This window comes from Phascolarctos cinereus, unplaced genomic scaffold (genome assembly GCF_003287225.1).
Source record: "Phascolarctos cinereus isolate Bilbo 61053 unplaced genomic scaffold, phaCin_HiC Scaffold_8;HRSCAF=390, whole genome shotgun sequence".
Classification (NCBI taxonomy): Eukaryota; Metazoa; Chordata; class Mammalia; order Diprotodontia; family Phascolarctidae; genus Phascolarctos; species Phascolarctos cinereus.
This window is the reverse complement of record NW_027556291.1, coordinates 42310451-42375500: the sequence shown is the minus strand read 5'-3', so window position 1 is coordinate 42375500 and position 65050 is coordinate 42310451. Positions and strand designations below refer to the sequence as shown.

At 40.8% G+C, this 65050-nt stretch overlaps 1 protein-coding gene and 1 long non-coding RNA gene across 5 annotated transcripts; one reads left to right on the top strand and one right to left on the bottom strand.

Annotated features, from left to right (window-relative positions):
• The first annotated feature begins 22033 nt into the window (after positions 1-22033).
• On the top strand, positions 22034-54549 carry HPRT1 (hypoxanthine phosphoribosyltransferase 1). Of its 2 annotated transcripts, XM_078147888.1 has the most exons (10): positions 22034-22271; positions 37816-37922; positions 39261-39444; positions 45525-46541; positions 47722-47787; positions 49107-49124; positions 52196-52278; positions 52948-52994; positions 53160-53236; positions 53687-54549. In XM_078147888.1, exons 1-10 carry the CDS (start codon positions 22245-22247, stop codon positions 53732-53734), a joined length of 1674 nt encoding a protein of 557 aa, XP_078004014.1. In that variant the 5' UTR covers positions 22034-22244; the 3' UTR covers positions 53735-54549. The 2 variants fall into 2 exon arrangements, with proteins under 2 accessions (XP_078004014.1, XP_078004015.1); XM_078147889.1 differs by lacking the exon at positions 45525-46541 and having other exon boundaries at positions 22155-22271.
• LOC110196510 (uncharacterized) lies at positions 35201-59606 on the bottom strand. 3 transcript variants are annotated; one of them, XR_002321238.2, is made up of 4 exons: positions 59168-59606; positions 53533-53708; positions 38663-43022; positions 35201-35668 (listed from the first exon to the last, which is right to left on the bottom strand). It is a non-coding gene; the product is annotated as an uncharacterized LOC110196510 (long non-coding RNA). The 3 variants fall into 3 exon arrangements; XR_013483650.1 differs by having other exon boundaries at positions 38663-40722; XR_013483649.1 differs by lacking the exons at positions 35201-35668; positions 38663-43022 and having other exon boundaries at positions 46547-53708.
• Positions 59607-65050: the final 5444 nt, after the last annotated feature.

Here is a 65050-nt window from a genome sequence, read left to right as displayed (position 1 = left end):
GGGCCAGAGGAGTTATTACAGCTTAGTGTCATCTGGAGACTAACATTTCTATCTCCTCATATGTTTAAATAAAACCTATGCATGCCAACCAACCTTGAATATGTTCTATTTGTCCGATCATAAGAATCTTTTTGGAACGGGACTGGACATTAGCAAGTCCTTCCTCACATGGTCTTTGGAGTAGACTTTCTGTAACTAGCTTCAGTCCGCTAATCATGTGGTGAAAAGGAGCCTCTTTAAGTGGGTACAGTTGTGTAGGCAGAACTGTGATGTATTCAAAAGACATTAGTCAAACAGAACCTGCCTCTTCTTTTGGTCTGTCTTATTCCTGCCTGGTGAGAAAAGAGAGGCAGTACTGTAAAGAAGGCCCTCCCCATCCTAAGTCAACATGTGGCCAATGACTATGGACCTCGGTTCTTTTCCTCAGTGTTTGTTCTTTTGTTTTAGATGGAGATTGGAGGCTACAACCTCCTTGCGAGTTTTGAAAAGTCAGGAGAGGTCCAAAATTAGAGTTTATGCTAGAGCTTACAGCCAGTGTGCCTGGTTTGGAGGCCCTGAAGAATGCAAAGCAAACTTGGGGACCCAGCCCAGTGATAGCTGAGGCAAGAGCTCATCCAGCAGAAATGCTAAATTTTGATGTGAACTTAGTGGGACCAATGCTATGCAGGAACGATGTTAAGTCTGAGCACATTGTCCTTAGGGACTGAGATGGTATAAGGAATAGTATACCCCCAAAATGTTGGTGAAGAAATGTTTGTATATCTGTTACTGTTATATCTTTGAAGTAAATTGGTCGAATGAAACTGTGACACTAGTCACTGGAGGTTAACAACAAGGCAGACACACTAGAATGGGGCCTCAAAAGGATGGCATTAGAAAAGAAACACCCTGACCCCACATGAGTACCCGTAGCCCTGTAAGGCCAGCCTTGTTCAGAGACAGTGGAGCTAGAGTACTCACTTCACTTTGAACCATGTAGAGTACACCCAAAAAAGCACCTACTATCTGCCAGGCACAATGCCTATCTCTGAAGGTGCAAAGACCAAAAATGAAAGACAAAACCACCAAATTGGCCATGGGGTGATGGTTTCTTCAATCATGACAGCTTCTAAACAACATCAACCGGGTTACAGAACAGGGATTCTTAACCTAAGATCTGTTAACATATCTTTTTAATGTTTTGATAACTGTATTTTGATATAATTGGATTCTTTTATAATCCTATATATTTTATTTTCTGCATTTAAAAAGCATTTCTAAGCATTAAAAAACATGATTCCACAGCCTTCACCAGGCAGACTGACAAAGAGGTTCATGACACACAAAAAAAGATTAAAAACCCTTGTTACAGAAGGTTTGTAATCTGTTTTGGTAGAGTGGGGGCCCACCCCAAATCATAGATCCTTGAAGTATTTAAGTGACAAACTCAAACGTGTCCAAATGAAAACATCCCAGTGGTGAGAGGTCTGGAAATCTTGCCCAGTGATGAATGATGGGAGGAACTATGTCACCTGACAAAAAGACAACTAGAATGAAAGAGGAATTAGACTTATTCTCTGAAGTTCTAGAGAACAGAATTAGGATTACTGGATTACAGGCAGGCAGATATAAGGAAGAACTTTGCCTCACTGAGGAGTGAGTTCCCGTCACTGAATGGGTTCAAGCAAAGAGTAAATGACCACTTGTAAGGGATGTTGTAGAAGGTATTGCTATAAAGGTTCAAGATCGGTCCAGATGACATCTATTTTCTAGATGTTGTGAACTGGGCACATGGGACAGCTTTTACTCAGCCTGGCATTTCCTTTTCAATATTGAGAACTGGAGGAAGGTGATGGTGATCCAGGTCAGAAAAGAAAGGGAGCTTCAGAACATCTGTAGCTTGAACCTGTGGGAAATTGTGAACATTTCCATGCATATGAATATCATTGTATGCACAAGATGGCAGATGAAAGGAGAAGAAACTGGTGGAGAAGATATCTATGGTCCTTTGCTTTTGGTCTGTCCTAGTCTGATATGTGTTTAAATGGATATAAAAGTCAGTTAGATATTTTGTATTTCATGCTTGGAACTGTACTTTTCCAAACATTTGCCATAGATTCATTTATTCGGTTTATTTGACATATTCTACTCGGTATTAGGACCTCAGGAGTGTCATATGAAACTTGGCAAATAATATGCATGTGGCAGCTGCTAAGAGATCTAGTGACTTTACCAAGGAGCACATCTGGCAGGGCCTGGACTTGACAGAGACAGCTGACTCCCTAGGAGGGGGATGGGAATACTTGGGACTGATTTATCATCTCTTGTAGTGAAAGTGACCTTTATATTTTTTTGGTCCTAAGTAAAGAAGGCTAAATAAACAGCTTCACCTTTAGGAATGATCAGACCCATTTCTAAAGCACTTTCCTTACACTAGCCCTGGGAGAAAGGGAGTCTAAGTATTCTGATTCTGCTACTGAACATTTCAACCCAAAATTTATTATGTGTTTATTAAATGCAAGGGCTATACTAGGCACTAAGAGTACAAATGTAAAAATGTCTTTTTCTCAAAGAGCTTACAGTCTAGTGGAGATGGGGGAGGTTTACAACATTTACACAGATAAATAAAAAGTAATTTGGGAAGGGAGATACCATCAAGATCAAGAAAGTCTTCACAAAGGATGGCATCCAAGGTGCCATCTTGAATGAAGATAAGGATTCTGAAAGGCAGAAATGAGATGGCAAATTCCACGGCTTATGTGAATGCACGAGGCAGGGGAGGAGGGGCATGGAATGCTGACTCTCAGAGACAGCTAATAATTCATAGAATTAGCAAAGGGGAATAATATGAAATAAGGCTGGAAAAGTAAATTGTAGCAAAATTACAGAGGTTTTATTGATTCCTCACTTAAATGCCCCCCTTTCAAAAAAAAAGAGCATTTCCATATACCCAGCAAAACAGAAAAATAGAATTGTACGTGAAACTGTAAATCTTCATTTCATATATTTTCCTATTAAAAAAGTATATCTTAAGTCCACACACTACTTTCAAACTATTCTATGTGTGCTTTCTTTTGCTCCATTTTGTACATTTTAAAAACTGTTTCAGTGGCCTTTTTTTTAATATCATTATTGCTAAAATCCCTTGTCTTCCCCCATGCCAATTCCTGCATCCCAATTAAGTAAGAGAAAGAAAGAAAAAAGCTCTTGTGAACAGATAAGTATAGTCACAATGGCTATGTCCAAAAATGTATGCATCATTCCATGCCCTGAGTCCACCACCTCTGTCAGGAGGGAGGTAGCATGCTTCATCATATGTCCTCTGGAGGAGAAGTGTCAAACTCTTAGCAGCCAGTGGTTGAGGCCTGCAAAATTTCCCAGGGAAGCCCAACCTAGATTAAAATGTAGCTGGGAAATGTTCGACAAAAATAAATAAAAATATAATACCACATAGGTAATGTTAATTTGTGGTTTTCTAAGTCAGTATATTGCCAGCCGGGATCTATTTCTATTTGAATTTGACACCATTGCTCTAGACCACATGGTTGATCATTGTTGATCAGAATTCTTAAGTCTTTCAAAGTTGTCCTTACAACGTTGTTGCTATTGTATAAATTGTTCTCCACGTTCTACTCGCTTGACTCTGCTTTGGTTCATACTACTCAAGATTCTCTGAAATAGTTTCTTTCATCATTTCTTATGGTACAGTAATATTCCATTACTTTTCTTTTTTAAATTAGTAATGTATTTTTTCAATTAACAAAAATCTAGTTTTTTCTCTCTCTCACTTCCCCCTCCCCTTGAAAAAAAGAAAAACAAATTCTTGTAACAAATATGTATAATCAAGCAAAACAAATTCCTGTAGTAGCCATGTCTTAAAAAATCTATGTCTCACTCTTCACCCTGAGTCTATCACCTCTCTGTCAGGAGGTAAGGAGTATGCTTCATCATATGTTCTCCGGAATCATGGTTGTTTGTTACGTCTTTCAAAGTTTGCAAGTCTTTCAAAATTGATTTCATTCGCAATTTTTTGTCCTTATATAAAATGTTTCCTGGTTCTGCAAACTTTACATCAGTTCCCATTATCCAGAATTCTCTGAAATTGTCTCTTTCATCATTTCTGATGGCTCAGTAACATTCCATTACATTCATATACCATAATTTTTTCAGCTATTCCCCGATATTTTTTCAGAGAGTCTCCAATCTAAGGCTATCCCCTTAGAGTCGAGTTGTTTACTTTTTTTCTTTTTCCTTTTAATCCACCCCCCTTCAGCATCAGGAAGTTTGTTTTGCTTGTGATTCTCCCCTCTCCCATGTTATCCTCCCTCTTAGCACTTCCTCTTTAATCCCTGCTTGTTTCCCTGTTGAGTTTGATGTATTTCTACGACAAACTATCTGTGTCCTGTTCTAGCTTTCTTTGTCCATGTCGGATAAATGAGGTTCACCTGATTCCTGTTCCTTCTACCCCTTCCTCCATATTGTTATATTCTTCTTCTCATGTACCCTGATGATAAGAAATAGGGCTGGGGGAGAGAGGAAAGGGATTTGGAAGGGAACAAGCATTTACTTGTTTACTTTACTTACACTCACTATGTGTCAGGCACTGTGCTATGTATTTCACAAGTATTCCACCCCTTTCTATACTACTATATTCTTTTTACCTTCCCTTCTTTTTCCTCTCCACAAATGTTCAGGTCAGAACCAATTCCTTTCCCTTCTCCCCTCCACCTCTATTTTTTTCTTATTTGACACCCTCGTTACCCTTTGAAGATATTAAGGTCCTGAAAGGACACTTATTTCTTCTCCCCTATTAGAATGTTAGCACTACATCATTATACAGCCCTTCCAACTGCTAAAAAAAATTTAGCTTTATAGGTTTCTCTAGACTCTTGTGCTTGCATTTTAAAGTTCCTACACAATTCCAGTTTTTTCATCAAGAATGTTTGAAAGTTCTCTATTCCTACACAATAAATTTTAAAATGTATACCCAACTCCATAGGAAGCCTTTCCCTATCCCCTTTAATTCTAATGCCTTCCCTCTGTTGATTATTTCCAATTTATCCTATGTGTAGCATGTTTGTGCATAATTTTTTACATGGTTTCTCTCCCATTAGACTGTGAGCTCACTGAGGGTAGGGACTGTCTTTTGTCTTTCTTTGTATTCCCAGCTCTAAGCACAGTGCCAGGCATATAGTTGTTATTCATCCTTCATTCTCAAAGAGGACCAATGACATCAGGAAGGTGATGTCTTGACTTGAAAGTCAAGTGGATTTAAGTGAGGCAGGGCTGTGCAAAGTCACCAGCCTCGTTGGCACATAGTAGATGTTTAATAGATGCTCATTGGCATACCATACCAGATCATACCATAAGAAAATTAAAAGGCAAGCAGATTATATGTCCTTCACAACTATGAGCAGGAGACATATTTCTAAAAATAAGAGATAGAAGCAAATAAAAAAGATAAATTGAATGTAACCTCTGTCCCAAAGCCCATTGCTATGGGACTCTCTCATTATTGGTGGCAATGAATGCCCTGCCCTGTATGAAATTGTAAACCATCTGCACCAACAAAAATCAATACATGTAGGACAAGAAGAAAAGTAGACAAGTGGGAAAAATCTTTGTACTAAATTTATCAAATAAAGGTTTAGTATCCAAGATAGAGAGGCAAATTATAGAAATATGTAAGACCAAAAGCTACTCTCCAATAGATAAGTGGTCAAATAATATGAACAAACAGTCTCAAAAGAAGAATGGACAAGGAGGAAGGCAGTACAAGGAGGCCCCATGTCTCTGCTGGGCCTTCCTCGATGCTACTACCATAGAAATCAAAATTTTTGAGGTTACAAAGCTCTTCTGTGCAGTCTTGTCAGAAATTCAGATAAGTAAAAGGAAGTTCTAACTTAGAAGATATTATGGACAGCTATAACGCTCATTTTCTCAGTATGTGGTCAGCCTAGAAGCTCACTCCTCTTCTGGCCTTCTCAAACTGGAAATATACTTTGCCTCTGTCACTCCTTCCTCTGATTGTTTCTCCAAGAACCTCCTTTTAAAAGCTTGGGCTCCACTCCTGACTCTCAAAACTTTGTTTAATATATCCCTGAAAGTACTTCTCCCCTTCTCTGTTCCCCTTATATGTGTTGTCTTCCCCAAATAGAATGTAAGCTCCCTGAGGGCAGAAACTGCCTTTCTTTTTGCTTCTTTTGCATCCCCAGCACTTAGCACAGTGCCTGGCACATTGTAAGTGCTTACTAAATGCTTGGCATTTTTTTAATGTTGACTATTAACAACCATATAAACCAGTAATAGTAAGAGGAATCCAAATCGAAAAGACCCTAAGGTTTTGGATCTTCAGGGACCCCTCTGACATCTCAGAACAGAATGCTAGAGGACCTAAAGCCCTTTGACCTGGGCTGCCCTCCTGTTCTGAGCACTGCCACTCTGCTCTAGTCATCTCCACTCCCTGTGGCTTCCAAGATCCTCACCCTTAGGTTCTCTGATCTCCCTGGGCCTTTCTGGCCTCCCTGGGATGTTCACAGGGGGAAAAACACAGACCCTTGTAAACTGCACAAGTCTCTGGCTGTCTCTGATCCTGCTTCAAGTCATTGCTTTACCTGTTCCAGTGCTGGTTTTGCTGAAGACAACTTTCTCATTACGCATGGGCTTCTGACTGGCTTTTTATTCAGTTCTAGGATGGAGGAACTCATTTACTGCAGTTTCTTCATGGATTTCTTGATCATTTTTCTGTCTGATGGTAATGTAAGGGTTTTGCTGGAGTAGCTATATGGAAGCTGGGAGGCCTGCCTCCCATTCAGGCAACTATCTTGGCATGCAGTGCTGTGGAGGATTTTAAATGCCAGCCTGAGGAGTTGGTATTTTATCCTAGAGGCGAAAGGGAGCCCCTTGATATTTGAGCAGTGGAGTGATATGGCCAAAGCTGTGACTTAGAAAACTTATTTTGGAAGCTTTGGAGAGGATAGATTGAAGAAGTGAAGGAATGGAAGCAGGGAGTCTAATTATGGAGCTATTGTAATAGTCCTGGCCAGTGATGAGAAGGATGTGTAGTATGTAGGATGTGGGGACCATGTGAATGGAGGAAAGAGAATAGTTGCAAGATATGTTGCAAGGAAAGAATTGGAAATTGAGGAGATGCTTATCAATTCGGGAATGGCTGAACAAGTCACAGTATATGAATGTAATGGAATACTATTGTGCTACAAGAAATGACAAGCTGGTGGATTTCAGAAAAGCCTGTAAAGACTTACATGAACTAATGCAAAGTAAAAGAAGTAGAACCAGGAGAATACCATATATAGTGACAGCTACATTGTTTGATTGACTTAGCTCTTCTCAGCAATATAATGATCCAAGACAATTCCAAAAGACTCATGATAGAAAATGCTATCCACATCCAGAGAAAGAACTGATGGAGTCTGAAAGCAGATCAAAGCATACTATTTTCACTTTCTTTTATTTTTTTCCCCTTGCAAACTGTAATTGTTTTTGCAAACTGTTTCTTCTTTCACAACATGACTAATATGTAAATAAGTTTTACACGATTGCACATATATAACCTATATCAAATTGCTTACCATCTTAGAGAGGGGAGAGGGTAGGAAGGAAGGGAGAAAATTTAGAACTTAAAATATTATAAAAATGAATGTTAAAATTGTCTTTGCATGTAATTTGGAAAAAAATAAAATACTATTAAAGTTTTGAAAAAGATGATTCATTGATAGAATGACAAGACATGGTAACTAATTGGATGGAAGGGGTCAGAAAGAGTATAGAGTCAAGGATGACTCTGAGGTTATGAACAAAGGACAGTGATGCCCTCAAAAGAAATAGGAGAGTCTGGAGGAGGGATAGATTTGGGGGCAGAAGATAACCAGTTCTGTTTGGAACGTGTTACATTTGAAATGTCAACAGGACAATCTAGGTGGAGACAGACATCGGGCAGTTGGTGATATAAAAGACTGGTGTTCAGGAGTGACATTGGGACTGGATATATAGATATAGGAATCATAAGCATAGAAGCATAGGAGCTGATGAGGTCACCAAGGGAGAGAGACAAGAAAAGGGCCCAAGACAGAACTCGTGGGATACCTACACCAAGGGGGAGAGAGATATATGATGATCCCCCAGAAAAGACTAAGAAGGAGCTGTCATATAGGTAGGAGGACCAGGAAACATAAAAGCCAAGAGAGAGGAAAGAATCCAGGAGAGGATGATCAACAGTGTCAAAAGCCACAGAGAAATCAAAAAAATTGAGGACCAGAAGAAAAGAAAAGGTCACCAAATTTAGTCATTAGGAAACTGTTGGAGAGAAGTTGGAGAGAGAAGTTTCATAGGAGTTGGGGAGGAGTCAGATTTCAAGGGGTTTAGAAGAGAGTGGGTAGTGAAGAAGTAAAAGCAATGCGCATAGATAACCCTTTCTAGGAATGTGATAGTGGGGAAAAAAGAGGAGAGATAGAGGATGATAACTTAAGGGGATAGCAAAGATGAGAAAAGGAGAGCAACCTAAGAAGAGATTGAAGATGAGATTGAGGGAGATGGAGTAATTTGTGGTGTAACCTCCCAAAGAATATAGGAGGGGAGGGGATGAAGTTAGGGTTGGCTTTGGCAAGGAAAAGGACTAATTCTTCCTCAGTGCCTGGAGCAAGGGAGAGCTGTAGAGAGATTTTGAGACTTTGAGAGTGGAAGAGATAATGATACTTTCTACAGCGAGAGCCATCCAAATCTGTACTGGTTTGCCTTGAAAAGTTACTAGGTTTCCCCTTCTTGGAGGCTTTCAGGCAGAGGCAGGATGATTACTTGGTAAGGATGTTGCAAAGGGGATTCCTGGTCAAATATGGTTTGAATTAGAAGGACACTGAGAGTCCTTCCAACTCTGAAATTCTTTGAGTCTGTGGCTCATGACAGATGGCCTCAATTTTGCTGAAAGGAAGGGGTGGCTTGGGGGACTTGAGGAGAGGGAAGGTTTGGAACAACTGCTGTGGCAAATATTAAAGGGAGTCAGTCAGAGAAAATAAAAGCACTGTTGTGTGCCCATGAGGACCCAGTTCAGATTAGATAATATGCATTTGTAGTGAACCCGTTTGGCACAATTTCATGACTTCCTTCAGCAACATTCAGCAGCTTGGGAGTGTAAGGGGTAGGGGGAAGCAGGTGGTGGGTGTGTGGCAGAATTTGAACAGAAGTAGGACCAAAGGGAAAGGACATTCAAGTGTGAAGGACATTGAACTGTTGAAATGGTCAAGACTGTAAAGGGAGGAAATTGAGGCCAGAGAAGGGATGATTGAGAACGTGGAGAACAGGGATAGGTGAAATGACTACAAGTTGCAGTGAGTACAAAGAATAGGGTTAGGGGAAGTGAGGGAGAGGAAGAGATTTGAAAGGACAGGAAATTGTGATCATGGACAGGTAGGGCAAACAAATGACAGATATTGAAGGAGGTTCAGTTATAGGTCATGGGGATCTTTCTGTGTCCTAGAAGTTATGACTACCTCTCCAGGATCCTGAGGTAGAAAGAAGATGTAGCATAATGGAAGCCAAAAAAGTTAATGTACTGGGATGCTAAGGTATTCAAGAGGATATCGACATGTACATTAAAGCTGTCCAGTCTGAGGGTAGGGGTTGTGGTGGAGAGGAAGACTCAGAGAGACAGCCTAAATTCCTTGAGAAAAGATGGGGGCCTTCCCTGAAGGCCTGGAAACTTGAAGATCTGAACTGGGAAATATAGATCTGGATGCAGTAACCCTTAGAGGGTTTGGAAGTGCCAGTTGATGGACTCACTCTTCCTGTTGGTCCAGTATGTTAGGGATCATAAAAGAAGGAGCAACCAGCATGGCAGAGGGTGACCAGGAATTCAGCCAAGCTTTTATGAAATGCAAGGAAATAGAAAGAGTGTGAAAGAGGTCTATGATAAAGGTAAGCTTGTTCATATTATAGTAAGAGTTTCTAAAGGCCACAGTGGAAAGGAAGGTCAGAGGACTTCCCTAGGAATGACCTGAATAGGAATAAGAGAAGAGGGAGAAGTAGCTGGGGAAGAGAGTTCACCCTTTGACTGACAGTGACCCTGAATCACAGAATTAGTGGAGCAGGAGATGAGTGTTTGCTAGCCACTGAACAGGGAAACTACAAGTTGACTGGGGTCCCACCGACTAGGGGCAGGCACATCTGAATTCATGATGTATTTGCTCTCCAAACACAGGGAAGATGGAGCTGGAGCTGGTAAGGAATTCAGGCTGATTACCTGAATGAACACATGGTCATCAGGCCTCTGGGGTCCTAAACAGGCAGTACTGTTTCCATAGTCTCATTCCAAAATGGTGATAGATGAGTCACACCCCAAATATCCAAACACACGGTGCACATGCCTGGCTCCTGGTCAGGCCTAGTGTCTGTGGCATTGGTTCTGAAAAATGAAGGAGTTGGACTAGTGTCTTGTACATTTTTCTTGCTCTAGACTTCATCCTTGTGTGGAACAAGCCATGTGGAAATCCCCTCCACTGATGTAGATAAATATCTATAACTTGTCATCTTAGAGATGTATCTGAGGGCACAGAGAGATGAAGTAACTTATCCACAGTCACATAGCTAGTATGTGACAGACATAGGGGACTAGAATCCAGATCTTTCTAACTCCAAGGCCAACCTTCCCTGTCATGGTATCTTCTTGCCATAGTAGATGTTTGTTGTTCAGTCATTTTTTGTGTTGTTTCTGACTCTTTGTGAACCTATTTGGGGTTTTCTTGACAAAGATACTGGAGTGGTTTGCCATTTCCTTCTCTACCTCATTTTACAGATGAGTAAACTGAGGCAAACAGGGTGAAGAGACTTGCCCAGGGTCATACAGCTAGTAAATGTCTAAGGCCAGATTTGAACTCAGGAAGATGAGTCTCCCTGATTCCAAGGCTGGTGCTCTATCCATCCACCTAGCTGCCCCAGTAGATATTTAATAAATGTTGATTATATTAAATGATCTCTAAGGTCTCTTTTAGTTTTAAATGTTATAAACCTATTCTGATTTTTTCTGCTAGGAGGGAGGGGAAAGACTAGGTGCTAGACCGTGGACCTGTGGTTTCATTGGTATAGGGGGCAAGGGAAGGAGAATAAGCATTTATATAGTGCCTACTATGGCCCAGGCACTGTGCTATACAAATATTATATCTCATTTCATCCTCACAACAACCCTAGGAGGTAGGTGCTGTTATTATCCCCATTTTACAGTTGAGGAAACTGAAGCAGATAGCAGTTAGGTGACTTGCCAAGGGTCACATAATTAGTAAGTGTCTGAGACTGGATTTGACCTCAAGTCTTTCTGACTTCAGACCCAGTGCTCTATCCACTGAGCCACCTAGCTATGTAGGGACTTTGTGGTGAAGACATTCCCTCAACCAATGCAGGTCAGTACCTATTCTGCAACTTATAGCCTTAGAGAGTTGCCAGAGGAGTACTGAGAGGTTGTGACTTCCCCAAGGTCATATAGCTAGGGTGTGTGTGTGTGTGTGTGTGTGTGTGTGTGTGTGTGTGTGTTGAACCTCGATTGTAGACTCTGAAAGGAGATTTCATATGTGTGTGTGTATAATAGAAATATACTATATGTTAAATAATGTTATTATTATATAATTGGAAAATATATGAATAAATTTGGGGATACTAGGGTAATGGAAGTGTGGAATGGCTTATGATTAGACCTATATGAGGTGATGCAGAATGAAGATAACAGGCAGAGATGGGCACACATTGATATTTATTGTTGTTCAAGAAAAAAAGAACTGGCTCAAAGGGGGTACCCAGAAAAAAAAACATTTTGCTAATTCATTTGATTCTTCCATGTTAAAAGGTAAGAATTTTGTGTAAAATTGTGCCCCTTGATTTGTGTGTTTATTTGATTATTTTTGTTGACAGGACATTTAATATAAGTTTTTAAACTTAAAAAAAAAAAAAGAGAGAGGAGGCAGCTAGGTGGCATAGTGGATAGAGCACTGGCCCTGGAGTCAGGAGGACCTGAATTCAAATCCAGTATCAGATCAGACATTTGACACTTACTACCTATATGACCCTAGACAAGTCACTTAACCCCAATTGCTTCGACAAAAAGAGAGACTTGAACCCTCATCTCCCTTTGTTGACATCCAGCTCTCTATCCACTATGCCATGCCATACGGCTTCTTTCTCATTTAAAAAATGACAAATCTGAGCCTCAGAGACGTGGAGTGGCTTTCCCGAAGCATCCAGTCAGTAAGTAAGATAGTAATAACTGAAATAATAATCTGCATAGCACTTAGCACAGTGCCTGGCACATGGTAGGTGCTTATTCCTAAATGGCAGGGCCAGGATTCAAATTTAGTCAGAGGCTTTGTCCTCTTCCTAATATTGCCTTAGGAACAACCTAATAGAATCTTCCATAGTAATAATCATGCTCCAACTTCAACACCAGCTCGAAGACCTAGGCTTGTGAGTTGGACCATAGTTCCCAGCTTCTGGTCCAACACCAGACTGAGTAATTTTTTAAGGTTGTATTTTAAATGCCAGGAACATGAATCAATGCAATAATTGTTCTTTTCAATGTATGTGTTTGGAGTGGGAGAACAGGGAGGAGGTTTATCTTTCAAAAGTACAAATTAGAGATGGAGAGACACTTGGCTCAAAGTCTATGATATATAGGTGAATTGACAAGAGTCCCACAGAATGAGTCCTGTGAATGAGTTTCCATTGGAGAGAGTACTCACTTCTTTAAAATCATAGCTCAAAATGTATGTGAAGTTATTTAAAGGCCCAGCACTGATGTTTTTTTTTTTAATGCCTGCTAGGTGATTTCTGACAAAATACAGAATGTCAAGGAACATTCCACAAATTTTTTTTTTGACAAATAAAGTTTATGTAGAGTTTTGAAAGAGCTAGAAAGCTCAGAAAGCACAGCCTGCTTAGGACAGAGCACTGATTGTTGGTGCTACATTTAAAATAAACCACACTCATTTGGTCATGGAATGCTTTTGGCCTTAAAACATGGTGGGGCCAAGGAGGGTGTGGAAGTGAGGTCTGGGAGTATGGAATACGCCTGGGATAAAAGTAGAGAGTTGGGAACATTTGTGTAGATGATATATAAATAGAGAAAGCTAAGCCTATTTCCATACTGAAAAAACTGCCAAGCATAATAAATCAGTTTTTAAAAATATATTGAATGTATTATCAACAATCAAATAAACACACAAAACAAGAGACAAATATCTTATATAAAACTCTTACCTTTTAACATGGCAAAACCAAATGATTAAGCAAATAAGTCAAGAAAATACTTTTGGTCTGGTCCTTCTGGTCCAGTCCTTCTTTTCTTTCTTGAACAACAATGAAAAATATCATTGTGTACTCATCTCTACGACTTTTGGTCTGTGTCACTTCATACAGGCCTAATCATAAATCCTTGCAGGCTTCTATTACACAAATGTCCCACCATTTATTCAACAATTTTCAAATTGCATTATTATTATTTTATACTATATTATATATGGCATGTATATTATTTCGAAGGCTCGAGGGCTCAACACCCTGTAGACTCATCCAGTTGGTCAGGAAGCTCCCCAATCACTCCCTTTACACACATCATACTGATATTTTCAGATCTTAGAGTCATAGAATTGAGCCAGAAAGGAACTTAGAGGCAACTCCTTCATTTTATAGATGAGAGAACCAAGGACCAGAGGGGTTAGTGATCTGCTTGAGGTCCCACAGATAGTAAGCTCAAATTTGAATCCAGGTACTCTGACTGCGAACAAACTTTCCATGGTACCATGCTGCCTCTTGCATTTGGGCCTACTGTGAAAAAAATTACTAAATTTCTTTGTCAGTATGCAAACAAACAAACAAAAAACCAGAAGAGGAAGGGAGGGGGAGAGAGAGAGAGAGAGAGAGAGAGAGAGAGAGAGAGAGAGAGAGAGAGAGAGAGAGAGCGCAAAATAAACCGGGTGACCGCAGGCAAATGGTTTGAGTACCTGTCTCTTTACTGAAAATACTGAAGAAACAGAAAGAGCCAAAAAAGATGCTAATGGGTTTCAAGGGGAAAGTCTCACATCCAAACCTACCTAAATTAACTGGTTTAAATGACTTATTTAAGAGAAACCAGCTTTACAGACAGCCAGTTCCCAAGAAGAAACACCAGCCAAACAGCAGGGAGTAGCAAAATGTGCCGATTTTATTTGCTACCAGTTTATTATGACTTCTGGGGTCCCTTCTAGCTTTAAGGCTATGAATCTACAAATGTATATAGAATGATTTTTTTTTAATTGTGGAAAAACTGGTAAATCTTTATTAGTTCTTTAAAAAGGACCTGAAACAAGATCAAGGCCAAGAATTTTGGTCAGTTGGGATCTTTGAGAAATATTGTAGCCATTTCACGCAGTGTCCACATAAATGGTGACCCAAGACTGGCTAAGACACATACTAACAATTTTCAAAAATGTCCAGCCTGTGCTGGTGGGAGAGATAGAGGAAGGGAGTGAAAGTGTTGCCTCTGCCAAAAAAAAAAAAAAAAGGTCAAGGAAATATTTAAGAAATACACACAAAAAAATTTTCAGAAAAAGAAACACAAACAAGCAGACAATGTTAGTAGTACTTCATTAAATATAATATATGGGGATATGGACTGGACCTGTGATTTCGATGGGATAGGGATGAAGAAAATTCATCTACCAATGCACGTTGGCACCTTCTCTGCTATTTTTAGTCTCAGCGAGTTGTCTATACACTTTTTACAAAACCAAGTTGCAAGTAATAGAAACTCATAGTTTCATGGACAATTTTCCATTTATGTTCTTTGTATATGGAAAAGTTCGTGTTTGCTAATGCTTGTCAAATGCATAATAAAGACCATTTTAAAAATTAAATAAGGGATCTACCTTTTTTCTGACTTTTAAAAGAAAAAAATAGCCAAAGTAAAAGAAGATGTAAATTTCCAATTTCCGTCCACTTGGGTTTAGCCGCAAGTGTGCCAGAGAATAAGATCTGAATAAACCTGTTGCAAACAGTCATATTTTCCTACTTAAAAATTTTCCAGTGGCTGTACTGAGGATTACCAACACGATAAAGTCTAAAATTCTTAGCCTGGGATTCATGGCCCTACACCATCTATTTCCAACCTACCTTTCTAGTCTTATCTCTCAGTCCTCACCTACACAAAATCATTGCTGAGTCCAGACTAGTCCACCCACTGTCTCTTGAATGCACCCCTCCACTCAGATTTAGAACATTCTGTAATGTTTTGTGTGGGATCAGATCACTTTGTAATGCTAAGATGTTCATTGAGTCAAGACGATGGCTTTTATTCATCCAATCTACCAGAAACTTCAGAAAAGTGATGTATTGAGGCACCCCTTTTCATCAACTCACTTTGTTGGTGGTCCCAACTGTGTCAAGTCCAGAGAAGAATCCCCGGTGAGGGTAAACTGTGGATTGAGCAGTAACACCAAGCAGAGTGATAGTTGCTGTATTACCAACCAGCCCACTATAAGTTCCACCATTTCGTGGGAGACCCACCTCACTTTCCAAAAATGTCACCAGGCCACAATCAACCCCAGTACTAGAAAATTCTGGTGGACAAAGGCAATTATGGGATGAAGTATACATTTCATGGAGTTAAAAGGTCTGAGGATCTCAGAGCTGATCTACTCCAATCTCTTCATTTGACAGAAGAAGAGAATAAGGCGGAGAGATGGGAAGTGACTTTACCCAAGGTCATACAAGTAGCAAGTATCATGGTATCACTGACCTGGATCTGGAAAGGACTTCAGAGGTCATCTGGTCCCACCTCTTCATTTTACAGATGAGGGAGCTGAAGGCCGGGGAGGTTAAATCACTTACCCTCATTTCTCACCTGATTGAACTACTCTGGTACTTCTCTGACTGACTTCTCCACCATGCCACTGGGGAAACCTCAATCATCCTGCAAGAACCCATCAGCCTTGGGACACCACTTCATCACTACCCTCTCTCTGCCTGTCTGATGGGAGGGCGGAGCCAGGAACTCTGAAGCCTTCTTTCAAGGAGGGAGCTCATCTCAGAATGAGGCAGCCGGGTGGCTTAGTGGTTAGAGTGCTGGGCCTGGAGTCAGGAAGACCTGAATTCAAATCCCGCTTTAGACACTTACTATTAGTGTGACCCTGGGCAAGTTACTTAATCACTGTTTGCCTTAATCCACTAGAGGAGGAAACAGCAAACCACAAAACCCCATGCACAGTAATGGTGTGCTATGGTCTATGGGGTCACAAAGAGTCGAACATGACTGAACAAACAACATCTCAGAATATCTCCTCTTTTCTCACCTGGTTGCACTACCTTGGGATTTCTCTGACTTCTCCACTCTGCTCTCACATTGAGTGCCTTCCAAGGCCATCCCTCCATTTTTCAGCTTTCTTTTGTGTGCTGGTTTCCTCCATTAGACTGTAAGAAGCCTTGAAGGTAGAGACTGTCTTTCTTTTTTCATATTTGTCTCCTCAGCGCTTAGCAACAGCTTGGCACATAGCAAGCACTTAATAAATGTTTATTGACTATTGACATAGGTAGTAAGCGATCGGGCCAGGATATTTACCAGACCTTCGGACTCCACATGCAGCACTCTTTCCACTGTAGCATGCTGAGCATCGTAGCCAACAAACAATTTCAATTACCCCAGTGGTGATTGTGGACTCCTTTCCTTGGCTCCAACCCAGTAGGGATAAGGCTGGGACCTTTGATTTCATTGGCTTAGGGATCTCCTAGAAGAGGAATCTCCCTCTCCAATTCAGGCAGACACTTTCTCCGCAGTTTATTGTCTTAGACAATTGCCTTGGGCACCGAGAGAGATTAAGTGACTTCCTCGGGGACACATAGCCAAGATTCCTGCCAGGTGGGATACAACATGAAAGTTATGTAAAAGTCCGGGTTGGCAGAGCTCACCTAGAACTCTACCTGGCCCAAAGATCAACAAGATATGAGGCGCTGTCAGCAAAGGGACTGGGCACAAACCAAACAGTATCCTCTATTCATACAAAACCATGGTCATCCCCACATGTGGCATACCCATGTTCAGATGCGGTAGCTGCACCTCAGGAAAGATACAGCAGCACTAGAGAAAGAGGGGCAACTGACATGATGAAGGAGACTGAGACAGACTGAGAAGAGGCCAGCTCTTCTGTCTAGAAAGACAAAACTGAGAGGGAATGGAAGTGAAATCTACAAAACCACAAATGGTAATAAAACAGGCTACTAAGTGCAAACCACAAGAAATTACTTCGTAGCCTAGTAACTTACCCTGTAGGGAAACAGATTCCTATCAACTCTCAGTCATACAGTGTATATCTAAGGTAAAGCAATCAATAAGCATTCCTAGCGTAGCTGCCATGTGCCCAGCACTGTGCTGTTCACTATGGGGCATCAAAGAGAAATAGAAGCATCAATGCCTTTAAAGAGCTTGCATTTAGGGCAACCACTTACACACAAGAAATAATTAGCGAACAGTATCTAATTTAGGGCCTAAAGATGCGGTAAAGACCTAAGTGCCAGAAGAATTCAGAGAAGAGAAAGAAACTACAGGCTGGAGTGGAAATTAGAATGTAAATTCCTAGAGGGCAGGGATTATTTCACTTTTGCTTTTGTATCCCTAAACTTAGCATAATGGCTGGCAAACAGCTGGTGCTTAATGAAATGTTTGCCTAAGCCATCAAAATACTCCAAGGCCTCTGAGAGGACGTCCCACCTGACATGTGCCTTGAATGGCGGATAGGACTGGGAAAGATAGGCAAATAGGAAGAAGATGGGGATTGCAGGCTGAGAGAGCAGCCTGAAAGACACAGTGACAAGAGCAAACATGGTGACTCTGGTCACTAGAGCTAAGGGTCCCTGTTAGGGACTAAGGGAGAAAGTGTCAGAGCAGTAGGGTAAAGTGAACTGAGATTGTAAAGAATCTCAAAATCCAGGCAGAAAGTTTGTGAACTTAATACTAACATTCATTTATATAGCCCTTTAAGATTTGCAAAGTGATATGCATGCATCATCTCATTTGAGCCTAACAACAGCCCTTAGTAGATATTGCAAATGTTATTAACTCCATATTACCAGGGAAGACAATAAAGTTTAGAGAAATCAAGTGATTTGCCTTGGTATTCAAATACCCAGGATTCAAGCCCAGGTCTCTCCTAATCCTAAATCCAGCTCATTGTACTATGTCCTCAGAGGAGCCATTTTAGGCACTACAGCAAGGGACAGCAAGGGAGGGAGGGAGAGCGGATTGGAGGGAAAGGAAGGGAGGGAGGGAAAGAGAAATGGGAAGGGATGGAGAGGGGGGTAGGAGGGAAACAGAGGGAGAGGGAGAGAGAGAGAGAGAAAGAGAGAGAGAGAAACACAGATTTGCTTTTCCTGCAAGTTAAACAAACAAGCTTTATGAAGTGCCTACTGTGTAAAAAAAAAAAAGCACTGTTAGGTGCCATTAGCACAAAGACTAGGAAATACTAGGGAAGCTAGGTGGTGCAGGGGATACAGAGAACTAAGCCTCAAGTCTAATTGACTTGAGGTCAAATGCAGCGTCAGACACTAGCTGTGTGACCCTTGACAAGTCACTTAACCTCTGTCTGCCGAATGCTGGAGATAAGTTCACTTACCTTGGCAGTATACTTTCCAGGGATGTCCACATAGATGATAAGGTTGATGCACGCTTTGACAGAGCTAGCTCAGTGTTTGGGAGACTCTGAAGGAAAGTGTGAGAGAGAAGAGGTACTAGACTGCCTACCAAACTGAAGGTCTACAGAGCCATTGTGCTGACCTTGATGTATACCTGTGAAATCTGGACAGTCTACCAGCTCCATGCCAGGAAACTGAATTGCTTTCATTTGAATTGTCTTTGGAAGATTCTGAAGGTCACCTGGCAGGATAAGGTACCAGACACTGTGGTCCTTTCTCAAACTAATCTGCCAAGCATTCAAACTCTACTGCAGAGAGCCCAACTCCGATAGGCTGGCCACGTTATTTGAATGCCAAATGTACATTTGCCTAAAAGACAATTTTTACAGAGAATTCACAGGAGGCAAACACTCACGTGGAGGACAGAAGAAGTGATACAAGGACACTCAAGGTCTCTCTGAAGAACTTTGGAATCAATTGTGAGACATGGGAGACGCTGGCCCAGGACTGCCCAGCGTGGTGCAAGGGCATCAAAGAAAGCACCGTGCTCTGTGAGTACAGTAGAATTGCAGTAGCTCAAAAGATATGTGAGATGCACAAATTCCAAATGTTCATGTGGACTATTTGTGCCTGACCTGTGGCAGAGCCGTCCCGGCTATTGGTCTGACCAACCACAGTGAGGTACACCGTACCTTTACCCCAACATAATGATGTCATTTTGGTCCTCTTTAAGAGCAAAGGACAACCAACCAACCAGCCTCAGTTTCCACATTTGTAAAATGGGGACAATAATAGGACCTATCTCTCAGGGTTATTATGAGGACCAAATGAGATAATATTTGTACAGTGCATGGCACATAGTAGGCACTATATGAATGCTAGTTATTATTATTATTATTATTATACAGTTTTATATAGAGGGTAATCAACTTAGGGAACTTAGCTTTAAAACCTCCTTTCTAAAGCTTTCTGTGGTCTTCTTGCACAGCGGCCAAAGTATTGTGTTGCACTTGGGAGTCCAAAAAACCCACGGTTTAAATCCTGCCCCAGACTGCAGCTGAGTGAATTTTGGCAAGTTACTTAAATTCTTTCAGCCTCAGTTTCTCATCTGTAAAATGGAGATATGAATAGTACCTACCTCCCAGAATTGTTGTGAAGACCAAATGAGACTTTATAATTATAATTTTCTCCTATTGGTGGAGATGGGGCTCTGCCACTGATTTGCTGGGTAACCTTGAGCAAGTCATTTCCTTTTTTTGGGCCCCATTTTCCTCATCTTTAAAATAAAAAGGTTGAATGGCATGGTTCATAAGATCCTTTCCATCTCTATATTCAGTACAATGTGAACTGCTTGAGGGCAGAGACTTTCTTCCCCAGGTTGTTTTTTTTTTCTTTTCCCAGTGCTTTTCCCAAAGAAAATAATTATGAACTTTTTAAAAAATTAATCATAAGACCTCCACCTCCACTCTGCCCTGACCTGTGGAAGTGTTATTTACATCTTGGTAACGTGCTTGACCGTTGTTTCTCTCTCTCTCTCTCTCTCTCTCTCTCTCTCTCTCTCTCTCTCTCTCTCTCTCACACACACACACACACACACACACACACACACACACACACACACACATAAAGAAGGTTGATGGGGAATTTCTGGGGTTACTTGACGAGTCTTTGGATCTTTGCATCTTCCTCTAAAAGCTATGCTCATGCTCATTGATCATCTGCCTCTTAATTGGGGAACTTCTAGCAGAACTGGTCCAGGAACACCTCCCTGAATGTGAGGACATCTTAATTCTCATCTATTGGGAAGGAATTGCTTGACTGAACTATTGTGGGCCCAAGCCATACTTTTGCACTGGGTCAAAGAAGTCCACAGCAGATCCCTTTTGCTCTTTCCAGAGCTGCGGAGCTAAGGTGGGGTTGGGGTAGGGAAATGGGGAAAGCCTGTGAGTATACATAGATGTATGCATGTTAGTTCCCCCTTTAGAAGGCAGAAAGAGATTGATTCGTTTTTTGTCTTTTGTGTCCCCAGGGTCTAGTAGAGTGCCTGGCACATTTTTTTCCCCCTAAGGGGAGCCATGATTTCACATATAAATAGGGATCTATATTTTGAATGAGCAAATGAACCAATCATAGAAATCCAAGAGTCCTAAGAGTTAGAAAGGCCTTTAGAGGTCTTCCAACTCCCTCATTTGAATGGAGAATATTGAGGCCCAGAAAGACAAAGTGAAGCATTTCATAATTATGCCATACAATTAACAAGTGATTGAATTGGGACTTGAATCTAGCTATGGGTGTCCGTGTGCCTATGTACCAAGCACTATGCTAGATACTGGAGAGTCTAAGACAGTCCCTTAGCTCAAATAGGTCACTGTTACTGGGGAGAGACAATATGTAAACAGAGAAACTTTAACATGTGATAACTTCTTCAAGAGAAGGGAGAAGATATTAACAACTACAAGCATCAGGAAACAGTTCTCATAGCTGTGCTTTGAAGGGAAGTAGGGATTCTAAGAGGTACAGTTGAGGAAAGAATGTATACCAGGCATGGGAGTAGGGTGGAGGCATACAGTGCAAAAGTACAGAAGTCGGCCTCTAAGCCCTACCTTTTGAGACTTTGGAATTCACGCTGCCGATATTTATTGCACTATGTGCAATACCCTGAGCAACGCACTGAGCAAAGCTTTGTAAGAGATGCAAAGAGCGTCTCTATTTTCAGAGAGTCGTAGGAAAGCAGTGCATTGAGCAAGGAATGGATCCTAGGTGTAAAGGACCGTTAGACTAGGGGTCTAGCCCCCTAGTTTTGCAAATGATGAAATAGCTTGCTCAAGGTCACATAGGTCGTAAACTGCAGAGATGAGATTGGAACCTGGATCTTAGGAGGCCAGTTTTGGCGCCCTTACCACTGCACTGACTGCATCACAAGGCCGCAAAGAGCCAACTCATCTAGAGATCAGAAAGAGGCTCAGCTTTGCAGAGTTCTTGGAGGAGGAGTGGGCACGGGAGATGTCGGGGGGAAAAACTGGCATGAGCGGGGTGGGGGGTGGGGGGGGACAGATCTGGGGAGAAAAGGTTGTGCTGCAACTGTGCATGGGTTGTTTCCAGAATGCAAGGACTGTCTTTTTGTCTTAGCGTCCCTGGCGTTTGCCCAGTGCCTGGCACCTACACCTAGTAGGCTCTTAATATGTGTTTTAATGGATTGAGTTGCATCCTGAAATAAAATAAAGGCGGGAGACAGTACCTGTGTGAGTGTATGTGAGTGTGTGGCACGGCGCGTGCCTGCCTGCCGCGGGGCGGGCGGGGGCGAGCTGAGTCGAAGTGGGGGAAGGGAGGGGGGCGCGGAAAAGTAGACTGAGAAGGGGGGAGGAGGGAAGGGGCGGGGCCGCAGAGGAGGTGGCTTGCAGGGTTGGCGGGCGGAGTCTGCGCCATTTCAGCTCAGAGCTGGGGCTGGCACGGTTGCGTCTCGATCGCTCCCTCGCTCCCTGGGTGCCGCCTCCTCTTCCTCCTCGTACTTTTCTTCCTCCTTCTCCACTGCTTGTTTCTCCTTCTCCTCCTCCTCTCCTCTCCTCCTCCTGCTGCTGCCCGGCCGCCGCCGTCGAGCCTCCCTCACCGTCATGGCGAACCTGAGCCCCAGCATCGTGGTGAGCTGACCCCGCCGTCCCTGCCCTCTCCTTCCCCCTTCTCTCCCCCCACTCCCGCCCGCTACCCTACCCCTCTGCCCGAAGACCCCCGTCTGGGCGTCCAGCAGGTCTGGGGGAGCGATCCTTGGGAGGAGGGGGCTGGGCTGGCATAGACTGGGCTAGACCAGACTAGACTAGACGGAGGGGGGGGGCGCGCGCGCTGCCCAGCTCGACTTCGCAACGTGGGCGGCTGAGGGAAAGGGAGGGGGGCGGTCGAAGGAGCTAGAAAGGAGGGAGGGGGGTTGCGCTCCAAAATGCGGGTTATGAGAGAGATGGTCACCAGCCATGTTGGGGGGGGGCATATGCGGCCACCAGGCTGGCGGGCTTCAGGAGTGAGCCAGGCACCCACGTTTGCTCCCGGACTTCTTTTAGGCTTGATAGGCAAGGGGTGCAGTATGGATGAGTGGAGGGTCCCCCAAAAAAGTGAGGGCGGAGCCAAATAAGCAGGGAAGGAGGAAAGCTTTTTTCCCCCCTTCGTTCATTAAGTATGATCCAGCAAAAGGAGTTTTTAAATGCCCACCAAATGCAAGCAAGGCACCCTGTACTAGGCACCCGGGGAGAGGAACCCACCACAGCTGCACTGACCAAAATTACCCTCTGGGAGCTTCTGTTGAATTTCCACTATGCTTAAAATACCCAGTGGAATATAACGTTTGATCAGACCTATTACACACACACAGACACACACACACACACACACATAAACACAACCCCCCCCCCAGCCCCATCCCTGCAGGGCTAGATTCAGCTTCTAGTAGTTTAAGATGAATTATTCTTTTTGGATTTGAGAAGGCATGAATCACCTGAACCAGGCAATTAAACCAGGAAAGAATGAACCAACTAATCCTACCAAAAAAAGTGATCTTGGGGAAAATTGGGGAAATTTTTTTTAATAAAATTCAACTGTTTCATCAATTTAGTTCAATAAAATATTATTTAAATATTAAGGTATGCTTCGTGTAAAGGTACTGTCCTAGGCACGGGGGAGGAGGGGGTAATACTTTTGTATTCTGCCCCCAGGGAACTGAAATTCTATTGAAGCTCCCACTATGCACATAACACCAGGTGGGATACTGAACTGAATTTTTCCAAACATGGCCCCTCCTCACTAAGAGCTATATTCACCTTTTAAAAGCTTGAAATGTACATATCTTTTTTTTTGGATTTGAGACCGGAAAACATTAATCAATTTAAACTTATGAGAAGGTTTTTTCTTATGTATTATATTAGAAGGATTGCACATTGAAGAAATTCAATTTAAGTGTATTTTATTAATTTTCATCCGTTTTCTAAGTACTGATGTATAGAGGATGCCTGCAATTGAATAAGATTTGGTGCTCATGATTTGTTGTATTACATGATTTTAAATGGATGATAATCAAAATTTTGCTCATCATGAGATGTTTTTATATGGGTAATCCCATCATGCTTTGTCTGCCATATCTGTTTCCTTGGCTACCTAGGAATGATGTGTACCTTAAAAAAATAAAATGATAAATTCTAACTAAAAGACGATTTATGCAGCAAGGGTGAGAGGGTGCATTTTTATTTATTTGTATGAAATTAATAAGTGCTTTGGGTGTTATATGTACTATAGAAGGTGCATAGATAATGTGATATGTGCAGTTGTTCTCTTAATTTGAAATCTGTTATTACTGGTATGTTAATCCCTGTGCTAGAATTGAATTTCACCTTGGCAATAGGGTTTGTTGAGCTATTAAATGTGTCTTTTCTCACCTAGAGTCCAGCAGCTGTGCTGGCAAGGATCAGAAATTAGACTGTAGATGTTCAAAAATATGCTTTAATGTGTTCAACTAAGAATATATGCATTTTTATTTTGAGAAATTAGAATGGTTTGCCACTCCCACTGTATGTCTTCATTCTATGTTATATGATTAATCATACAGTATTTATCTGGATAATGCAGGTGGGAACCCTAGGCAGAATGGAAGGCAGGAAGATGGAGCCTACCATAATCCAAAAGAGGAGGGGGGGGGAATCTGTTGCTTTGCTTTTCAGTACCTGGGGTTTGCTAGGCAGAAACTGGACTGCGGATTTTTTTTTCCATGATGCAGACATGATGGCAGTCATCCTGCTAATATATCCCCTTCTCTTCCTACCTACATGCTTTATTTTATGGACATTAAAAGACCACAGGAGCTTGATTTCTCTTTCTTTGTTTCACTAAAATACAAATAAAAGCAGCAGCTGCCATTTTTTTTAATGTTAACATCAAAATGATGGTTAGCCTGGCAGATCGACAGTAAAAATCAGAAATAAAGAAAATAGTCAAACATACCCTCCTGCCCTTGGCTACCTATTTAGTCTGGAGACATGACACGGTTATAATTTTAACAGTATCCTAGGATCATAGACTTCAAGCTGAAAAAGACCTTTGATGGCCTAGTTATCTGGAACCCCCCCCCTTCCCATTTTACGGATATGGAAACTGAGCTCAGAAAGGTTAAATGATTAACCCAAGATCAGATGGACAGTAAGTGGCAGGGCTGGGATCTAAATTCAGGGGACCCCCTTCAGTTCTTCTGCATCAGGCTGCCTCCTTGACTGTTTTGTATTCGTGTGGTAAATTTAATGATTTTTAATCTGGGAAGCCACATAAAAGCCTTTGAATTAGGTAAACATTTGTTTACCCCTTCCTTCTCCCTCACCCCTCCTCAAGGCCACCCATGCCTCATCCTAGTGTGGAGGGCACCCTATGGTCTCCCAGGCAATGCCAACCCAGCCCAAGCTTCCATCAGGTTTTACCTAGCTTAAAAGGCTTTCAAGTTTTGCCTGAAGACAGACCTGTGTATCTAACACCTGAAGACCAGTTTAGCTAGGCTCCATTCAGTCACATGCTAAGGACAAAAAAGAAAAAAAAACAAAACAGAAATAGGCCCTACCGTCCAGGACCTTAACTGTCTGAAGTCTGAGAGGCTTATCAGAAGGGCTCCAAGGCCAAAAAAAAAAAAAGTGGAGAGAGGGTGGGACAAGTCAGTGATGCTGTTTCCTGGGGCCAGGGACTACTGGCCTGTTAAGAATGCTGATTTTACTTGACACTTACTGGCTGTGTGACCCTGGGCAAGTCATTTAACCCCTATTCTGTCACCAAAAAAGCAACAAAAAAAAAAGCTAATTTTAATCATTTTACTTGCTTTCTTAAGGGCCGAGTTTCCTGACCACATTTAATTTTTCAAAATTGCTTCCAAGGACCCATATCCTAAGCCATAGAAAGATCTTCTTATGCATTAGGGGAAGGAATTAAACCTTCCCCCCCATCAAATACTTGAAGAATTCTAGTTGATGAGTGAGTCGTTTTTCAGTCGAGTCCAACTCTTTGTGACCCCCATTGGGGGTTTTGTTGGCAAAGATACTGGAGTGGTTTGCCATTTCCTTCTCCAGCTCATTTTTCAGGTGAGGAAAATGAGGCAAGCAGGGTGAACTGACTTGCCCAGGATCACATAGCTAGTAAGTGTCTTAGGCAAAAACTTGTAGTTATCTATGAAGTATTTTAGTACCACATATATGACTACAGTTTCTTTGGGGTAAATGATAGCAGGATAAGATGATTTAATAAGTCAGTTTAGTATTTTGCATGACTATACATGTAGAACTTATGTCAAATTGCTTGCCTTCTCAGTGAAGGGGAGAAGGAGAGAATTTGGAACTCAAAATTTGAAAGAAACAAAAGAACATTAAAATTGTTTTACTTGTAATTGGGGGAAAATAAGATAAATTATTTTTAAAAAGTCAGCCTTTATTAAGTACCTACTGTGTGCTAGGCACAGGACATACAAAGACAAAAATGAAAGTCACAGGCCCACAAATAAGCATCAAGTCCCCAAAGTAAATTTGAAAAGGCAATGGGAGATTGTAGATGAAGTCTGACCTTGGAATCAGGAAGATCTGGGTTTGAATCTCACCTTAGAGCCTTATTAGCTGTGTGATCTTACAGTTTCTCTGGGACCCAGTAAATCTGTAAAATTGAGGGGGTTGATTCATTGACCTCTAAGTTCCCTTTCAACTCTCTATGATCCTGTGATAAATTGAAGAGGGGACAGATCACTAACAACCATGGGAATCGATCAAGAAGCATTTACTAAGCTCCTATTCTTTGCTAGTCGTTGTGGTATGTGCTTGAAATAGAAAAGCAAAAGGAAGAGTAGGGAGGCTTCATGGAGGAGGTGATCCCGAGCTGGGCCTTGAAGAAAGAGGAAGATTTTGATAGTAAAAATATTAAAATACAAACGTATAAATAGTACTAATTTGCGAGGCTTATTATAAAATAAAATTATGAAAGTGTCCATAAATTTAATTAATATTTAAGATTATGTAGCTCAGTAGTTACTAACAGCCTAATGAAGCTCTGGGCTGTCTCAGATGATTTCAAAGGGTTATCAAAATTAATTTCATGAGAATATTTTGTGCATTTTAATTCCCTTTAATGTACAAGGGAAATCTGCCATAGAGTGCCTTTTGCACAGTGAGGATCTCTTGAAATCAAAGAAATAAGAATATGTCACAATTCTAAAAGGTTGGAAAGCATTGCTAGATATTAGTAACATAGACCAGCTTATTTGTATTAAAGACTGTCCTTCTCTTCACCCTGGGGCTACTCTTTGCTGCCATTCTTGTCTTCTTGTTTGGGGCCTCAGTGTTAATCCTGTTGCCATCTTTTGACCATGGTATTTAGCGATCAGCAGTCCCAAATGGTGAATTGATGGGGTAAGTGCAGACTGCTTCATTTCCTTGTTTCCTGTCAAGGTTGCTCAGAAAGAAGATTATTTTACATCAGGCATGAGCTGTACACATACATAAATCTTCTGTAGACCATCGATTATGTAGGTGAATCACAAAATTATTGAAGATGTGTTATGCTTGTTTTATTGGAAAATAAAAGGTATTTTCATATCTTCCATGACAAACTAAAGCACATATCCTTGAATTTTAGGCTGAATTTCAATTAATTGTTTGGGTTTATTAGCTTTGGCTGTGTTATAAATGTAAAATATTAATATTTTGCTTTTTTATTGCTAAATTTCACTTTTATCTGTATTTAAGTGACTGAGGATTTGTTGACTATTTGCTCAGGTAGGTTAGAGTTTGAAATTTTTGAATTTGTTTTGGAAAAGAGAGCTGCAATCATATTTCTAGTGCCTGGGTGAATACTTGGTGGCAATGGGAAGCTGTTAGACTGACTTCCAGATATGGGACTTGGGGTGGGAGGGTGGGATCTGGACAAATGTTCCACTCATTTTTGAACATTCTCTCTCTGATTTTTCACTCTCAAACAAGATTTTGAGAGAATGAGCCTTGATTAATCCTTGGGCTTCTTTGTTTTTTGTTTGGGGATTTTTTTTTTTTAATTCTAAAACACCAAAAAAAAAATTTCCACACACGCAACAAAAGATATAGAGGAATCCCTATATGACACTATGGATCTCTGTTTTGGACTGTTGGCTGATTTTTTAAAATTATATAATTAATTCTATACATTCAAAACCATCCTACTGGTCTGGGCTTCCTTCTGTTCTTTTGAGCATTAAAGAACTTTTTTTTTACAATTCCTTGTTTTGGCAGTGCTACTAAATCCCTCCCCATGATTTCTCCCCAACCCCCGCTAAAAACTAAGAGAAAGAAATAAATACAGTTGAGCAAAAAATGAGTCTCCAGTGGCCATGTGTAAAAAGGTCTGTCTCTATACTTTTTGTCCATTCTTCTGGCTTCCTCATAGTTCTCTGAAGATACTGTTGGTCATTGAATTGATTAGAGGGCTTTGAAAGCTCTTTTTCTTTACATTGTTGTTGTCCTGGTTTAAATTGTTCTCCTGGTTCTGCTCACTTCATTCTGCATCAGTATTCTCTGAAATCATCGGTTTTGTCATTTCCTGTGGTGTAACAACCTGCCACATCCATGTACCACAATTTGTTTGGCTGGTGTGGCTCAAATGGACAGAGTGATGGACCTGGAGTCAGGAAGACCTGACTTTCAGATCCACATATTAGCTCTGCAGACTCCTGAGGGGTTCCTGAGACCATTTGAGAGGATCTGAAAGATCAAAACTATTTTCATAATACTAAAATATAAAATACTGCCAATTTAATTACTCCTCCCTTTTCAAATTACATTATCTGTGACGCCAGAATTGTTTCTTAAACTAAAACCAAAATCACGTATCACAATAGACAGTAGGAGAAGAATGTCTTCTATTAAGCCAGTCATTAAAGAGATTTGCAGAAATACATAAAACAATACCATTCTTCTCACTAAAATTATTTTGTTTTGGGAAATAGTTATTTAACACAGAACAGATTTATTTTTCTTTTTAAAATTTATCTGTTTTAATTTCTAATGTAAATAAACATACCCTATAGAGACAAAAGCTCTTTGGGTCCTCAATAATTGAGATCCTGAGACCAAAAAGTTTTATCTAAGACAAGCTCAGCACACCCCCATCTCTTTAGATTCTAGTTCTTTGTTGTTCTGCGCCTGTGTGCTTGTGACCAGACCTACCCTGTATAACTATTAAGTTTTAATTTATCAATTGGCAATAATTTTTATAAATCTGTCCCTTCCTGTACCCCTACCATTGAGCAATTTTTTTAAGAAACTGGAGAGATAAAGCTCTCGCTGCATAAGCTAGCAAAACATATTCCCACGTTAGCCACATCTGAAAATGTATGTCCGTTTCTGCATTTTTAAGTTCATCTCTTACCATCTTCATTCTTTTGGACTTTTCATTAGATTGATCAGGTTTCCATCGAAGGCCTTCAAAGCTGTTTTTCTTTATATTGTTGTTGTATAGATTGTTCTAGTTCTGTTCACTTTGCTGTAAATTTGTTCAGAGCTCTTACCAGCTAACTCTAAAATTGCCCATTTCTTAGGGCAAAATAATAATTCTGTTACATCCAGTTACTCCAGTTTATTTAGTCATTTCCCAAAGGAAGGGTACCTCTGTATGCTTTTCTTTTTACTCACCCCCCTCTTCCTTTCTACAATAATGCATTCCTTTTAACTTCCCTTTTTCCTCTCTTAAAAACTCACAAAACAGAACCAATCTCCCTTTCCTCTTCTGTTTTTCCTTATCTTAACTCCTTTAATATCCTTTGAAGATACTAAACTTCTGAAAGGACGCTTGTTTGTTCTCTCCCCTATGAGAGACTGTTAGCACTACATCATAGTACAACTTCCAGTTATTCAAATAAATTTACCTTTCAGAGTTTCTCTGATTTCTTATGTTTGCATTTCAAAGTTCCTCCTTAGCTCTGGTCTTTTTATCAAGAATGCTTGTAAGTCCTATATTCTGTTAAAAGTACATTTTTTTCCTCCTTGTGAGAGATTATACTCAGCTTTGCAGGACAAGTTACTCTTGGCTGCAAGCCTATCTCTTTTTCCTTTCAGAAAGTATATTGCAAGATCTCCTTGTTTCTAGAAGAATCTGCCAGATCTTGTGTGCTCAGCTGGAGTTCTTGGTACTTGAACTGCTTCTTTCTGGATTTTGCAGTATTTTGTGGGGACTGTGGATTTTGACTGACATTCCTGGGACATTTCCTTTTGGGGTCCTTTCTTCTGTCCTCTGATTCTAGTAGATCTTAGGATTCCTAATTTGGAACTCAAAGTTTCAAAAATGAATGTTAAAAATTGTTTTTATATGTAACTGGGGAAAAATAAAACACTAAAAAAAAGGCTAAAAAATAAATATGTGATTTAGTGATTCATTTTTACTTGACTTTGGCTGTTGCTATAACTGATAGGCAGTATTATACAACTCAGTTATTTAGATAAAAATTATTACAATTTGTTTTTTGTGGAATATTGTTCAGTTACATTTTTATTACTTTGAAAAGCTTCCAATTCCTTCCAAATGCTGCTACAGTAAACCATAATTTTTTGTGTTAAAAAGAAGGAAAAAAATAGTGCCTAGGCTTTTTTTTTAATCATGGGTTTGGGAAAGGCAAAAGACTCTTAAATTATCTCCCCTTGACCCATTTTCCAGGTCAGTTGTTTTTGCTGTCAGATCCCTTACATTGTATTCCAGTTTTTTCTTTTTTATCTTGATTTTGTTTTAATATTGTTTTCAGGGAGTCCATTTCTTGGGTTAGATTTGCTACTTTCCTATCTAAGCTATTTGGCACATTTCTTTCCCCCAAGGCTTTAATTACATTTTAAAAAAATCTCTTGCTTGGTTTTTTTTTTCTAGGTATTCATGCAGTCCCTGTGGACCATCCTTTTTCGTCTGAGTTTCTGTTTACTGTTTTACTGTTTTCTTTCACATACTGCAATCATTTTTCAGTCATGTCTGACTCTTTCTGACACCTTTTGGGGTTTTCCAGACTCCAGGCCCAGAACTCTATCCAATGTGCCACCTAGCTGCCCTTCTTTCACATTGTAGGTGCTTGATAAAAGCTTGTTTCTCTTTCCTTCTTTTGGAGGAATATCAAAATTTGCATTAGTTTTGTATACAGGTCAGTGTCTGATTTGCTCCTGTTTGAGTTCCTGAATTGGGGCTTTGTGTTAGGGAAAGATTCCACCTCCTTCTGCACTTGGCTTTTGGGTGGGATGCTCTTGCTCCGTGTTCTTGTGCTGAACTTCACCTCCCAGAGTTAGGGCATGCTCCCCACCCATCTTTGAAGTTCAGAGCACTGGATCTTCAGGGATGGAAGAATAGGGACTCCTAGGGACTCCTGCTGTCCTGGTCTGAGTGCTCCAGTGGCCTGGCCGCTGCCCTGCTCCTTGGAGCCTTCTAATGAACTCACCCTGGTAATTTCTCTGGTTGGGCTGGTAGGTGGTTTTACTGGTTTAGCTGGGGGAAGGGTGGCCTCTTTTCCTATTCTGGGGGCAGAACTTCTGGATGGGTTTTTGTGCAGGTCTAGGGTAGAAGAAATCGCTCAGGTTTTTAATGTGATTTTTAAAAAATCATTCAAACTGGTACAAATTTCAGTATTTTGCTGGAGTATATGGGAGCTCCATGGTTTGGCTCCCATTCAGGCAGCCATCTTTGCCAGTTTGGATGAGCCTCCTTAGCCATTTGCTGAAGATTGCTTCAGTGGGCACTGATTGAACTGTTTGAGAAGCCAGACATGGCTTGTGTCCATAGAGAAAGTAGAATGCTGTCATTGCTTAATAAACCTTCAAAATTGGATGCCATCCCTGTGGTTTCCCTGACCAAAATAATCCTCCTTGGTTACCACTGTCCATTATATGCTATTAATTAGAATTACTAATTCTCCTATTCTGTTAATTAGAATGTAAGCTTCTCGCTGGCAGGGGCTATGCTTTTTTTTTTTTAATTTTTAGGCAATTGGGGTTAAGTGACTTGTGCAGGGTCACACAGCTGGAAGTGTCAAGTGCTTGTTCTGAGGCCAGATTTGAACTCAGGTTCTCCTGACTTCAGGGCTGGTGCTCTATCCACCTAGCTGCCCCTGGCTATGCTTTTTGCATCCCAACCACCTAGCCCTGTGTTACACCTGTGTCTGCCACCTTCTCAGTGGAAATACTGCCCTTCTTGCCCAAGTTTTCTTTTACTTGGTCAATCAGAGTGTTATCTATGCAAGTGGTTTCAGTGCCAGTTTTCTGCAAGATGCTCCCTGTTAAGATCTCAGGGTTCAACCAAGCTGGTCTGTGACCTCAGTGTTCAGGCCGTAGTGCTGCTCAGAGAGTGTCAGTGGAACACTCATACATCCCGGCAAGAACCATGGTGAATGGGAGTCAAACCAGAAGGAAAGGTAGGGACTGAACACATTTTGGGCTGATTGTTTGAGTATCAGGTATCATCATCATCATCATCATCATCATCATCATCATCATCATCATCATCATCATCATCATCATCATTTTGTGAGGCAATTGAGGTTAAGTGACTTGCCCAGAGTCACGCAGCTAGTGAGTGTTAAGTGTCTGAGGCCATATTTGAGCTCAGGTCCTCCTGACTCCAGGGCCTGTGCTCTATCCACTGCCCCACCTACCTGCCTTGAGTATCAAGTATTATTTACACATTTAATGGTGCATTGGATGCTGGCAGCTTTATTATTATTGCTAAAAAAAATAAAACAAAAACAAAAAACAACCAAACCCACAAACTTAATTACTTAAATTAACACATATAAAGATAAAAATAAATTGATGACAGTGCTATTTTATTTTGTATAACACCTTGCACTTAATGAAATGTAGTCATATCAATATCTCGTTTGCTCTTTACATTAACGAAACCAAAGATCATAATCCTAAATATTAATTATTAGTATTTACAAAAATTATAAAGATAATTTAATAAAAATGCTATTATTTTGTATAGCACCTTACAATAAATGAAATGCGCTCATGGCCATTATCTCATTTTCTCCTCACAATCTTATAAACTAATTGTAAATGTTAACAGAATTGTAAAGGTAAAAATACCTTAACAAAATTCTAACAGAAATAATATGAATAATTTGTATAGCACCAGGCAGTTAATAAAATGAGTTGAAAGCTGCTATTTCATTTGCTCCTCATAACATTAGCAAAGTGGTAAAGATCACAGTCCTAAATACTGGTTATTAACATTCACAAAATTATAAGGTAATATTAATAAGTTAATAATAATGCCATTTTATTTTGTATGGCACCTTATAGTTAATGAAATGGCCATTGTCTCATTTCTTCCTCATAACAGTCATGTAAACTAATTGTTAATGTTAATACTGTTGTAAAGGTAAAAATACATTAACAAAATTTTGATAAAAATAAGAATAATAAGTTAATAACAATGCCATGTTATTTTGTATAACACCTAGCAGTTAATGAAATAAATGTATATTATCACATTTACTCTTGACATTAACAAAATGTAAAAATCACAATCTTAATTTCTAGCTGACATTAACAAAATTATACTAATAACACCACTTTATTTGTGTAGCACCTTGCAGTTAATGAACTGAATTCATATCATCATCTCTAAACAAAATGGTAAAGATCACAATCCTAAATATGAGTTATTAACATTGACAAAATCACAAAGCTATTAAGACTTTGCTGTTAATGAAATGCATTCGTGGCCATTATCTTGTTTGCTTTTCACAGTGATCTTATAAACATCATTGTAAAGATCAATCCTAAATGTTAATTATTAACATTAATAAGATTATTTAAAATTGTATTAATAAATTAAATGACAATCCTGGTTTATTTTGAATATCACCTTGCAATTAATAAAGTGGATTCATGTCATTATTAATAAAATTGTAAAGCTATTTCAATCCCAAATACTAGTTACTAACATTAACAAAATTATAAAGATGTTAATGGTGCTGTTTTGTATAGCACCTTCCAGTTAATGAAATGCATTCATATCATTATATTGTGTGCTCTTTGCATTAACAAAACTGAAAAGATCACCATCCTAAGTATTAATTATTAATGTAAACAAAATCACAAAGATAGTGATAATAATGCTGTTATTTTGTTTTAGCACTTGGCAGTTAATGAAATGCATTTGTGGCCATTATCTCATTTGCCTTTCACTGAGATACTATAAAGCAATTGTTAATGTTAGCAACACTATAAAGAGCACAATACTAATTATTTACAGAAACAAAATTATGGATAATATTAATAAATTAATGATGCCATTTTATTTTGTGTAGCACTTTGTAATTAATGAAATGAATTCATGTTGTTATCTCATGTGCTCTTCACCTTAAAGTGGTAAACATCACAGTCCAAAATACTAGTTATTAACATTAACAAAATTTAAAAGATAATTTTAATAACCATGTTAATATTTTATTTAGCACTTTGCAGTTAGTGAAATGTATTCCTGGCTATTATCTCACCACATTACCTCGCCACAATCCTATATCCTTTGTAACTTTACATTATAGAGCCCTACCATAAATGTTATAATTATTAACAAAAGTTTATTGGCTTAAGAAAGTAATAGCAATGCCATTTTGTTTTGTATATCACCTTGCAGCTAGTGAGCATAATCCCAAATGGTATTAACATGAACAAAATCACAAAGATATTAAGACTTTGCTGTTCACAACATGCCTTCATGGCCAATGTCTGATTTGTTCTTCACAGCAATTCTGTAAACTAATTGTTAAAAAAAAACACAAATAAACTAATTTTAATGTTAACAGAATTGTAAAGGTAAAAACACCTTAACAACATTTTAATAGTAATAATATTAACAATTAATGACAATCCTATTTTATTTTGTATGGAACCTTGCAGTTAATAAAATTAATTCTATCATGTGCTCTTCAGATTAACAAAATTGTAAAGATTGCAATCTTAATTTCTAGTTCTTAACATTGACAAAATTGTATGGACAATATTAATGAACTAATAACAACGTTATTTTATTTTGTATAGTAGCTTGCAGTTAATGTAATGCATTCATAGCCATTTTCTCATTTGCTCCTCAAAGCAGTCCTGTAAACTACTTATTATTGTTAACATTGTTGTTAAGGATGATATTAATAAATTGCTAACAATGCTCTTTTATTTTGTGTGGCACTGTGCAGTAGTTAATGGAATGCATTTATATCATTATCTCATTGGTTCCTTGAAACATTAACAAAATTGTAAAGAACATAATCCCAAATGCTAATTAACATTTACAAAATTATAGATGATATTAATTAATTAATAACATTTATTTTGTATAGCACCTTGCAGTTAGTGAAATGCATTCATAGCTCTCATCTCATTTTTTGGCCCATCTTTATCTCCATTTTATAAACAGAGTACCTGGAGCTCCGAGAAGTTAAGCAGTTTGCCCAGCTACTCTCGAGCATGCGCACCTGTGCACACACTTAAGATGTCGGACAGGTGGCATTTGAACTCGGTTATTTTCATTCCAAATCCAGTCTTCTTTCCCCAACCTCCCCCCCCCCCCACTGCCTCTCTTCAAACTTGGGCTTCTCTGTACTGAGGAAGCACAGATCTGACCATAAAATGACAGAATTTTAATTGGAAGGGACCTTGGGCCATCTAGCCCATCCCATACATAAAAGGTATCCCCACTCTGATGTAATACTCGTACATTTCCTATTTTCTTAACTTCCTGTGTTTTATATTGAATTTTAAATGTACATTTTCCCGTCGATGGAATAGAAGCTCCTTGAGGGCAGGGACTAGTTTGGGTTTTGTCTTTGTATCCTCAGCACCTTCAAAAGTCCCTGGCTCGTAGTTGGCCCTTAATCAATGGTTGGTCTAAGCAGGCTCCTCATATTCTACAGAGGCGGCATAGTCCTGGAGAGAGGGTTGGGCTTGGTATTAGGAAACACCTGTGTTCCAATTCTGGCTCTGGTACCATTAGTTGTGTGGCTGCAGAGGTCACAAACTCTTGAGCCTTCTTTATCACCCTGTAAAATTCAGAGGGTAAACCTTTTACTATATATATACCTCATGGCATTGCAGAGAGTGGGCTTAAATCAATATATAAATTAAGTTATAATTAGATGCCCGAAGTTTCATCACCAAAGGTGAATTCACAAGTAGAGAGGGAGGAAATTTAATTTGGTTGGAAAATTAAACCGGGAGGGGGTAGAGTCTTGTGTCGGTGCCTTGTTACTGAACCAGATTGCCCGTTGTTGTTTAATCACTCTTTGTAAGGGGAAGTAGCTATGGGAAGTAGGATTTCAGCTCTAATCTTCATGACTCCAAATCTAGCACTCCATCCAGTCAGTTGGTCAACAAGCATTCATTAAGTACCTGTCATAGGTACCTGACACAGTGCTAAGAGCTAGGAAGACAAAGACAGGCAAAAGACAGTCCCTGCTCTCAATGAGCTTATAGTCTAATAGAGAAGACAGTATGCAAACAATTACATATAAACAAGATACATACAGGATAAATAGATAAAACCAACAGAAGAAAGGAACTTAGCATTAATGGGAATTGGGAAATGCTTAGTGTAGGTGAGGTTTTATCTGGAACTCGAAGGCAGCCAGGGGAGCCAGGAGAGAGAGCCATAAGGGGATAGCCAGTAAAAATTCAGTCAGAGATGGAGTATATTATGTGGGAGGAACAGTAAGGGGGTCAGTGTCACTGGATTCCAGAGTATGTTGCAATGAGTAAACCATAAGATTGTACAGCTGGGAGAGGCCAAGTTACATTAAAGGTTTTGAATGCCAAACAGGATTTTATAGTTGATCCTGGAAGTGTTAGGGAGTCACTGGACTTTTTTTGTAGGATGAGGGTAGTATAACATGGTCAGACCTATGCCTTAGGAAGATTAATTTGACAGCTAGGGGATGGAGGGTAGACTGGAGTGGGGAGAGACTTAAGGCGGGAAGACCAAGCAGCAGGCTATTGGAATAGTCCAGGTGAGGTGAGAAGGGCCTGTGCTGGGCTGTAGGCAGCATCATGACGGGGAGGTTGGATGGACCAAATGACCTCTGACACTCTTTCTCCAGTTTAGGTTTATGAGCCTAAGTTGAAAAAAGAGGCAGGTTTCAGGTTGAATTTGGGGAAAACTTATTAATAGAGGTTTCCAAAAACGGGAGGGGCTAACTGGGACGATAATAGTTTCCCCTTCAGTAAAAGTCTTCAAACAGAGGCTAGTGGTCACTTCTTAATTGGGTATGTTGTAGAATGGATTCTTGTTCAGCTTAGACAAGATGGTCTATGGGATCTCTTCAGAGACAGATTCTGCAATTTTGTTAGCTTGAAATGTAGCTTCCTAATTTCCTGAGATTGCTCTGTGGCCAATCACTCATGGTCCCTTACTTCCCTAACCTTGTGCCTTCCAAGAAAAGCTCTGCCCTTCCTGTTTCAGAGCTGGAGGGGAGCCTTTGCTGTGGTTGATATTATTGGCAGAAACAGTAAGGGCCTAGGAGCCTACCCAGACCAGGGAAATGGGGAAAGTCAGATTTGACATTCTGGGATTTTGTGAGTACAAATGGCTGTGAAAGACAACCAAATGGGACATTTGATATATTTCATTTTTATACCATCTAAATTTTCCTTCCCTCTGTATCATTCCCTTGTCCTCCTCCCAGGGAACCTTCTTGCAGAGCAAAAAATTGTTTTAAAGGGGGAAGGAAAAAAATTTTTTTTAAGCAAAACTGATCAAATGTTGGGGGGGGGAGGACATTATAGGTAATGTTCTATACCCCCTAACTCTATGAAGGGTGGTAGGACAGAGGTCTCTTCTTTAAAGACAAGCTTGTTCTTTGTAATTCATTTTCCATTGTTTTAGGACAATGACTTTGCAACTCCATTCTTTCCAAGTTGCAGTAGAGGAATCAATTATGGGCAACATGAATGTTCAGCAGATGCTTTAGTTTCAAATTTCTGGCGATTAGACTTAAGCTCAGGCCTCAACTGTGCTTCTTCTTATTTGTCTGTAGACTGATAAGTTAGGACCTTGGGGGAACTGCAGTCTCTTGTTACTCTTGTGGCTTGACATGTAACTGTTAGCCTAAGATCTGATATTCCCAGATTAGGGTCAGCAGCCTGTACTATTTCTAGTGAAGCCCTCTTATTTTTGGGAAACTTTCTTTTTCAGATTGAAGATGACGAACCAGGCTATGACCTGGACTTATTCTGCATCCCTAAGCATTATGCTCAAGATCTGGAAAGAGTATTCATTCCTCATGGACTTATCATGGACAGGTCAGTGAGACTTTAAATTGATGCAAACGTCAAGTCTTTACAATTGTAATTTTTTGGGGGGCTAGGCAATGGGGTTAAGTGACTTCTCCAGGGTCACACAGCTAGTAAATGTTATGTGTCTGAGGCTGGATTTGAACTCACGTCCTCCTGAATCCAGGGCCAGTGCTGTATCCACTGCGCCACCTAGCTGCCCCCATAATTTATTTTTTAATCACAAAACTGATGTGATTTTAAAAAAAATGTTGGTTACTAATGTATGTAAAAGGTTTGAAAACTTTATTTGTTACAACTAAAGGCATGTTGGATATAGATAGGACTTAGGTGTTAAAACTAGACCATCAAGTCCAATCAAGTCTCATCAGGAAATTGGCATGATGAAAGTAGAGTATTGAACTTAGATAGAATACTGAAAATCTGGGTTCAAAATCTGACAGTTGTTAGCTCTGTGATAATAGGCAAGACATTTAACCTATCTAGTCCTTAGTCCTGTCACCTGTAAGATAAGAGGATTGGACAAATTGGCCCCCAGGTCCATTCCAGTTTTACCTCTATGATTGTTTGGGGCCTAAAGAAATTAAACAGCTGAGATTTGGACCCTGGTCATCTGAATCCGGGTCTAGTTCTCTTGCCATTGTGTTATGCTACCTTTCTTATACTTCTTCATATTTTAAAATCCTCTTCACTTAAAAAAAAAAAACAAAACCAAAAACCAAAAGGCTGATGATGAAACAAACACATACCTCTCTCCTTGGATGATTCAGGTGGTAGACTACAGATACAGAGTGTCCATACACCATCAGATGGGATCCCAGTAGAGATAATTTCCTTTGTTTAATTGTGTTGGAAAATGACTGTGAAAAACAAAAGTATCCAGGAAACTATTTCAAAATTTAAAAACCTCATTGGATAGTGAAGATCTATAGTGATGAGTATTATAGAACTGGAGAAGTAGAACCCCAGGTGAGATGCTGGGGAGCATGGGGAACACTTCTGTGAAAGTTCTAGAGTTGTATATTTGCCTTCTCATTACTGAGCAATGGACCAAATTAGGCTGTGCATCTGGAGTATGCAGACATTCTTCTAAAAATAAATGGTGTCATGTCTTCTGTGCAACAAGTTGCACGGAAGAAATTGATTGTTGGATACTGTATGTGTCTCCCTGTATGCTTGGCTTTCTAGTGAATTGCTTTTTACCCTAATAAAATGAGAATTCTTTGTGGGGGGGCAGTAAGGGGTGGGGTAGATTAATACAGTTCAAGACTCAGGCTCAGAGAGTTTTAGGGAAGAGTGTTCAATATTAAACACATTCTATTAAATTTTTGGGTTTTTTCTAATTAGGACCGAACGTTTGGCACGAGATGTGATGAAAGAGATGGGAGGCCACCATATCGTTGCCCTCTGTGTCCTCAAGGGTGGCTATAAATTCTTTGCTGATTTGCTGGATTATATCAAGGCACTGAACAGGAATAGTGATAAATCAATTCCTATGACGGTAGATTTTATCAGATTGAAGAGCTACTGTGTAAGTATATTCAAGGTTGTTTAAGGTGATTGCAGAGCCCACTGTGGAAGGATTGTTAGGAATGTGTTTTTACATGGGAACTGGAGGTTTTCTGTCCATTTTCTGTAAAGCTTGAGCCACTGGTTCTCTGAAGTACTAAATTCTATGGTTTTCAATTTCATTTAGTTTGCTTTCAAGACAAAAGTAAATCTATGACATGAATTTAAGTAAGTTGTGGCTTTAAAAAACTGCCTTTGGCATTTGTAACATGCCTGCACTTGAGGTAAGTATATGTCCTCAGAGGATATATTGGATTTTGAGTAAAAGCCAAATGCTGCTTGGAGCTGAGCCTCAATAAGGTAGGTTACATAATATAATTTTTTGATAAAAACCTGTTTCCCAATCAGTAACTTATGGTCTGAGCAACTGTCTGAGCTATGATGAAGAAACCAATCAGATTTTGTTTTTGTTTTTTGCTTCCCACAGAAAGTTCTCTATTGCTTCTGAATTTCTGCAGAAGTAATTGTTTAATTGTCATGGGGATGAATTCTGTATGAACAATGAGAGTGCTGTGTCCATTTGTGATTGAATATATACACTTTTGGGTGTCTTGGGACTCCTGTAATTTTCCACTGTAGAATTGAGCACCTTCCCCCCCCCAAATCATCATGCTGGAAACACTCTTTATTTTCATCCTGATTACTTGCTTCCTCAAAAAAGCCTGTTATTTTTTCTCACTTCACTCAAAAGATCAGAGCCAATGTCATATTCACTATTTCTGTTCTTTACTTAGAATGGGTGGCACAGAAACTCCTCACATGTGGGTTTTCTTTGAGAATGCTTTCTCTTTCAATTTGAACTGGGGTGTGGGAGTCGGCCTCATTCGCACAATGGTTTGCTTGTTTGAAGGAACTAATCCTTTGGTACTTATCTCTGTTGGCAATAGGCCAAACCATTTAGTGTGAATGTTGTCTTCCCCACCACCATCTTACAGGTTTTTGTGCCAACTCAAGCTCTGGCCAGACGTTACTCCATCCCAAAAGCTTCTTGTAACATGCCAGATGTTTCACTTGCACATTTGTTTAACTGCACACAAAATTTGAGAATCTTTGTGCTAAATAAGGGTCATTCATTTTTTCCTTTTTTTTTGTGAGCAAGCAAAACAACACTCACCCCCATTCATTAGCCGCAGCTGTTGGTGGCAAGGCCAACTGACCTCGAGGTTGCAGCTGTTGCAAGTTAAAACTTGTTGCAATATGTCTCCATTATGAGGGGGTCCATGCCTCTTCCACTAGCCACCTGAGAAAATTGGAATTGTTTTTTTATGACCAGAACTCATATGCCTAGGAAATTGGACAGAGAACTTTTTCCTTTAACAGAGCAGAGAATAGTAGATGTCAGAAATAATTGTACTGAATGAAATCTATTTATTTTGAACTAGGAAGTGTTAAGAATTAAATATTCTTTTCTGATGTTCTTAATAGCTGCACTTCAAGGAAGGGCATGTGCATATCTTAAGATTTAATTGTTTTTAAGATTTTTATTCACATTAAAGTTACTTAGGTTGTGTTTAGATCCTAAAGGATTATTAAGGTGAACTAGATTAATGAAAAACTTGCAGTTTTAAAAATGTCTAGTTTTTTACTATTTAAAAAGAGAAGCAGATTTTTCTACTCCGATTTTCCTATAGAATTTTATTTAAGAAATTGGAGCAGACTCTGCCTAAAACTGTCTTAAAAATTGAAAACAAGGGGAAAATCAAATTCTTCGAATGTTCCCCTGCCAGCCAAAATTCTTGAGGACTTTCGGGATCTGTAATTTCATTAGAATGGATATCCTCTCCATTGATGCAGATCTCAACCCTTCTGTAACTTGGTTGGCACAGAGTTGCTGTAGCTAAAAATGTCATTCGTTCCCCTTCTGCCCTCTCCAAACTTGGAATTCTCTTCAAATGACAGACATCACAGGGCCTGTATTCGAAGCCTTTCCAGCTTGGTAGGACCTGTTGGAGCACGTGCTCCACTGGTATAGGTTTAGAAAATCCAGGGTACCTACCACATCACATTGAGGCATAGGACTTTAGTGGAGGCAAAAATAATTCTTTTTAAAAATGCTAATTAACTAATTTCTGTCTTGTGGCTATCCATGTGAATCTTTTAACTTGCACTTTTAAAAAAAATCTGCTGTTGAAAAACATTTGTTTCCAGAAATAATTAGAAAAAATTTGGGAAGAGGGCAGTGAATCATGAAAGAGTGTATTTCAAGTATATACATGGGGAAAGGTAGTGGAAAGTTTTAAAAATTGGAAGCTTAATTTCATAAAGCCATGAAATGGAGATTAAAATTGTTTATGGGATCAGCTAACATTAATGGGAGGAGGAAAAAATGAATTCACATGCTGATCTCTGACCACTTGTTTTAAAGTTATTTTAAAACAGTGAATTGTAAGCTAGCTAATCCATACTAATCATGAAACTTTCTGTAAGTTATTGAATTTTCTTACCATGCAAAGAAATAAAGAACACTACTGATGCATCGTGCAAGTGTCATTTCCTTTTTAATTTTGATTTCATTTCACAGTCTATAATAAATTTTGTATTAAAGTATTTTGTGAGGGCAATAAAGTCTGAACAGTAGGAGAGTTTGCCCCGGCTCTCTGTTCATGACAGGTAAGGGTGATAGGCATTTGCCATTTTTGTGTCATAGTCAATAATCAAAGGGAAAATTAAAATGAGCTGTTATGTGCCTAAAACAAGATCAGTCTGACCATGAGTGATGTTAAAGAAAGTGTTTTCTAAACTCCTCTCCTTTAAAAACAAAATGTATTCCTTTCTGATATTGCTATTTTCTCCTGCCTCTCCCTCCCTTCTGCCCCAATTTCTTCTTTCCCATTTAAAAAAAAAATCTGTGAAGAGTTTGAAATCTCACACCACATGGGAAACTTAAGAATTATGATCTGTTGACAAATGTTCACACCTCCCTTGGGTATCATGCCCTATTTCTTTCTTCATTCCATATTAGTAGAGATTTCTGGTTGAAAATCAGCTATTCATTTTCGCCTCTTACAGCAGCATTCCTCATTCATTACAGCCAAGTCACAACCGTCAGTCTTCAGTGACACTCACTTGCTATGGGTCACGAATAAGCAGCTGCTTCCTGCTTCAAGATTAAAATGACTTTATAGGCACTTGGATAGATCTGTGATCTCCTTGATCCGGGCATTCCTTCCAGCGATGCAGATCCGCAACGCCAATCACGCCTTCTTATCCTGTGCGCCTCTTGTCCATGTCCTCCTGTAGATCCTCCACAGGGAGTCCACCCAACGTGCTGGGATAGGAGCCTTCCTCTAGATCTCTTGACAACGCACGGATACCATTGGAGTGTACGGCTTGTCCATCTGTTGTCCCTTGCTCTCACTACATGACTGACCCACCTTCCTTTCCGGTTCTGCATCTCTCTGGTGACATCCTTTATACCACTTCTCCACAATTCTTGGCTGGTAATATATTGCAGCTTCCTCTTCTCTTCTGGGCTCATTTATAGCAAGAGTATTGAGATCGACAGGATTTCATTCCTCTAGTAATATGTCCCCTCATTCCCTGGACAAAGAAAGATCTCAAGTTTAGAGCACCAAAGGCCAATTTAATCTTTTTTTTCCAATTTTTTTATAAACTTGTCAACATTTCCATAGACAAAGAAGTACAGGGCAAATAAAGGATTGTATTTGAACCTGACCCTATGTTTCACCTTAATCTTTAGCTTCATACAGATCACCCTTTGCCCCCTTCACCACTTAATCCTCATCAGTCCAGTAGCAGATGGAGAAATGCTGGCCATTTTGTATTTTTCTTTGTTCTGGGGTTGCCATGGCCAAAGAATTCGTTACCAAGTGGCTAACTTACTGGCGATGAGCTTCCCCATAATTAGCTAGGCTGATCCTTGGAAAGCAGACTTGGTCTGTTGCCAAGACCTATTCAAAGCCTTTACAGCGTAGTAGAGCCTGCCAGAGCTTGAACAACTATTGCTACCCCTGTGCCACAGTAAAGCATTGGAGGAGAGCTCTGCAGATATGGATGTTTCAAAGTTTATTTCATACACACAAACATCAGTGTAAAAGTTGCCATTTGATGGCTGATAATACTTAGAAAAACCATAAGAATCTCAGAGTTGGAAAGGACAATTGGTCGTCTATTCCAATTCATGTCTGAATAAGTGGTCATCAGCTTCCACTTGAAGAACTCCGGTGATGGGGACCCTACTACCTCCCAGGGCAGCCCATTCCATTGATTGCTAAGAAGTTGTTTCTTACATTGAGGCCAAACCTTTACCTGTTGCTCCTAGTTCTCCCTTCTGGGGCCTAATAAGTCCAATACCTCTTCCCCATAGTAGCCTTTTAAGCACTTCAAATCATCCACCCTCCTCCCACCCTACCCCCAGGTCTTCTCTTCCCAGGCTAAACATCCCTAGGTCTTTCAACTGATCTTTGTATCACATGACCTTCAGTTCCCTTGGCCTCCTGGTCACCCTATTCTGGAGCTGCTCCAGCTTGGCAATGTCCTTCCTCAAATGTGGCACCCAGACCTGAACACAATACCTCAGATTGTGATCTGACCAGAGTGGGAAAAGATAATTGTGGTTCACAATGTGTTTTCTTCTAGTCCTTTTTGTTGTAGCTTTTCAGCTTGACCTTTGTGTGCATGTGTATGTAGTCACTAACTCTGAGGTTAAATAGTGCTATACATCTTGACATTAGATTGCTTGAAGCTTATCTTCTATAAACATATAAAAAGCAAATATAATTCAAGACTGCACCAAAGGGCAGAGCAAGAAAACCCACTTGATTTAAATGATTAGGAATGGGCATAGGTACTACCTGTGATGGTAATAAGGAAACCATTAAAACCAACTCAAAGACCAGTGCCCGCAGACATGGGGTGTGGCCCTTTCCCAATTACTTGGGTGCCTAGACAACGTTTTAGGCAGACCTATTCATTCCTTTGGAGCTGTAGGTGGTAGTTTTTCAGTCTGTGGTCCATAGAACTCAGTTTTCAGGATTTAATGAAGACTCCAAGAAAGAAAGTGTGGTTGTGGTGAATGTGTTTAATTTGTGCCTTCACCAGTATTAAGCCCTGGCCCCAACCCAGGATTCTGGCATTTCCCAAAAAGAAAAGAACAAAAGGTTCCACAGACTAAACAGATCTGAAGACTGTGTGCCCCAGAGTAGCAGTTGACGGTACTATGTGGTATTAAATGCCAGCACAGTGCCTGGCACATAGTAAGTGCTTAATAAAGATTTGTTGTTATCCCAGTCCCTTATATTTGTAGATTTATCTTCTCACATCCCTTTCCTAAGATTTGAACGGAGGAAAGGGAGTATGGCTAGAATGTATGTATGTCTCTGTGCATGCATACACATACATACATATACGTATGTATACACATGTGCAGGTATATGTGTAATGTGTGTGGCATCTGTGTGTTGTACACATGTATATCTGTGTAATACATGTATAAATGTATGCATGTATATCATAAGCTATAGGTACACGCACTTAAGTCTTGTTCTGATGCCTCATTATAATGTGAAGTTGAACTTGGGTCCTTGGAGGATAAGCCAGAGTTCTCCAGGCCCTAGCAGGGTTCTACCAAGTTGGAAAGGCTTCAGGTATAGGCCTGGTTGGTTATAGTCTGTATGTCTGTTCTAAAACCAGGCCAGCTAAGTGTGGAAAGGCTTATACTACCAGGCTGGCCACATGGTGATGAATTTTTTGGTCACAGCAACTCTTAAGGACCCTCTGAAGTCATGGAAAGGTCACAGTTTGTGTCAATGGGAAGAGGTGCCTGCGCTGACAGATCCTTGAGCTGTATGCTCTGTAGACATTTTTGTATGTATGTAATATATACATGCATAGAATGTGGTCAAGGGTTATAAAAGGTGGAGGAAGACATGTTTGGTTCTCTGACTAGCTGGCTGCAGGGGAAATGAATGCTTCTCAACAAGTTAACAGGTAGACTGAAAATATTTGGAAAGCACTGTCCTAATGGCCTGAAAGAATATACTTTCCTGCTTTTTTTCTTCTGTGTGATTCCATCCTGAGCAGAACCCCACGGAAGACAGAGTCCAGCAGCCACCCGTTGCTCACCCCACCCCAATTGCTCGCTGCCTTTCATACAGCTGCCCCTCGGAGAACACAGATATGGATGTGAACCACATCCGGGCGCAAAGCTTCCTCTTCGGTTGTGAACTCAAGGCAGACAAAGATTTCCACTTCAAGGTGGTGAATGAGCAAACTGAACAGCAGCTTTCGTTGAGGACAGTGAGCTTAGGAGCTAGTGCCAAGGATGAACTGCATGTCGTTGAAGCCGAGGCCCTGAATTTCGAAGGCAGCCCAACTACAGTCACCCTGGCATCACTGAAATTGTCTGTGCAGCCCACAGTTTCACTTGGTGGCTTTGAGATTACCCCACCGGTTGTTTTACGTCTAAAATGTGGTTCTGGGCCTGTGTACATTAGTGGCCAGCACCTAGTCGCGCTAGAGGAAGAAGTAGAAGAAAATAATGTGAAACTTGTAAATCTTCCTGCCAAGAGAGCTGCTTCTGAAATTGATGACAAGATTCCACTGAAAAAGGTAAAACTGTCTGAAGAAGATGAGGAAGACGAAGAAGAGGAGGAAAAAGAGGAAGAGGAGGAAGAAGATGATGATGAGGCAGAGGATGAGGAAGAAATAGAAGAGGTGGATGAGGATGAGGAGGAGGTGGAGGTGGAGGATGAGGAGGAGGTAGAGGAGATTGAAGAGGAGGAGGAGGAGGAGGAAGAAGAGGAGGAAGAGGAGGAAGAGGAGGAGGAGGAAGAGGAGGAGGAGGAAGAGGAGGAAGAAGAGGAGGAGGAAGAGGAGGAGGAAGAGGAGGACGTTGAAAATAATAATCCTGTAGAGAACAAGTCTGATCCTGATAGTCCAACACAGAATGGACAAACGCCCAACACAGAGGAGGAGACGACAGATTCCGAGCCGGTTACACCCAAATCAAAAAGCCAGGAGTCCTTCGAAAGTGAGGAAAAGACTCCTCTAAGTCCCCAAGAAGCTAGCTCTCCTGAGGATATTAAAGAAAACATTCAGGCAAGCATAGAAAAGGGTAGTTTATTCTTTTCCCGAAGTAGAAGGCAAATTGCACAACGCTAAAGAATTGCTTCAGGATGTTCAATCCAGAGGCTATTCAACATCTCAACCTATTGAAATCTTTCTTAGAAAATAATTTTAAATTTGTTTAAAAAAATTTCCCAACATCTTATTTCAGTAATAGTTGATATTTAGCTGTCCTTTTTATAATGCAGAATGAAAACTTTTCCCACTGAATCTGATAGATGTCATCCAGAATACTTTGCCAAGAATATGTTGTCCATTAGTTTTTAACAGTGCACTTCTTCCCTTGGATTCATTTATTGGGTACATATATTTGGAATGATATGACAGAAGAGAGTAGGGATGGCAGTCAGACAAAGGGAAGTGAAATAAATTCAGCATTTTAATAAAATTGGGGGAGGGGGGTCCATCCATCAGTGTGGGGACTTCCTCCACTGATGGTAGTCCATCAGCAGCTCAGCTGTAACTATCTAGACTTAAGAGTTGCCTGATGCTTTAATAAGTGATTTGCTTGTTATCAGAGGTAGGACTGGGTTGGCTGGTTGGTTTGATTTAATTCTAAGGCTAACCCTCTCTCCACTAAACCAGGCCACCACTCTCAAGAGCATTGAGAGAAACAAATAAACAAACAATTAAGTGTATGTTGCCTGTTTAGTTAATCCTGGCTGCAAAAAGCAGCTATTTACAAATTTAATTTTTTTTTCTTATCTACCTACATTTCTGAATCCTATTTATCCCTAGACTCCCACTAAAAAGCTGGAGATGCAATCACAGAAAAAATAACCCCCAGATACTAAGTTGAAATTCTTTTGGTTAGCAAGAAAGAGTTTAAGATGTCTAGCAGCTTAGCAGCGTGCTAAACACTGCCAGAGTATGCTGCCCGTGTTATGGCAAGCTGCTGTTGCAGGCCAGGGTCCCAACAGCATTTTCCTATACCTGTATTCTTACTCCCACCTTCGTGCCAACCCCCTAGGTACTAAGAAACATTTCCTGTGACTCCCCAGTTAACAATTACTAGGAATTTGTTCCCTTCATCCTTCTATCTAACTATATATGTCGTAATGTCCCAGTGGCATGGAGAGCTACCTTCTGAAATCCTCTCATTGGTTCTTCTGTCATAATTGGAGTGTTGGAAATACTTTTTCTTTTCAATCAGAATGACCAGTCAACAGGGGACATAAAAGTGATTGGTGGAGATGATCTCTCAACTTTAACTGGAAAGGTTTGTATATTGAATTAGAAAGAAAGAGCATTGTGTGTTAAAAGACTCGTTATAGTTGATGCTACCATGGCTTTGTCCAGACACTGTGGAGTCTTATTACCTGTTAGGAAATGTAGAGTTCTTTAATTTTATATGTATGGGTGCATATAAGCTCAATAAAGCTTAAGACAACATAGGACTTCAGGGATATCTTCAGGGCTTGCAAACACATTTTAAAGAATATTTGCCACCCAGACAGCTTTGAGATAGATGTATAGCATCTCAAACTTGGTGTTCAAACAAAATTTGCTCTGTTGACCCCACCCTGCCCAGACTGACTCCATCCTAACCTCCCTATTTCTCTCAAGAGTTACCTCTATCATTCCAGTCACCCAGGTTCACAACTTTGGAGTATTCCTTGGCCTCATGCCTTTCCTTCACTCTCCACAGACAACCAATTCCATCTTTCCAAAACCTCTTAGTTCCATTCCAGCTTCTTTGCACTCACGACCCTCATCGCCTTTTGCTGAGATTTTTGGAACTGGTTTCTAATTGGTCTCTCCCCTCTCCGATTCATCCTCCACATAGATGCTCCAGTGATTTTCCTAAGGCGTAGTTGTTTGAAGGTACAAGATTATATTAGCAGAAACCAATGTAGTATAACTTGTGGCCCAGAATTGCAACTCTGACTTTCCATAGCCTGGATTCTGGATGTAGAGAGATGGAAGAGACCTCTAAGGCCTAGTCCAACCTCCTCCCTTTTTACTGTGGAAGAAACAGGCCCAGGGAGATGAACAGGCTTAGAATCATAAATGTAAAGCTGGAAGGGACCTAAGGCCCCAAGAGCTTATTCTAACTCCATTATATTGAATTTTTCCATATTGATGGACCACTTATTTTAAACAATGTTCCATAAGCACAGTTGCATAGAGCTTTTCAAATTTGAGGACCCCTTGTAGCATCAAGAAATTTCACAGCTCCCTACATAATAGGAGTCTACTATTGGATAGGACACTTCGTATCTACTGATGAGGAAAATAAATACTTGGTGCTTGATGAAAAAAAGTTCTTGTGAATCCAGTAGCACTTTGAATGTGTCTTATTGATTACAACAGTGTCTATATACATTGGGAAAATGAATACATGTATGTGTGAGGCAGTCTGTCTACTTGAAGGGATGTTTAAACTCTATGCACATAGAGTTAGAGCCCCATCCATGTGGGCCTCTAGCTCAAGGTTTGGAAAGCATTACCCTAGTGATGGGATGGGGTTGGGAATTGAAAACATTCACTTTCTGACTTGAACTGAAGAATGACTTCACCTTCTTTCCTTTTTTCTAGAACGTCTTGATTGTTGAAGTAAGTACTATGATTCTGTTTGAATTTTTTCTTGTGATTGATTTAAATGGAATAGTGCCAATGTTTATTAGGTACTGTGCTAAGCACTAGGAATACAAGCAAGCTAGTCCCTCCCCTCAAGGAGTTGATAGTCTAATGGGGGCTGAAGAGAGGGGAGGCGGGAGGAAGTAGCTTATTCCCCATGGGGCCAGTGGGGGTGGAGTCAGCCGGTTAGGAGAGGAGAGCCTCAGAGCAGACGTTTCTCAGAGTGCAAATGCAATAGGCAAGGAGGCAGAAGAGGATTCTGGAGACATTTATAACTTAAAACACCTTTAGAGGTAAAAATAGAAAAAGAATGGATTCTTGGAACCTGAGCCATCTCGTCAGGGGGCCCATTGAAGTGGTGCAAATGTGAAGTAGTGAGGCTTTTTGAAGATGTAAGTGTTCAAGAACTTAAATAGCCAACTGAGTGTTACTATTTCAAAGTCCCTTTTCACAAAAATGGCTCCTCTTCTTCCGCTGCTTGACCTTATTTATGACACTTTACTCCAGTGACCATAATTATAGAGATGGGGAATGGGCCTGTGATTTCATTCAATGTGCAGGCACGGGAACTTCCTGTAATGGAGTTGGAGGTAAACCATGTGGCTCTCCCAAAGGCAGGGCCAGTGTGTGTGTCCAATGAGGGACTCAAATTCAGGTCCCTGCCAGGCTTCAGAGCTGGCTATCTCTTCACTAACTCAACTGCCTCAAGCTAGAGTTACAGCTGCTGTTAGTATATTATGGAAAACTCAGATTTACACCCACTTTACTCACAACAGCCAGGGGAGGTTATCATTAACCTGCCTTTACAGAGGCCTTCCTAGTGGCTAACTGACTCAGCCAAAGTCCCTCTAGCTAGGGTGGACCTGGCCTCGCCTCTTGGCTCCCAGGCTACTTTTGTGTGTCTCTCCATGACTTAGGGCTGTTAACCCAGATCAGAGCCACCCTAAGAGGACAAACATTTGCAACCTGGAGGCAAGAGTTCCAGGTGTCACACAGAATGATGGGAATCTGTACTTTGTACAGCCCCAGAACTTTTTTTAATTGAATGAAGTGATCCCTCTTGGCAACTAATAGTTGACAGTTCTTAAATATATTTGCTGCTGTGTACTTGATTTATTTCTTACCAGGAGATATTAGTATAATGGAAGAACATGGGATTCAAGCCCATATCCCTGTTTGTTTTTATTTAAGTGGGGCTTATACATGTTTCTAATGTGATATGTAACCCCATTTCCCAGTGCTGGAATTCAGTTACAACTATGTTTAAAAGCAGTCTTAATTGGAAATAACTAAAACTGTTCACGTGCAGTTTTTTAACATGAACGTCAGTCCAGTACGATGTAAAGTGTTCCCTGATTGTTTGAAGTAAAATGGTTACACGTTAGCCTTGTCAGCCAGCAGTTGCAAACTAACTTATTTCTAAAAAAAAAAAATACATATTCAAGTGACAGACATAGCATAGAGACTTAGAGCTAGGAGGTACCTTAGAGGCCATCCCGTCCCAACTCTCTTCTTTTACAAAGGAGGAAACTGACACCCAGAGAGGCCGAGTGACCAGCGCTAGGCCACGCAAGCCACGCAGGTGCTATGGGGCACAGCCTAAGCTGCTCTGCTCCTTTTCATAGTACCACATTACTTTACATCCTCCCAGATGAGAATCCTTTTCTGATTGGTAGAAAGAAGAAAAGGATGTTGACAATTTTATGGGATTGTGTTTCTGCATTGAACCACAGGACCATGTTTAAGAAATGTCGTGTACCTATTGATCTTAGGATCAAAGATTGAGACCTTCAGGGTCATCTTAGTTCAACCCTCTTGTTTTGAATTTAGGAAACTGAACCCCAAGAAGCTGTGTGACTTGCACAAGGCCAGACAGTGCTGGGATTTGAACCCAAGTCCCATTAGCTTTGGAATCAAAGGAAGCCACAATTCAAATTCTGGCTCTGCCACTTCCAATCTGTATGGTCTTAAGTGATGAATGAAAAAAAGAAAGTTAAGGTTTCAGATGGAAAGGCCCCATGGATCTTAGGGAGCAGCAGCCAGGTAGATAGTAATGTATATTCTTTAGTGTCATGTCCACTGATAAAGTCATATCTGTTCCTGATTTTGAACAATTTACCAGTGTCAAAGACTTTGGTTTTGAGGATTTTCCTTTCCAGGTCTTCAGTAGGTGATTGCTGAAGGAGGCAGAGCCTGTAACACCTTCAGATTGGGGGGGGGTTGATGGCCACTGAGGCAGGCAGGGATGGGCTTCTCTTTCCCAAATTCTAATTGAGGGGTTTGGACTAAGCTAACCTCAAAGGTTTTTCTACTCAAAATTATTGATCCTATAATCAATTAACAGCAAAACCTTTTGAAAGTATGGTCCTATAGTCATAACTGCAGTCACATGAAATGGTCATATACTCTTTTCTCCAAAAGATGGTTTCCCATTACCATGTAAACAAGTTAAAGAAATATGACAGAGTAGAAAAAATGCTAGGTTTGGAGTCAGAAAACCAAGATTTAACTTCTGGCTGTACCAGGCCAAAACCAGGTACTCTAGTTTCAGCACCAACACTTTTCCCCCTGTCCCATGGAGTACCCTCCTACTTTCATGCATATCCAGGATTAGCATACTTGACTTGTGGAAGTGGGTTTTATTACTTAATAATCTGTACTTCACAATAAAAACTTACTATGTCTAATTCACGAGAAGCTGAACTATGAGGTCTTTGGAGCACTTAATATTTTTAAATAATGAAATGCAGATGTGCATGACTGCAATCTGAAACGTGAGGTATCACTGAGCTCCAGGTATCCCCAAAACCCCATCAGGAGGCCTGAGGACCCACTGCCTTTGCCTCTGTCCCAAGAATGCAGAGAAAGGCCTCATGGAGACATCATATAAATGACTGCCTAGTGTTACCATTTGTGGTGGTAACAGACTTGTTTGGCCATCTGCTCATCTTCCATTGCTGTTTCTTGTCTACAACAAGTTGCTCCACGGGTTGAAGGTGTGCTAGTTTCCTTTGCCGTTTTAATATGTTCTTCTTTTTTATGATCAGGACATAATTGACACGGGTAAAACGATGCAGACTTTGCTTTCTCTGGTCAAGCAGTATAATCCAAAGATGGTGAAGGTAGCCAGGTACGTCATCCTGATAGTAAATCAGTTTTTAATTTGAAATGTGTAAAAAAAAAAAAGTCCTTTGAGTTTTGGTTCAGCAGTTGCTGTATAGTAGTTTTTGTTAGCCTTTAAGCTTTCAAGAAGCTCATTTAAACAGGAAATGGGGTACAGAAGTCTATCCTGCTCTACAGGAAAATAGAAAGGGAAGGGGATAAGAGAAGGGAGGGGGGAGAGATAGAAGAGAAGGCAGACTAGGGGAAGGGTATTCAGAATGCATGCCATCTTGGGGTGGGGGGAGGGGTGAGAAATTTGGAACTCAAAAACTTGTGGATGAATGTTGAAAACTAAAAATAAATAAATTTATATTTTAAAAAAAAGCTCATTTAAATGAGCTCCAGGACCTGATAAATGAGTTCATGTTTATCATCTCCGTGCATTCTATGATCACACAGCTATTGCTTATCTATCCTTTTTGTTTATTCATCTTTCTAGACTGAAGGGGCCTCTTTGTAGTAGTCCCCTCCCCCACACCCTCCATAATTTGACTTAATTTTGAAAGTTTGCACTCAGACCTGTCTATTGGATTTCCAAGGTTCGGTACAAGGGGAGAATAGAACTTGTCTCCAGTTCCAACATGCTTGAGCATCTCTTGTCTTTCATCTGTGTATCTGTAATTTACTTTTTTAACAGCTTGCTGGTGAAAAGAACACCTCGAAGTGTAGGATACAGGCCTGACTGTAAGTAAATTGCTTTTCAGTTTCATGAATTTTAGCCTAAAAATTTTTAATAGATAAAATGACATAAAGAGACTTAAAACTGTGTAGGGAAGATTCATTGGCAAGCATTTGATTTCTCCACATTATGTTTTCTTTATCTTAGTCATAAATTGTGATTCTTTTCAGTTGTTGGATTCGAAATTCCAGACAAATTTGTCGTTGGATATGCCCTTGACTACAACGAATACTTCAGGGACTTAAACGTAAGTAATGCTCTCGTTTTTCATAACATTTCAGAAAGAAAATTGTTTTGCTTCTCTATGCCTCATAATTTAAACAGTCTGGTAATTCCCATTAGGCACATTAAGCTCCTGTCCAGAACAGACATTCTTGCAGCTGGCGCCTGACCAGGCCAGGGAAGGCTCCTGCTGATTGGAGCCCTTGAACAACTTTCTCTTGTTATTTGTCCATGAGAAACTAAACTTAAAGAGAGGTTTCATTCATTCCCCCTTAAGATGTCAGAATCCCACCCTCCCAATGGCAAGAGTCACACAGATACCTTTGTGAAAAGAGTTGGAGGAGATGAGGGGAAAACGCCAAGTTGAACATAAAACACAAATCTTGTCTTGCTTCTTAGAATGTGCAATTGATTCTTGCCTCCGAGATCAATCATCCTGGTTCCTAACATCTCCTTCCGGCTTTTCTTTCCTCAGCATGTCTGTGTCATTAGTGAGACTGGCAAAGACAAGTACAAAGCATGAGATGCAACTTGGTGTGCAGAGAAGCTTTGAAACACTTTGGGGAAACCCATCAACTTCACCTCTGGACCACCAGCTAAATTTGTCCAATGTTTCAGCCCTGTGACCATCTGCTTATTAGAGCTTTTTGCATGTACTGTATCTTGTCTGTTTTATATTTTAGGAATGTCAAACAGTTGCTGCAGTTCTGATTGCTGTTTCATTTGCACTACAAAACCTAAAGAGACTATCACTACCCCTGGGTGGGTTGTATTGCTTGAATTGCTGTTTGACTTATGAATGGGAAATTACTTAAACCACACCGACACTGAATTGAAATAGTTAAAGTATTGTGAATGTAAGAGATGTTTAAAGAGGATATATTGATTTTTTAAATTGGTAATTTAATTTTATATGTTAATGAAAATGCAGAGAAGTGATTGAATATTGTTAGTTAACACCTTTTCGGTGTCAAAGAGGGAGCAGTCAATTTCAATATCTGTTCCAGTTCTGTTACAGAATCCAAGAGGTTTGATTATTTTATGATAACCCTATCTATCTCCTGGAATTACATTATTATTTCAACAACTTTGGTTATTGTTGCTAACAGGGTTAAAATGGAATCAAAGAATTAATTTTATTGAGATGGGCAATAGAACGAAAAGCCAAAAAAAAGTTCGCTGAGCTGTCTGTCCCACTCTTACAAATTATTTCCTTTCTGTGCTCGCCAGTCAAAAGTAGTTTTCTTTTAAAGATGAATTGACATTCTGGACATTTTACTTTTGAAATCTATAATGCAAAATGCTTAAAATAAAGGCTGTCTCTTTAAAAAAAAAAAAGATTGACTTTTGTCTTTTACATCAGTCATTTCAGCCCCTTCCTCCAGACTGAACCTTAACTTATGAAAAAGTTAAGCAAAAATATCCACTACAGTGATGGCACCTGACAGTATGTACAGTGTAGTCACTATGTGTCTCTAAGACCATTTCAGTTTGACTTCCTTTAGGGATCACTTCATTTAATTTGTGATGTCATTGTTTTTGCATGTTCTCTCTTAGCACTTATTTCACTCTCTAGTAGTTCATGCAGCTCTCATGAATTCCAAAGTCTTTATTCATCATTCCTTAATATTCCATTACATTGACATGACAGAATTTTGGTTTATAGTTCTCTGCTGGAGTGTTGCCATGAATTTTAGTATTTAACAGACCTTTGGTTTCTCTCCCTTCTTTGGGGTACATGCCTAATAGAGGGATTACTGGGTCAAAGGGTATAAACACTGAGTCACTTTTCTTGTGTAATTCTTAATTGATATCGAATGAATGAACCAGCGTCCAGTTCCAACAGTGTAGTTAGTGTGCTGGTTACAGAAATCCCTTTCCACATTTTGTGTTCCCATTTTTTTTTTCCTCTTGTGCCCATTTGCAGCTGGTGAGGTAAAGCCTCAGAGGTTTAATTTGAATTTTTTATTAGTTTGTCAGAGAGTTTTCAGATGGATCATAGGTCCTTTAATTCTTTCAAAAACTATCCTTTGACCACTCAGCTATTGGAAAGTTATCTATTTCTGTCAATTCTCTAAATGCTTGGATATCAGAGTTTTATCTAAGTTTTTAGTAGCCATAGTTAGTGGTCTTTTATCTTTTATGATCTCTATGCTTAAGAATTTTCCCCTTAATTTTTAAAAATTAAATTAACAAAAATCTATTTTCTCTTCCTCTTATCTGCCCCACCCCCACACTGAAAAAGAAAACCCTATAACAAATAAGAGATTTTCAAGTATAATTAATCCCTACATTGTCCGTGTTCAAGTGTGTTTGTGTGTGTGTGTGTATCTCAGTCTGTACTCTTAAGTCCATCTCCCTGCCTGAGGGCGAGTTCTGGCTCTTCTAGAATCATAGTTTGACCACTTAAATTCCTCAGTACTCTATACATTTCCAGCTGATGTAGTATTCATGTGTATGAAAATCTGTGTGTGTGTGTATTATATATACAGACATATATATGGCATAAGAAGCTGATCTAAACTTCATTTCTGCCAAATTGCTTTCCCATTTTACTTTAAAAAAATTAATGGAGCTATTCCTTTGGTAATCTCTGTTCTTATGTTTATCAAACAGTAGGATACTATTTTTTATTGCCTCTGTGTCATTTATCTCATCTCCTCTACTGATGTGCTTTTCTGTTGGGGTTTTTTTTAAACAGTATCAAGTTGTTTTAGATGAGTAGCATTTCTAAATAAGCTCTGCCTCTTTTATTCATACATTTTCTCATTGATTCCTTTGAGATTCTAGACCATTTGTTCTTCCAAATGAATTTTTATTATTTTTCATAAGTACCTACATGGCAATTGCTATAAAGCTTGAGAGTGTCTTATAGTTGTGTTGATATGAATCTTGTGCAGCAACAGAAGTTATTTTACTTCAAAAGTTATTTTACACATTTCGAAGTTACTTTGAGTGGAATTTTTCTACTGGCTTATTTATTAGTACTGTTAGAGAAATGATAGTGATTTCTGATGGCTGATTTTTTTGTATTCTGCTACATGGCTAAAGGTATTTACTTTAGTTTCCTGAGGGATTTTCTGGGGTTTTCCTAGTGGCCCATCTTGTGATCTGCAAATAGGGACAATTTTGTGTCCTTGTTGCTGATGTTTGTACCTTTCATTTTGTTCTTTTCCTGCTACACTTGCAGTTGCAGAATTCTGTTAAATAATAGCGGGGGGAGAGAGCATCCTTGCCTTATACCTGTTTGTACAGGAAAACATCACAAACAATAGTGGCTCATGATTTTGAATATGTGCTTTGAGTATATATGCTGGGCCAAAGGTAGACTGGAGATGGGAGATCGGTTAGGAGCCTATATTACTAGTCCAGGTGGAAGGTGAGAAGCACTTGAATTAGGGCGTGTGGTCAGAACAATATTCTAACAAATCCATATCCCACTGCAATGTAGGCTCATTTTTCCTTAAAATATTTTGAGACCATCCTCAAGACTTGGTTGGCTCAGTCTGACCGATTCCTGGTCTCCTGAATACAAAAACATCCAGTAGGAGCTCCAGGCCCCCCTTTCTGGTGTTGGTGGCTGCTAGTGGGCACAGGCTTTGCCTGCAAATCAACTCAAAGTGTTCTCCAGATATTTTCAATGTCTTTCTACAGCTTTTGTTAACTTTTGAGTTAGTATGAGTGTTTCATTTTGTTTCAGTATTTTACATAAACTACTATGGAATTGGCTGAGTCAGGCCCAGAACAATTGGCCTAGATTACAGAATTGGAACATGATGTTCTTGTTGGGGGGAGGGGGGGAGAATGGGGCATCAGAGAGGACTGTTCAGATCTAGTGATAAATTTCGAAGTCTTGCGATATACTATTCCAAAAGGTAAAGGGATAGGCTTACAACTTTCCCTGCAAGGTAGTTATAATCTTGCAAGGGAGAAAATGGGCCTTAGTAGAAGAGAAAATTTTAAAGTATCTGAAAAGACCAAAGCTGTGAGGGGAAAAAATACAAGGCCAAAGAAATCTAGGAAAATAAATTTCTTTGAGTAGCTGAATTAAAACAGTGTATAGAATTTTAATGTCTTCAAAGTTTTAAAAACAGCTAAATAAAAAAACAGAGAACCTGGGGGTGGATTGATTCTATTCTGGGTTTGAGGAGGGAAAAAGAGAAGAGGCTAAGAGGAAGACATGTGTAGAAAGTAAGAAGGGGGGCTAGAACTTGCTATTTCTCATAATTGGAGTGTAAAGAAAAATTACAAGTATGGAGGAAGAGGTGAGGGGAGTGGGCATTAGGAGTTCACTCAACCGAAGTGGACCAAAGAGGGTTGAACACAAAATTTGATGCAAAAAGACATTAAACTCAACAAGGAAACAAGAGCTAGAGTAAATGGAAGGGGGAGAGAATAAGGGGTATGTATTGAAGAAAGGAGAGGCTTGAGGCAGGAAAGGAAGCCTTTTTAGGAGGCTCTAGGCCAGGCTTGAGGTGACAAGGACCTGAACTAAGCTGATTAAGATTGAGTTGTCCACCTGACAGTTGGGATATGGGGACTCAAGAGAGACTGGGGCTGCCTAAAGAGAGGACATGGGAGCTCATCACACCATGAGGACACCACCAGCTAGTGGTTATGACCAGGATGCAGGTCAGCAAAGAAGACAGAAGGAGCTGTCAGGCTAGCCTAGAACCAAGAACAAGCAGTGTTCCAATTGCCCACAGTGTAGAAGAGAGGACAGAAGGTGATCAGCCAGGGTCAGGTACTCTGAGACTACATTTTAGTTCAGTGAGCACTGGTGGGAGAGCTTGAACCGACATACCATATGCCAAAAGAAGCTGCGAAACTATCAGCAACTTTAAGGCAAAAGGTTAAATTATTCAGATTAACAGTAGTATCTTCTACAGCTTTGGTTTTAAGGAAAATTCACAATCATGCGCTAAAAGAGGCCACAAAACAAAATAATGCTGATGACATAAAATTGAAAACCCTTTTGCACAATCATTCTAAGAAATACGGGAAAGTATTTTTTTTTGGGGGGGAGCAAACTCTTATATCAAAACCTATAAGGCTAGACATTTGACACTTACTAGCCGTGTGACCCTGGGCACAAGTCACCTAACCCTAATTGCCTCATCGCCAATAAAAATAAAATCTATAAGGCAGATATCCAAGAAATATTCAGAACTAATAAATATATAGATGACCAAGCCCAGAGATTAGCAAAGGATAATTTTTTTTTAAATTAAAGCTATTATCCATATGAAAACATGCCCCAAATCATTAATAAATAGGGACATGCAAATTAAAGGAACTGAGATTAACTCCATGCCCAGCAAATTGGCAAAGATAAAAAAGATGAAAATGTTTAATGCTGGGAGGACAGCAGCCAACAACTGGCTCCACTGTTCTCTAAGACTTTTTGGAAAGCTACTGGAAAGGTGATAAAACTCTTGAGTTCACATCTTCTGACCCAGTGATCCCACTACTAAAACACAAAAGATCAAGCAAGCCCCCATATATGTGTACTAAGGTGCTTTTTGAGGTAGCAAAAAGGTAGAAGCAAACTGAGTGTTTGGGGCTTGACCAAACAGATAAATGGTGAAAAGACGAATATGAACAATTAACAGACATAGGCCAGAGTTTGTTGTCTACATAGATGTATGACCAATAGAACCAAGAGAAAAATATGCAATGATTAGGATAACCACAAACGAGGCCAGAACTAAGAAAAATGAAATGTCCAGGCTTATCTCTCCAGTGCTTAGGATGAAAAAACCTCCCTCCCTCTTGGTAGAGAAGTGGTGGACTCTGGGTACAGAGACACTCTTAGACCAGGCCAGTGTGCTGCTTTCTTTTGGGTAACTGCTTTTCATTATGTTAGGAAGGCTGATTTTGGGGTGGGCATAACCCAAAAAACGTGGTCTGTCCTTTTAAGACCTTGATCAATTTCTAACTGGTAATAATACCATACCTCGGTTTTGTCCGAAGCACTTTTCATGCCAACAGGATTTGATGGGCTTCGTAGGCTCGGACCCCGGGGTCCCCGGCCGTCGTGGCAGTTTTCACCAAGGTGGACCTGCTCCTCTGCCAGTGGACATTCAGTGCCTCTGTCGCCCGAGTACCAGCCACGGTGGCCTCAGGTAAATTTAAGGCCTAGGGCAACTCCATCCTGTACGAGACCGGAAATAGCCCCACACACGGACCCTGAGTTAGGCCTTGCCACGTCATGATTGGGTTTAGTAGCTTCTCCCCGAGCCTCAGTTTCCAGATTTGTGAATTGAGGTGGTTGGGTCCCTTCTGGCAGCTCCTGACGAAAATGCAGGTCGGATAAGCTGACTTGTGGCCCAGCTTCTCGTCCTCTCCTCCTGCATTTGCGCCGTGAAGTCAAGCACCCCTAGGTGACCAGGTGAACCGACTGCGTCTGCGCAGGGCGCCAGGGCTGATGATTTCTAGTCGAGGAGCGCCACCTAGTGCTGGGGGCAGGGTGTATGCGCGGTGGGCAGGGTCAATTGTTTGTAGTCGAGGCGCGCCATCTCATGTCAGAGCAGGGTAAGGTCTTGTGCTTGGTGTCTCAGGTTTCAGAAGGCGGGGGGTAGAAGGGCTTTTGCGGAACCGACTGAATGCATTTTCCTGCATTTTACAGAGAAAGACGCTCAGGCATAGAGAAAAGAAGGGGCTCTGTCACAAGGTCACGTATCTTAAGCGAGTGGCAGACAGCGGGGCCGAGCACGGGGCTGGAACTATAAAAGAGGCTGCCCGACTCTGCGCCGCCTCCGCTTCTCCCGGCTAATCTAGGCCGAATGCGCTCGTTCGCCGAGCCTCGTGTGGGCCTCGGCCGCCCCTCTAACCGGCCCTGATCACCGTCGGCCACCACAGGCCTTCCTAAGCTCCCCGGGGCACATCTGCTCCGCGCCGGCCACGGCAGAGCACGGCTCCGCGGTGTCAACCAATAGCTGGAGCTCCCCCTTGTGTCTAGTGCTGCTGCGTGCACCCCTCCCCCCCCCCCATTTCTAGTCAAAGCCTGCCACCTGGTGTCCGAAAAGGAGAAGTGTGCTGGTATTTTGCTGCTCAGGAACCTAAGTTTGAGAGACTTTGGGGGTCTTCTACTTCGACCCCTCCTATTGTACAGAGGAGGAGACTGAGGCACAGAGAGGGGAAAGGGCTTCCCAAGGCCCCACAGCAAGCAAATGGTGGAACAAAGGCTAAAACCCAGATCCATAGTCTCTAAACTCACAGCCCCCTTTCCAAGCACTTTATATGGGGTAGGGGGGCTTTCTATAAACGAATAAGAGCCCGGCGGGGGGGGGAGCGGGGGGAATCTCTGTAGGTGACATCAGAATAAAGCAACACCACATAGGTGCGTCGGGCGTTTGGGAGAGACACCATTTCATCTGCTTTTTGAACTCAGAGTGGGACTGACCCATTCTAATGATTGTCAGGAGGATAAATAAATAAGTTTCTTTTCAATTTATTAAGCACCTGCTGTATGCCAAGCTCTGGACTCAAAGCTGGGAAAGAAGATGAAGAATGGGGCAGACTCCCTGCCCTCAAGGATGTGGGAGATAGGACATGTATACACCAATATACAAAGGAAGGGTTTCTGTCCCCTAGTGTCACGAGGCTCTGAAATAGCTCTGGTTTCAAGCAGGGGGGTAGTTGAATGCTGCTCTGAGCCTTTATGCCACCTGGTGGGGCCATCGTCAGATATACACATGCAGTGATTTCATGAACAAGCTCTCTTGAGGAATGATTGACCTTCTTCCAAGGAACCGGATCACACAACAGGAATTCATAGAGTCAACAAAAACCATCTCTGCCCTCCGGGAGCTCATCATTTAATGGGGAAGCGAACAAAGGTAAATTGGGAGGTAATCTCAGAGGGAAGTCACTAGGTTAAGAAGGTGGAAAGAGGAGGCAGAGATGAGGAGAGAAAGAATCCCAGGGAATGAGGACAGCCAGTGGAAATGGCCAGATTCTGGAGATGTGCAAGTGGGAGGAATGGCCAGGAGGCCACTGCCACAAGTAGGTGGAGGAGCAATAAGATGCAATAAGAAAAATGGAAAAGTAGGAAGGGACCAGGTTATGAAGGGCTTTAAAAGCCAGAGGATAATGTGTGTGTGTGTGTGTGTGTGTGTGTGTGTGTGTGTGTAATTTTTTTTTCATCCTGGGGGCAAATACCAGAGTTTATTGAATGGGGGGTGGGGTGGGAATGATGTGCCAAGGTACTTGGGCTTAAGGAAGATCAATTCCATAGCTTGAATGGAGGATGAAGTGAAGAGAAACTTGGAGGAGACAGATCAACCAGTGGGCAGCAATAGCCCAAATGTGAGGTGATGAGGGTGGGAAGTAGAATTGATAAGATGTAGCAAGAGATTGGATCTGGAAGGTCAGAGTGATCAGAGGACACTTAGATTAGGAGCCTGGGTGATTGGGAGGATGGTGTCCCCTTTAACAGAAGGCAATCAGGAAGGTTAGAGGCAGCACACAGGTACATGCCACTCTGAGCACCCTCTTCCTGGTATCAAAGCACCAGGAAAATTGAATCAAGCACTAGCAGCAGCAGCAGCAAGGTGAGGATGGGCCTGTGGGGTCTTTTCATCCTGCCTAGAGAATTCTCCCATCCCACTAGGACTCCTTCAGCAGCGTGGAGAAGCCTGTGGACTCCCTCTCAGAAGAAGGTTTTTAAAAGACTAAAATAAAACATAAAGAAATAGTTATGTTGAAAGTTATCCAGGTATTAACAAGTCATGCCCCACCATGGTAAGAACTCCTACTAGACAGTAGAGTTTGGTGACCAGAGAGCTGAGTCTCATGTTTGTAATGCACCTATTTTGTGCCAGGCACTGAGTATCTTCCCCGGCCCCATTTGTGGCATAATTTTCCCTACACAGTCACTAGATTCTGAAGTTTATGTTTTTTAATTAAGGTTCATTTTCCAATAGCATTCTGAAGGGTTTGCCTATAGACGAAGGAATAGTGTTTCGGAAAATCACTCACCTCAAAAAGGTCACATTTAGCTTGCTAGCCTACTAACCAAGGACGGTAGAGTACTACGACTACTTTTGCTGACCAGAAATTAACTCTGAAATTGTAGGGCCAAAGAAGTGACTAGCTGGATGGATGTCTATACATCTCTCTAGAAACAGGAATGGTCAGATGGGTTTAATTATAGGGCATAAAAGTAGAGAACAGTGAAGGTGGAAGGAGGGGACCTCAGGGGTCATCAAACCTAACTCCCAGTTCACAGAATGCCAAACCCTTTCTGTTTTCACTAATAGCTCATATCTTTCTGTCAGAGGGGTGAGGGGGGTGGGAGTGGGGAGGCAATCCTACCATTAGTGGTATCAGATATGGTTCCCATTTTTTCAGAGCCTTCTTCAGGGTGTAATGAATGACCTGCCAGCTTCCCGCCCTTCTAACCTCAGGAGTTAAAGTAATCACACCAGCAGGTTCAGCAATGCCCCAAATTCCCAGACCAGCCCTGTTCTCATTAACAGGCTTGGAGGCAGAATGGCTAATGGTATTTGCATCCCACCTTCTCTATGGTCAGCATGGATCTGAGATGTGATGGAGAACCTCCCAAGGCTCATCAAAATTGCTTACTGCTGACCACGTCTGATTCATTTGAGACCAAATACTTGGCTCAAAAAGAATCCAGGATGTTTCTCATTGCTTTAAAGCTTTGCATACCAAACTGAAAGACTTAGGGACACAGGTGCTGTGGTCATCTCTTTTTCCACTTGAAGACTGGGATTTGGAAAGAGAAAAGTAACAGCTAGATGGTGTCCAGGAGCAGGGCCATGCCTTATAATACCCAAGTAACAAGCTTCTGGCTTGGCACAGAGTGCATCTCACAAGGGATGATGATTGGCAAGAGGGAGGCTCACCAACGTGAACAAGGTGGTTTTAAACAGAATTTGATGGGCACCAAGAAAATGTCCTCAAGAAACTATGCAACTATATACCCCAGAGGACAAATATTAACAAGAAAATGCATGAGGATTCAAGGGCTAGCTAGTAATACAATAGAGACAATATTAGGAGCTGGGGTGGGTACAGCCTTACATGCTTTTAGATCATGTTCTACCCAATGCACAGAATATGGAAAATAAACTGACTTGAGGAAGTAGTCACAAACTGGGATGTAGCAAAGGGGTGAAAGAGCATGGTCTGTTCAGGAGGAACAGGCCTAATCAGAAAGGTTGGGGGATTAGCACTATAGACATTAGTAAGCAAAGGAACTGTGTTCACGGAGGTCCCTTCTCCCACCTACATTAAGATGGTATGCCCAGCTAGAATTTTGTTCAGCTGGAATGATTAAGACCCTCGATGCCAGAATCCAAGGAGCACCTTAATGGAACCTTTTTTATCTCAAGAAAATATAAAGCATGTGGAAACATGTGAACCTGAAGATAGAAGCAGGGTCAGTAGAGCTGGGGGGTGGAAGAATGAAGGAAGGGTAAGGAGAGAAATAGAAATGTTATAGCTGTGGAAATAAAGGCTGATGGAGGACTAACCTAGGAAGAGTCAGTGTGGAAACTTGTGATCTGTAGTGGCCTTGAAGGTTCGATCAGCTCTAAAAAGGCTGAGATGAAGAGTGGAAGGAAAGGAGGGAACATTCCAGGCAGGAGCCATTATTTTAGAAGTTAAACAAGGCTGGGCTTTACTAGCACATGATCAAATGGAGGGATTCCTCAGAGGCTTTGAAGAAGGTGAGAGACATATTCCAGCCACAATACCTAGGGAAAGGCAGAGAGAGGACAGGCATAGATGAAGGGGATGCAGGACAAGGAGTTCACCCAAATTCCTCCCAAAGATAACTGGCTTTTTAGAAAATACATTCACTAGACTTGGAACTCCGAGACACCTAAGACTATCTTAACTAAACTTGGAATCAGCCCCTTCTCCTCGTGCTTTTAGTACCTTGCACACAATAGGTATTGAATTTGTTCTAGGAATAGATGTCTTATTATAAAGCTCTACTCTATATCATATATTTTCTTCCCTTTCACACAAGCAACTGGTACAGGTATGTCCACTATTTCATTTATCCATTAAAAAGTCAATAAATAGGGGTTTTAGGAGTCATGAGGGAGCAAGCCTTATCTCTATACCCCAAGTTCTGTCTACCTCTCCATGATTATTGGATTTCCCACTCATAGGATCTCACTAAATAACTGAGTGATGGAAATAGACCAGGAAAATTCCTAGGACCATAAGTCAGAGCTAGAAAGGACTCTTGGAGGTTATCTGGTCTGACTCCCTAACTTTACTGAGAAAAGCGAGGCTTAGATATGGAAAGGGACCGTTTGTTTCTGAGTGCCTCCTATGAGAAGCCTACTTAGGATCACAGTGAAAGGATGAGTCTTCCCTTCGACCTGGCTTTAGAAGAAACCAGGCCCTGTTGTGGTTTGTCCTTCCTTCTCGAACAGGAGGACCATGGCATCAGGAAGGTGATGTCATGACATGCAACTGAATTGGATTTCAATGAGGGAGGGCTGTGGAAAGTTACCAGCTGCACTTTCTCTTCTGGAGCCATCTGGGTCCAGTGGCAAGATATAAATCAGGACGAGTGAGAATGGCTGAGATGAGGTATAGAGGGAAAGGGATGGCTGGAGAGGTAGGAAATTCCAAGCTAAGGGACTTGCTTGATCCTTTATTCTAGATTTGGAGAAGAGGAATGACAGGTGGAAGAACCAATGAACCTAAAGAACCTGAAGGGAGGGGGGTGGAGCAGGGCTTAGCCTGCACCTGAGCGCATTGTCTGAGCAATTAACATTCTCCCCTAACCCCACCTCTCTGAAGTCCAGGGTCTCTCTGGGCTCTCAGGCATGATACTGCCTACGTTACTGAA

Bases quoted from the DNA above. Each gene is read 5' to 3' on its own strand.
- HPRT1 (XM_078147888.1), top strand. From the start codon at position 22,245: ATGGCGAACCTGAGCCCCAGCATCGTG. The intron at 39,445-45,524 runs GTAAGTATATTC...CATCCTGAGCAG, and splicing joins TCAGATTGAAGAGCTACTGT to AACCCCACGGAAGACAGAGT. The intron at 46,542-47,721 runs GCAAGCATAGAA...CTTTTCAATCAG, and splicing joins ATATTAAAGAAAACATTCAG to AATGACCAGTCAACAGGGGA.